Source organism: Bubalus kerabau, chromosome 10 (assembly GCF_029407905.1).
Source record: "Bubalus kerabau isolate K-KA32 ecotype Philippines breed swamp buffalo chromosome 10, PCC_UOA_SB_1v2, whole genome shotgun sequence".
In the NCBI taxonomy this organism is placed as follows: Eukaryota; Metazoa; Chordata; class Mammalia; order Artiodactyla; family Bovidae; genus Bubalus; species Bubalus kerabau.
This window is the reverse complement of record NC_073633.1, coordinates 18,976,570-19,046,873: the sequence shown is the minus strand read 5'-3', so window position 1 is coordinate 19,046,873 and position 70,304 is coordinate 18,976,570. Positions and strand designations below refer to the sequence as shown.

General features: G+C 47.7%; 1 protein-coding gene, 4 long non-coding RNA genes and 2 other non-coding genes across 9 annotated transcripts; 4 read left to right on the top strand and 3 right to left on the bottom strand.

The window, feature by feature from the left end:
- Window positions 1-32,709: 32,709 nt before the first annotated feature.
- Window positions 32,710-32,844, top strand: LOC129622173 (small nucleolar RNA SNORA70). The gene has a single exon (XR_008699850.1). It is a non-coding gene; the product is annotated as a small nucleolar RNA SNORA70 (small nucleolar RNA).
- Window positions 32,845-42,868: 10,024 nt separating this feature from the next.
- On the top strand, window positions 42,869-43,847 carry LOC129620948 (uncharacterized). The gene is made up of 3 exons (XR_008698944.1): window positions 42,869-42,973; window positions 43,295-43,329; window positions 43,740-43,847. It is a non-coding gene; the product is annotated as an uncharacterized LOC129620948 (long non-coding RNA).
- Window positions 43,848-47,140: 3,293 nt separating this feature from the next.
- LOC129622203 (U6 spliceosomal RNA) lies at window positions 47,141-47,247 on the top strand. The gene has a single exon (XR_008699875.1). It is a non-coding gene; the product is annotated as a U6 spliceosomal RNA (small nuclear RNA).
- Window positions 47,248-49,416: 2,169 nt separating this feature from the next.
- On the bottom strand, window positions 49,417-50,172 carry LOC129620949 (uncharacterized). Its single transcript, XR_008698945.1, has 2 exons — window positions 50,101-50,172; window positions 49,417-49,617 (listed from the first exon to the last, which is right to left on the bottom strand). It is a non-coding gene; the product is annotated as an uncharacterized LOC129620949 (long non-coding RNA).
- Window positions 50,173-52,799: 2,627 nt separating this feature from the next.
- On the bottom strand, window positions 52,800-61,761 carry SKOR1 (SKI family transcriptional corepressor 1). The gene is made up of 9 exons (XM_055536815.1): window positions 61,655-61,761; window positions 59,233-61,435; window positions 58,050-58,143; window positions 57,067-57,174; window positions 56,419-56,490; window positions 55,001-55,075; window positions 54,673-54,747; window positions 54,095-54,160; window positions 52,800-53,616 (listed from the first exon to the last, which is right to left on the bottom strand). Exons 1-9 carry the CDS (start codon window positions 61,759-61,761, stop codon window positions 53,522-53,524), a joined length of 2,895 nt encoding a protein of 964 aa, XP_055392790.1. The 3' UTR covers window positions 52,800-53,521.
- Window positions 54,800-57,364, top strand: LOC129620946 (uncharacterized). 3 transcript variants are annotated; one of them, XR_008698940.1, is made up of 4 exons: window positions 54,800-54,975; window positions 55,542-55,601; window positions 56,290-56,507; window positions 57,182-57,364. It is a non-coding gene; the product is annotated as an uncharacterized LOC129620946 (long non-coding RNA). The 3 variants fall into 3 exon arrangements; XR_008698941.1 differs by lacking the exon at window positions 54,800-54,975 and having other exon boundaries at window positions 55,082-55,601; window positions 56,295-56,507; XR_008698939.1 differs by lacking the exon at window positions 54,800-54,975 and having other exon boundaries at window positions 55,082-55,601.
- A 4,400-nt stretch (window positions 61,762-66,161) lies between the features above and the next one.
- Window positions 66,162-69,198, bottom strand: LOC129620947 (uncharacterized). The gene is made up of 3 exons (XR_008698942.1): window positions 68,657-69,198; window positions 66,545-67,743; window positions 66,162-66,452 (listed from the first exon to the last, which is right to left on the bottom strand). It is a non-coding gene; the product is annotated as an uncharacterized LOC129620947 (long non-coding RNA).
- Window positions 69,199-70,304: the final 1,106 nt, after the last annotated feature.

The window sequence follows — 70,304 nt, the reverse complement described above, 5'->3', positions numbered from 1 at the left end:
ATGATCCTCCACTTTCTTAGGACCCATCTTGTTTTGTATTGGAATTATATGTACAGAGAGGCAGGGTAGTATGGTAGTTAGAACCAGGCATCTGTTCAAATGCCAACCCTGCTTTTTCTAGCTCCACAGCAGTGTCTGGCACAGAGAAAACAGCATAAAGAATGAGTATTACTCTGCTTTGCATTATCCCCCCCATCAGGAGCTGAGTCAAAGTTCCTTAAGGGTAAGATCACACATATGATTTAGTCTTTGAAAATTTCCACATTGCCTAGCTCAGGACATATAAGAGGTGTGCAATAGATAACAAACTATAAGAGCTGTTTCCATTTCACAGGTTTCACCAAGTCATAGGGAATTAAAAACTTGGCCCAGGATCACTCAGTAAGTATGTGGAATAGCCAGGATTTGAACACAGGACTCAGTCAGCCAAGCCTTAACGACAAGATACAGTCAACTGTAGGCCAACTAATTAGAGAAGATTTATGAGGTTAGAGACAACACTCTATATGATCAACAAAAAAGTTGGTTAAATAAACTGTGATAGAACCATGTGTAGCCTTAAAATGATGATAGTGAAGTGAAGTTGCTCAATCGTGTCCGACTCTTTGCGACCCCATGGACACCAGGCTCCTCCATCTATGGGATTTTCTAGGCAAGAGTACTGGAGTGGGTTGCCATTTCCTTCTCCAGGGAACTTCCCAACCCAGGGATCGAACCCAGGTCTCCCACATTGTAGACAGACGCTTTATCGTCTAAGCCACCAGGGATGATAGACATCTATATTTATAACACCAAAAGCCAGTCATAAGGTAACTGAAAAAAGCAAGTTAGAAAACAGAGTAATAAAACTACACATGAATGTTTACAGCAGCCTATTTATAACAGCCCCAAAGTGGGAGCAACCAAGATGTTCTTCCAGAGGTAAATGGATAAACAAACAGTGGTGCATTCATACAATGGAATATTATTCAGCCATAAAAAGCAATGAGCTATTAATCTATGAAAAGACAAGGAAGCTGAAAAGAATAGTTTAGTGAAAGAAGCCCTCCTGAAAAGGCTACTTATGTGTAACTCCAGTGATAAGGCATTCTAGAAAACAACTAGAGAAACAGTAAAAAGATCAATGGCTGCAAGGGGTCTCGGGGGACAGATGAATAATAAGTAGAGCATGTGGGATTTTTACGGTAGTAAAATGATTCTATGTGGTACTGTTGTGGTGGATACATGCGAAGTTATGGCTCTATCAAAACTTGGAACTTTGCAGCACAGAGTGAACCTTAATTAAGCTATGGATTTTAGTTTATAATAGTGTATCAATATTGGCCCATCAGTTGGAACAAAAGTACCACATCAACACAAGACTTTACTCATAATGGAAAACTGTGTGTGTGGGGCAGGGGGATGGAGGCGAATAGAGAAACTGCACTCTCTTCAATTTGCTGTAAACCTAAAACTGCTCTAAAACCTAAAGTCTGTTACTTTAAAAACAAACAATAACAGCATGATCCCTTTCATGTCAATCTACATTGTGTGTTTTTGTGTACATAACGCTGCAAGGACATAACCAAAATTAATAGCAATTGTCTCAGAATGGTAGGATAAATGGAAAGTTTTCTCCTAGTTCTACTTGTCCTTTTTTTTTTTTTTTTTTTTTTTAACAAAAGCATGTGTTAATTTCTCATAAAGAAGTAAAGTAAGGCGGGGGGCCCAGTGCGCCCCCGGAGCCGGCTCTGCCCAGCCCTGGCGCCGTGGAGAACGTGGCTCCGTCTCTGCGCCCGCGGGGACCCGCGCCCGGCCAGGCATCTGCTCCGCCCTCCGCGTCCCACGCCTTTTCAGCGTTGTGTCCGGGCGGCGAAGGAAGAGGAGGCAGAATTCCTCCGATGCAATTGCTTGTGCATACTCGGCTGGCGCGGAGGCCGGGAGGGCGCCGGGCAGGGGCCCGGGCCGCGGCGGCAGACGCCCTGCGCAGCCCCCCGGGAGGGGTGGAGGGGGCAGGGGCGGTGGCTGCCCCGCCTGGCCTTGTGGGGGCTGGAATGTTCCCGCGGCCGAGTGTACTTTGTTCTGGGGATGGGGGAGGGTGGAGCGGGGGCAGGGCTCCAGGACTCTAGGGCCCCTGGGACTTGGCAGGCCGCCAGCTTTCCGTTCCCAGGGTGCCTTCCGGGGTGGGGTGGGGTGGGGAGGGCAGGGAGAGGAGCGGTCTAGTTCCCGGCTGGGCAGCTGCGAGGCACCTTGCGGAACCCCTGGATTCCAGTGTCAGCCCAGCCACGACCAGCTGCATGCCGCGGGCGTGCTCTTGACCTCTCTGGGCCTCAATTTCCTCATCTACAAAGTGGGGATAAGAGTAACAAAAATGGCACAGTTATTGCCAGGCACTGTGGTAAAGCCCTCTGCAAGCGCTCACTCCTCCAAACAGCCCTTTGAGGTATGCCCTGTTACTATATATGATAATGTAATTATCCTGGTAGTATTCTAAGGTACCAGTACTCATAAATATTCTGTTAGTATAAGAGTACTCCCTTACTGCCAGTCCCTTTGGACAGCCCAGACGCACTGGCTTTAGAAAGCCTGGCCCAGCCTCCTTCCAGGTAGTGAAATGTGTATTATTATTACTTTCACTTGAAACATGAGGAAAGAATAGCTCTGCTGCTGCTGCTAAGTCGCTTCAGTCGTGTCCGACTCTGTGCGACCCCACAGACGGCGGCCCACCAGGCTCCCCCGTCCCTGGGATTCTCCAGGCAAGAACACTGGAGTGGGCTGCCATTTCCTTCTCCAATGCGTGAAAGTGAAAAGTGAAAGTGAAGTCGCTCAGTCCTGTCCGACTCTTAGCGACCCCGTGGACTGCAGCCTACCAGGCTCCTCCATCCATGGGATTTTCCAGGCAAGAGTACTGGAGTGGGGTGCCATTGCCTTCTCCAAAAGAATAGCTCAGGGAGGTTAAATAACTTGTCTAAGGGCACACAGCTCCTAAGTGGCCACCCTGGATGCAAACCCAGACAGTGAGGCCAAAACCCTCCATTCTTCCCTGTACAGATACTGCCTCCATACTGCTAATCTACAGGAGCCCTTAAAAAATCTGTTATTTGGACATACTGGGATCCATTAACAATTTTGAAGAAGTGTTGCTACTACTAATAATTAACAATGAATAATGATAGCTATGGAGAAGGAAATGGCAACCCACTCCAGTGTTCCTGTCTGGAGAATCCCAGGGATGGGGGAATCTGGTGGCTGCCGTCTATGGGGTCGCACAGAGTCGGACACGACTGAAGTGACTTAGCAGCAGCAGCAGCAATGATAGCTATCACCAATTGAGAACTGTGATTCACAGAACACCCTGTGAGCTAGGTACTACCATTATTATTTCCATTTAAGAGATGAAAGACTGGAGGCACTGAGAGGGTGGCTGGGTTCTAGGAGGTGGAACTCATTCATGGTGAAGCCAGAGCCCAATAACCGCTTAGCTGCAGCCTTCTTTTGTAGTGTTTAACAGGGAGGCAGAATCTGAATCTGTGATCATAGAAGTTAGCCTGGAAGGACAGTCCTTCTGTCTCTAAACATTGCCTGAGGCAACTCTGCCTGGTGATCTCAGGAGCTTTGGAGAGTGTCATGAGTCTCAAGCGGTATCTAACACCTACTGGGGAGCTGCTCCTGGTGTACAGCTTCCAGGAGCCCAGCTGCCTAGAACCTGTGGAAGCATCTCCACCCAGAATCTCTGCAGAGGGCAGGTCAGCTACCCTAAGTCGTGAATGAAGGAGTGCTTGGTAAGAAAATCTCCGTGTCCTGTTTTCAGTATGCTCCCTTCCTTGTGCAGTTCCTCCATCACCCTGACTGGAAAGTCATTATTGATGTGTATCATCCCTGGCTGGCTTCTGCTTCTTTGAAAAATGCAAATATTTGGGGACTTCCTTGGTGGTCCAATGGTTAAGAATCCGCGGTCCAATGCAGGGGACATGGGTTTGATCCCTTGCGGGGGAACCAAGATCCCACACACGGCAAAGCAACTAAGTCCGAGTGTAGTGACTAGAGAGCATGCGTGCTGCCACTCCTGAGCCTATGCGCTCTAGAGTCCTTGCACAACAGGAGGAGCCCGTGCTGCAACAAGACCCAGTGCAGCCAAATGAATAAAAACAAAAAAATGCAAATGTTGCTGTTGCTTCTATGGAATCTTCCCCCTGTGTTCCTTCAACCTACCACCTCCCTGGAAAGGAACACTCTCATTCTTTGTAGTAGGTGTTAAATGTTTGTTGACGATGGTTTTGTGAATAGCCACATATTGCAGTCTTGTCATGTGGGCACACAGTAGGCACTGAATAACTGCTCCCTCAGCCTGGAAGTCTCTTCTTCCAGGTACCTGCATGGATTCTTCCCTCACCTCCTTCAGTTTTTACACATGACACTTTCCTTGTGGGGTCTTCCCTGATGACCACCTTTCACTTGCAGCCTAACCACGATCCTGATTCCTTTCCCCTGTTTCATTCTTTCTGTAGCACTCATCGCTTTTTTTGTTTATGGTCTGTCTTGTCCTACTAGAAGCCAAGTTCCTTGAGGGTAGGCATTTCTCTCTGTTTTTTTCCTCCTTGCATTCCCAGTGTGTGAAACTGGGAGGAAGGAATGGAAAAAGAGGGAAAAGTAGCTTCCTAGGTCCTTCCACCCATTGTGACTCCCAGCCCTTGGAGAAATACACATTTCTCATTCAAGTGATTCACTTAACTATTGGTGTATTATATCCCTTGGTGGGTTTTCCTGGTGGCTCAGTGGTGAAGAATCTTTCTGCCAATGCAGGAGACGAGGGTTTGATCTTTGGGTTGGGAAGATCCCCTGGAGAAGGAAATGGCAACCTACTCGAGTATTCTTGCCTGGGAAATCCCATGGACAGAGAAGCCTGGCGGGCTGCAGTCCATGGGGTCGAAAAAGAGTCAGACATGACTTAGTGACTAAACAACAACAATCCCCTTGGTGACATCACTTGTAGCGCTGTGTCATCCTGGTATATGATTTCACAGTTGTGAGCCTCATGTACCTGAGCAGACAGTAAATTTCCTGCCTGAGGACTAGGGGGAAAAGGGCTCTGAGTCTTTGTAGTCCCCCAATACCAAGATCAGGGCAGAATTTCTACATGTTCCAGAGCTTTTTTGATTTCAGAAAGAAAAATGTCACCCTTCCCTCTCTTCTTTGCCCCCACCTTTCACTCCCCCCAACACCCCCAGTTCAGCTCCACTATTATTAGACTTAACTGCTTGTTTGATTTGTTTGAAGTTTGATATTTAATACTTTAGCCAAATAAATTTATAGCATTTTTGACAAATAGCATTTAATATTTCTTAATAAGGGTCAACATGTGAACTATCTTATTTCTCAACAACAGCTCTGTTTTCTCATTAAATGAAACAAAAAATTTCATACCTTGACTATGTTCTTGCTATAATCTGCTTCCTTGGTTTCATCTTTATTGTTAAAAGGAACTTAAAAAAATGTTTAAATGACCTAAGTGAGAAAGAGAGAGAATGAGTTGCATTCCCCAGAGGTGAGTGGAACTTGCTGCGTCCCCCAGTCCTGAAGAGCAGGGAATGTGCAGCTAGAGACAGCCCTTAGCCTGATAGTACAAATGGCTACAGCAAACACCGAATTTGTCCTTCTCTTCCCAGGTGGTGCTAGTGGTAGAGAAGCCATCTGCCAATGCAGGAGACTCAAGAGACTGGGGTTTGGTGCCTGGGTCAGGAAGATCCCCTGGAGAAGGAAATGGCAACCCTCTCCAGTGAGGACCAGGGGGAAAAGGGCTCTGAGTCTTTGCCTGGGTAATCCCATGAACAGAGGAGCCTTGTGGGCTACAGTCCATGGGGTCGCAAAAGAGTCAGACCTGACTTAGAGGCTGAGCACACACATGCTTTCCCTACATTGTCCCAGGGTTGGTTGTGATCTGAGTTGGTGTCATATCCAGCTCAGGGGAAGTGAGAGGTCAGAGGGAAGTGGGAGGGACTGCTTGAAAAAGACTATGTAGTGAATATATAATCTCTGTTGTCTACAAAAATCTAAAAATGAGCACAAATAAGCATTTATCATGTGATCTGAATATGAAGTTTCATCATTCTATTGCATGGGTATGATAATCTTCGTATTTGGCATCTGTTAAAATTTTGATAAAAGGTGCCGTTCAGATTGACATGAATCTAAGAAAAATACATCAGAATGGGTTCTGAATAACTCTACAAAAAATAACTACAGAGTCCTCATGAGTTATATGGGAGAAAGCGATGACTGAGTGGAGAATGAATCAGTGGATGGTAGATGGATAAGATAAGTAGGTAAATGAATAAATGGGTGAATGGCTAGGGAACTGCACAAATGGATAAATGGGGTGAGATAGGTAACTGGATTTGCTGGCCTCCAAAGGTCCTTTTGAGCAAAGTGAAAGTGAAGTCGCTCAGTCGTGTCCGACTCTTTGAAACCCTGTGGACTGTAGCCCACCAGGGTCCTCCATCCATGGGATTCTCCGGGCAAGAATACTGGAGTGGGTTACCATTTCCTTCTCCAGGGGATCTTCCCGACCCAAGGATCAAACCCAGGTCTCCCGCATTGCAGGCAGATGCTTTAACCTCTGAGCCACCAGGGAAGCCATGCTAGGCTTTAGCAGTACATGAACCAAGAACTTCCAGATGAACAAGTTAGATTTAGAAAAGGCATAAGAACCAGAGATCAAATTGCCAACATCTGTTGGTCATAGAAAAAGCAAAAGAATTCCAGAAAAACATTTACTTGTGCTTCATTGACTACGCTAAAGCCTTTGGCTGTGTGGATCACAACAAACTGAGGAAAATTCTTAAAGAAATGGGAATACTAGACCACCTTACCTATCTCCTGAGACACCTATATGCAGGTAAAGAAGCAGCAGTTAGAATCAGACCTGGAACAACGGATTGGTTCAAAATTGGGAAAGGAGTATGTCAAGGCTGTATATTGTCACCCTGCTTATTTAACTTAAATGCAGAGTACCTCACGTGAAAGCTGGGCTGGATGAATCATAAGCTGGACTCAAGACTGCCAGGAGAAATATCAACAACCTCAGATATGCAGGTGATACCACTCTAATGGCAGAAAGTAAACAGTCTCTTGATGAGGGTGAAAGAAGAGTGTGAAAAAGCTGGCTTAAAATTCAACATTCAAAAAACTAAGATCATAGAGTCTGGTCCCATCACTTCATGGCCAATAGATGGGGGAAAGTGGAAACAGTGGCAGATTTTATTTTCTTGGGCTCCAAAATCACTGTGGACAGTAACTGCTGCCATGAAATTAAAAGACACTTGCTCCTTAGAAGACAAGCTATGACAAACCTAGACAGTGTATTAAAAAGCAGAGATATCACTTTGCCAACGAATGCCCGTATAGTGAATGCTATGGTTTTTCCAGTAGTCATGTACAGATGTGAAAGTTGGACCAGAAAGAAGGCTGAGCGGCGAAGAATTGATATTTTAAAATTGTAGTCCTAGAGAAGACTTGCGAGTCCCTTGGACAACAAGGAGATCAAACCAGTCAATCCTAAAGGAAATCAACACTGAATGTTCATGGGAAGGAGTGATGCTAAAGCTCCAGTACTTTGGCCACCTGATGTGAAGAGCTGACTCATTGGAAAAGACCCTGATGCTGGGAAAGATTGAAGGCAGGAGGAGAAGGGGCTGACAGAGGATGAGATGGTTGGATGGCATCATTGACTCAATGGACAAGAATTGGAGCAAACTCCAGGAGATAGTGAAGGACAGGGAGGCCTCTCGTGCTGCAGTCCTTCTGGTCACAAAGACTCAGACGTGACGTAGCGACTGAACAACAACAACAGAGGCCCTCGGCCTACCCCAGCACTGCCGTGACTTCAGAGATTTTGGTTTGTTCACTTGTCTTCCATGAGATCCTGAGGTCCTCAAAGGCATGTTGTTGTTGTTCGGTTGCTAAGTTGGGTCCCCTACATCATGTCTGACTACTTTAGACCCAGTGGACTGCAGCCTGCCAGGCTTCTCTGTTCATGGGATTTCTCAGGCAAGGATACTGGAGTGGGTAGCCATTTTCTTCATAGGATCTTCCCGACCCAGGGATTGAGCAGGTGGATGCTTTTACCACTGAGCCACCAAAGGCATGCAGTTAATTTTATCATTTTTTTGTATCCTGGCCCCTAGGCTTGTTCAAACCAGTGTCTCGACCCTTCCCAGACGTGTTAGAATATAGATTTGACTGCTGTTACACACAGAATCTCATTTGCACGATGGAACGCCACAAAAGCCACCACATAAGCAGAATGAAGGGAAACAGAGGAAGGGGTGGGCACACACTGTCCCCTTAAAACGCAGGACCTTGCACACATCATCTGGGCTCTCATTCTAAAGGCCAGAACTTAGTCACAGGACTGCACCTCACTGAATGGGTGCTGGGCAGTCTCATGTCCATCTTAATTGTTCTAGGGGTATTCTTTCTGCCCCTTTCTAATGTCTATGTCAGAAGCTTTCTCTATCTCCTTTATACTTTAAGAAAACTTTGTAAAAAAAAAAAAAATTAATGGTTCTAAAAATAGCAGAAACAGACATTGGAAGAAGTCTCTTGCATATAAGTGGCCAACACACTCTCATTTGTTAAATTAATAACTAAATAAATTAATCTGACATTGAACATCTGTATCTTGAAGAGGTAGGGCATATTGAATCATATGTGTACATGTGTGCTAAGTTGCTTCAGTCATGTCAGACTCCTTGCGACCCCATGGACTGTAGCCCACCAGGCTCCTCTGTCCATGGGGTTCTCCAGGCAAGAGTTCTGGGGTGGGTTGCCATGTCCTCCTTCAGGGGATCTTCCGGACCCAGGGATGGAAACTGCGTCTCCTGTGGCTCCTGCATTGCAGACAGATTCCTTACTGCTGAGCCACCAGGGAAGCCCCACTGAATCATATAGTTAAGTGAAAAAGACAAAGTAGAATTTATGGACATATTAATAGTATATAATTATTTGCTTCCTTTCTTTAGTAAGAGACTTTTTGTTGAGAGTGACAGTGGGCACAGATAAAATATTCCACCTCTCAGACTCCAAGTGGCTAGTGACATCACTGTGACCATTGGGATATAAATGGAAAGCCGCTGGAGACTTCTGAAAATCTTTTTGTTTTCAATACACTTTCCCCTCTTTCTTCCTACTTCTTGATTAGTGAAATACAGATGTGAGAGTGAAGGTGGGACAATCAACTTGTGACCATGAGACAATGAGCAAGAAAGGAAAAACCGCACATTAAGTGTGACGGAGCAGAAAGATGGAAAATAGTAGGACATTGATGATATCGTGAGGCTGCTGCCCACCCTTGAATGCCTGCCTGCAGACTCCTCATTAATGAGAAACAGAAGCTCCTCCGTGCTTCAGCTGGGATAGTGGCTTTTCTGTTCTATCCAGCCTAACTGATACATAGAGGCTGAAAATTCTTTGAGTACATAGAACACTTCTGGAATGATACTCGAGAAACTGTAGCCATAGTTACCTCTCTTGGGAGGAGGAATCATGAGTGATTAGAGGACGGGGTGGACAAGAGACTTGCTTTTCATTTTAGTCATGTTTTTGAATGTTGAAATGTTGAATGTTGAATTTACATATACAAAAAAAAAGTGTTGCAGTAACATCTTACAGTGAAAGTTTCATTCATGAATTTTATGGCTCAAGAAATTCAATATCTAGCAGTTATAATATTGTAACACCATATTATGACATCATCAGAGGCAAAGATATCCCAAGAAATTAATCAAAAGGCGTGGTTCAAGAGCTGACATGTGCAGAGGCGCAGACACAGAGAACAGCCTTGTAGACACATGAGGGGAATGAGAGGGTGAGACAAATTGAGAGATAGCGCTGAAACGTATACATTACATATGTAAAACAGATGGCTAATGCAAAGTTGCTGTGTAAGAAAGGGAGCTCAACTGGGTACCCTGTGACAACCTAGAGGGTGAAAGGGAGGTTCAAGAGGGAGAGGACATATGTACACTTATGGCTGATTCACGTTGCTGTATGGCAGAAACCAACACAACATTGTAATGCAATTATCCTCCAATTAAAAATAAATTTTTAAAAGTTAAAAAAAAGCTGAATTGTGAAAATTATTTATTCAGGAAAATAAGTTAGTAGATGTATATGACACTTCATAAAATAGAGGGGTTTGGTTTTGGGTTTCGTTTTGTTTTAAATCAGAAGGAGCGTTCGTTGTCTAAGGTTTTATTACTTAAGCTAGGTGGAGCATATACTGCTCTTTGTCTTATCATTCACTGTATTTCTTTGATTGCTTAGAATATTTCCTAATTTGAAACTAATTAATTAATTAACTGGAAACTCAGACTGCATTTAAGTATAATGACGCACCCTGCCTCCCTTGAATTATGATGCGCTTTATCCTGGCTGGTCCAGTGAACGCCCGAAACTACACAAGACCCACAAGTGGTCTTCTCTCGGCCTCAGCTGGTAGCAGCTACCCCTGACTATGGTACCACAAGTAGTAGGGGGGATGACGAAGGATCTTGGTGCCTGAGTCATGGTCCTTACACGACTTTCACTTTCTTCTTGATTTCACCCATAGGTGAATTCTTAATCGGGAAGGAGGCAGCGGAGATGAATCAAACACAAAGGCTACATCCACATCTAGAAGGCACAGGAAAGAGTCTGGCAGGAGGACTGTTTCAATCAGGAACCACACAGTGGTTACCAGATTAAACACAAACTGATGGAATTTGTCATAATCATATTCATGTCGATGTATACATTTGAATTCTGTTATAGTTTTAAATAGTGAAATAAGATGAGCTCATGTTTATTCTGCAACAGCACATGTTTGTTCCTTTACACACACACACACATATATATAGACACATACACACACACACACATATATATAGACACACACACACACACACATATGGCTTCCCAGGTGGTGCTAGTGGTAAAGAACCTGCCTGCCAATGCAGGAGACATAAGAGAGGTGGCTTTGATCCCTGGGTGGGGAAGATCCCCTGGAGGAAGGCATGGCAACCCACTCCAGTATTCTTGCCTAGAGAATCCCATAGACAGAGGAGCCTGGAGGGCTACTGTCCATGGGGTCACAAAGAGTCAGACACAACTGAAGCAACTTAGCATGCACGCAGATACATATATATTGGCCGCACTATGTGTCATGTGGGATCTTAGCTTCCCGACCAGGAGTTGAATCCATGCCCCCTACATTGGAAGCACGGAGTCTCAACCACTGGACAGCCAGGGAAGTCCCTTCCCTTCCTAATATTATCTATGGTATGAAGATGCAGTGAAAATAAAATTTATTAAAAGGTACGTTTTAATTTAAATAAAGCTGCATATTAAAAAAAATTAAGTTTGTTATATTTATGCACTTTTCCTTACAAAATGACAAAGTTTTAAAAAATTCCTTAAAGGGTTGATTTTACTACTCATGTTTATAACTGTTTTTATAAATAGCATGCCAAAAAAAGTTTGAGGGTCTGTTTATTTTACTTGTCTATGAAATGTTGAATATTCCTCAAAAACAGGTTATGTCTATGAAAATGTGTCTTGTTAGTGAATTCATTATGTATGTCCTTGGGGTTAAAACAGGCTGAGAAACAAGAAAATCACTGCATTGTCAGTAGATTCTAATAAAACTAATAATAAGATCAGCTATGATTCAAAGGAGAAACTAAGACAAACAAAGCTGGACTTCTGAGCATCATTGTATATGACAGATTACATAATTTGTTTGTACCAAGTCCAAGACTCTTACTATGCTAACCCCTAAACCAAAAATGGAGGCGGGTGTATGGGGAATCTGTAACATCTCATTTGGATGTGACTTGCTAAGGTACAAAGAAATCTATTTCTTAGAGGAACACTGATATTTTTGTTAGATTAAATATGCTGAATAGGCTTTATAATAAAGATGTGTGGGTCTTTTTGAAATTAAAAAATATATTAAAAAAATTTAAATCCTTGTGGAATTTAAAAATAGTTTATCTGTCTTCCAAATCACAGCAAAATAATAGCAAACAAAACACAGTCAGTATAACAGAAGACAGGGATAAATAAATAGAATCATAAATAAGCATCAATCATAAGCAAGATTACCAAAAACAAAATGTGTAATCAAAACATTTCATGTAAATGAGTTAAAACTCCCTATTAGAAGACAAAGACTCACTGTTTAGATTAAAAAGAAATCAACCATATGCCTCTTATAAGAGACACACTCAAAACAAAATGAGGCAAAAAAGATTCAAAAGAACACAAAATGCAAAAATTTAACCTTACATTCATGTGAGTTATAAATGTAACTGTGGTACTTCGTTTCAACTTTGGAGTGGTGGTAGCATATGCGTTCCAGTAGAATTCTAGAATATAAGGATTGCGTATAGACCTATCTGCATTAGCAAAATGTTCATGCTTATCTTATTCCTCCAGGACTCCCCTGCTTTCTTTAAAATGTGCCCAGGAGTTCAGCGTGTGTGCTGTGTGTTTATGTCCTGGTGGAGGGAGGGAGTGGGCGAGTGCTGCTCACTTTCATCTTTTGCACCACAACCAACTAGAAAGTAAGAGTACAGAGCAAACATCTTTGAAAATATGAAAATGGAAGTTGCACCATCACTTCAACTCAGATCTCATCGGTGAGAGCTTAGTCACATGGTCACAGCAATTAGCAAAGTAGGGCTGGAAAATGTGATTTCTAGCTGGGTTGCTCCGGGGCCCAGGAAGGAGAGAACAATTTAGTGGCAATAATTTATCAACCAAAATGATCATCAGTGGTCAGTGCAAGACCCCTCTTTTGTTCCATCCATTCATTCACTCACTCTTTTTGATGACCATCCCACACACCCCCATATACCAATCAACCTATTGTATTTAAAGTACATACTTCTTGTGACTTCCCTGGTGGTCCAGTGGTTAAGAATTCACCTTCCAATGCAGGGGATGTGGGTTCAATCCCTGGTCAGGGAACTAAGATCCCACTTGCCACGGGGCAGGTATGCCACACGCCTGCAAGCCACAACTAGAGAGTCTGTGAATCACAACTACAGAGCCCACACACGCTAGAGCCCACACACCACAACTAGAGAGAAGCCTGCGCACCACAACTAAGACCTAACATCGCCAAAATAAATATTAAAAAAGAATAAATCTTACAAAAGATATTCAAGACTTAAAAAAATAAAGTACATGCTCTGTTTATATTTTGGGGGGAAAAGTAATTTTTGTTTTGTGGGCATGTGATTCTTTCCTTCTGTGGAGTCAATTTTATTGAGGTGGAATTTACTTTCAATAATAGTCAACAGGTCTTTGACAAAGGAGCAAACGCAAATCAATGGGGGAAATAGTCTTTTCAGCAAATGCTGCTACAACACTGGATGTCCATATACCCCCCCAAAAAAAAAAAAAAAAGTCTAGACATAGACTTTATACCTTTCATTAAAAACTAACTCAAAATGGATCACAGACCTAATGTAAAATGCAAAATCATAAAATATCTAGAGGAAAACAGGAGAAAATCTAGGTAACTTTGGGTTTAGCAGTGAATTTTTAGATATAACAACAAAAGCATGATTCATAAAACAAAAAATTGACTTTACCAAAATTAAAACCTTCTATTCTGCAAAAGATGCTGTTAAGAGAATGGAAAGGTCACGGACTGAGAGAAAATATTTACAAAACACATATCTGATAAAGGACTTGTATCCAAAACATATAAAAGAACTCTTAAAACTCAACAGTGAAAAACCAAGCAAGCCAACTTAAAAATAGTCAAAACTTCTGAACAGATACTGCACTAAAGAAGATAAATAGGTGGCAAATAAGCATATAAAAGATGCTCACCATAATTTGTCATTAAGGAGTTGCAATTGAATGAATGAGACATATATGCAAGTGCATATTTGACTTTATAATAAATAGTATTCCAAAGTGAGACACCGTTCTGTATTCCACCAGCAATGTATAAGAATTCCAGGTGTTCTGCATCCTCAGCAGCAGTTGGTATTGTGAGATTTTTTGATGTGAGCAATTTTGTGATTTAGTAGTTTGTCACTGTGATATTAATTTTCAACTGCTTGATGACTTTTCATATTGAGGATCTTGTTTATGTTTACTTCCCATCCATACATCTTATGTGATAAAGTGTCTGTTTAAATCTTTCCTTCATTTTTTAAAGCAGGTTGTGTGTTTTACTTTTCTTGTGTTCTGAGTTTTCTTTATGTGTTCTGTGTATAAGTCAGTATCTGAAAGAGTCCATTCAGGAGAATTATTAACAGGAGACTGGAATAATGAAGAACTGACTTGTACAAGTTAGGGAACGCTTGTGAATACAGAATAGCAAGTACAGGGACAGGCACTACTCGCAGGGCTGAGATGGAGTGTCCGAGGAGAAGCTCCACACCCCATTGGAAAGAGCACAGTGTGGCTCCATAGACAGTGGGGATGACATCTCGACGGCTCACAGAGAATTCTCCCTTTGGGAGGATGGGAGACATTGTTCACAGAGAGGTACCATACCTTGGAACTTGCTACAAACTCACCTGAGAGATGCTGGAAGAAGGCGTTCACAGTCAGTGCCTTGTCAGTGGCACAAGACTTCGAGAAGCTTCTGAGGGAATTTTCTAGCAGCTGGGCACTGCTAGTTGCCCTGAGCTACCAGAACTGGGAGCTGGGGAAGGTGCCTCTGCAGGAGCGAGGCAACAGAGAAAGACACACCCTGTAGGGGCCCAGTGCAGGAGACCCTGCACCCTGCAAGGACTCTGGGAAACAGGAAGAAAAAAGTACTTCCTCCTTCGGTTCCTTCCAGTCTCCTCTAATGGCATAACACCAAATGTCCCAGGTGAAATATTTGCACAGTCCACCTCCATGATCATAGAGCAGGCAAAGAAGAACCTGAGAAGTTCAAAATATTTGGACCTGAGAAGAACAAAAATGTTGATGACCTGCACAATTCTTTATCACATGTGTGTTTTGCAAATATTTATCCCAGGCTGTGGTTTGCCTTTTCGTTTTCTTATCAGTGTCTTTAGAAAAGCCAGTGTTTTTAATTTGATCAGGTTCAAGTCTATCAATTTTTTCTTCTGCCATTCATGAATTTTTCTATTCTAAAAAATATCTGCATAACCCCAAATCAAAGATTTTCCCCTGTTTTTTTCTAGAAGCTATAGTTTTCGGTTTATGATCTATTTCAAATTTTTTGTATGTTCATTTTTAAAGATTTTATTTTTCTTTGAGCAATGTTAGGTTTACAGAAAAATGAAGAGGAAGGTACAGATTCTCCATATACCCCCAGCTCCCACACATGCATAGCCTTCCCTATTCACAACATCCCCCACCAGCGGGTACTCCTGTTACAACTGATGAATCAGCATTAACACATCCTGATCACCTAAAGCCCATAGTTTCCATTAGAGTTCACTCTTGATGTTTACATTTTATGGGTTTGGACAAATGTATAATGATATGTGTCCATCATTATGTTATAATACAGAATATTTTCAGTGTCCTATAAATCCTCTGTGGTCCACTTATTCATCCTTCCCTCTGCCCCTGCTATGCATTTATTAAATTGCATCAATTTTAGGTGACATATACACAGTAAATTACAAAAATACATGCATTTACTTTGTGCTCACTCAGTCATGTCTGACTCTTTGCAACTCCTTGGACTGTAGCCCACCAGGCTCCTCTGTCCATGGAATTCTCCAGGCAGGAATACTGGAGTGGGTTGCCATTTCCTTCTCCAGGGGATCTTCCCAACCCAGGGATCGAACCTGAGTCTCCTGCATTGCAGGCAGATTCTTTACCAACTGAGCCACCTTGACGAGAATATTATTGAGTTGTTTATCTCACTCTGCTTTTTACTTTTGTCACTCAGCACTGTTTTTAAGGTCCATTGTGTTGGTAGCTATGCATCTAATCCCTTGCTTCTCTGACTGCTGCACAATACATAGATCGTGTGCATCTTCCACATTTTACTCACCTACTCCTCCACAGATGGACAATGGATGTCTATGATTGCCCACTCTCAGAAATGACGCAGCAGTGAACATTCTAATCCATATTCTCTAACGGACCTATATGATCATTTGTTTAGTATATCCACCCGAGTTGATTTGCTGGGTCCTAGACTATGCATATATCCACTGATAATTTGTCTATGTAGTGTCAGACTGCTCTCCAGAAAGGCTGACTGTTCTGCCACCAGCAGTGCATGAAAGAGCTTACATCCCCACATGCCTGCAACTCTTGGCATTTTCCAGCTTTCCAATGTTTGCCATCCAACCATCTCATCCTCTATCGCCCTCTTCTTCTTTTGCCTTCAGTCTTTTCCAGCATCAGGGTCTTTTCCAATGAGTTGGCTCTTCGCATCAGATGGCCCAAGAACTGGAGCATCAGCATCAGTCCTTCCAATGAATATTCAGGGTTGATTTCCTTTAAGATTGATTGGTTTGGCCTCCTTGCTGTCCAGGGGACTCTCAAGAGTCTTCTCCAGTCTTCACTGAATAAATGGACATGAGTTTAGGCCAACTCCGGAAGACAGTGAAGGAGAGGGAAGCCTGGAGTGTTGCAGTCCATAGGGTTGCAAAGAGTCAGCCACAACTTAGCGACTGAACAACAATGTGTGTGAGTCTAAGTGGAAGGTGATATTTCATTGTTGTCCTAATTTAACTTCTCATTATTGATGGTTCTAATTCTTAATAATTCTATTCATTTGCCTGTTTGGGTGACCACCTTTACAAACTGCCTGTTGATAAACTTCACCCATTTTCTTCTATATGACTTGCTACGTTTCACTTACTTGGAATTTAATTTGCTCTTCCTTTTCTAGTTTCCCAATATGGAAGCTTATATCATGGATTTTAAATCTTTCTTCTTTTCTAAGACATACATCAATGCTACAAGCGCTGCTCTAAGCACCGCTTTGCTGCATCACACAACTTTCGATAAGTTGTATTTTCATTTTCATTTAGTTCCAAATAGTTTAAATTTTCTCTTGAGACTTCTTCTTTGACCCATGTGTTATATACTGTTCAATTATCTTGGGATTTTCCAGCTATCTTTGTTATTGATTTCTAGTTTAACTCCACTGTGATCTGAGGGCAGACATCGTATGATCTCTGTTTTAAGTTTGTTAAGGTGTGTTTTATGGCCCAGAATGGGCCAGTCTTGGTAAATGTGCCATATGAACTTGATAAGAATGCATATTCTGAAGTTGTTGGATAGACATCAATTATACCCACTGGATTGATATATTTTGTGTTCTACTGTATCCTCATGGATTTTCTGCCTGGTCAGTCTGTCTGTTTCTAATAGGGATGATGAAGTCTCCAACTACGATAGTACATTCATCTATTACTTCTTGCAGTTCTATCAGCTTTGCCTCGGATACATTGATGGTCTACAGTTAGGTGCATATTTGTTAAGGATTATTAGGTCTTTTTGGAAAATTGATCCTTTTATCATATAATGCCTCTCTTTATCCTTGATAACTTTCCTTGCTCTGTAGGCTTCTCTGTCTGAAATTAATATGAAAGGGAAGTGAAAGTGGTGGTCGCTCAGTCATGTCCAACTCTTTGCAACCCCATGGACTGGAGTCCACCAGGCTCCTCTGTCCATGGGATTCTCCAGGTAAGAATACTGGAGTAGGTTGCCATGCCCTTCTCTGCTTTCTCCTAATAGATGCAATCATGGTATAGCTTTCTCCATTCCTTTACTTTTAAACTGTTTATGCCTTTATATTTAAAGTGTGTTTCTTATAAGCAGCATAATTGGGTCATATTTTTTAATCCATTCTGACACTTTCTTTCAGTTCGTATATTTAGATCATTGACATTTGAAATGATTGTTGATATAGTTGGATTAGTATGTACTATATTTGCTACAGTTTTCTATATGTTACCCTAGTTTTTTGTTCCTATTTTTGTCCTCTAATTTTTGTCTGCCATTTGTGGTTTTAATTGAACACTTTTACATGATTCCATTTTCTCTCTTTTCTTAGCATATTAGTTATGCTTCTTTTTAAACGTTTTTTAGAGGTTATCTAGAGTTTGCAATATACACTTTGACTAATCTAAGTTCATTTTCAAATGTCCCTACACCACTTCATAGGTACTGCAAGTACTTCGTAATAGCCAACTATTCTTAATTCCTTCTTCCCATGCCTTGGATTATTACTGTCACTCATCTCACTTATACATGAGCTATAATCAATGAGTACATAGTTGGTGTTATTATTTTGAGCAAACTGGTACATGTTAGGGGGACTTCCCAGGTGGCGCTAGTGGTAAAGAACCCACCTGCCAATGCAGGAGACGTAAGAAATGTGGGTTTGATCCCTCGGCTGGTAAGATCCTCTGGAGGAGGGCATGGCCACCCACTCCAGTATTCTTACCTGGAAAATCCCAGGACAGAGGAGCCTGACAGGGTACAGTCCATAGGGTCACACAGAGTCGGACATGATAGAAGTGACTTAGCATGCATGCACATACATGTTAGCTCAATCAAGAATAAGAAAATGAAAAGCTTTTAATTTTACCATCACTTATTCCTTCTCTAACACTCTCCCTTTCTTTATGTAGGTCTAAGTTTCTGACCTATATCATCTCTTTACAGGCTTCCTTAGTGGCTCAGATGGTAAAGGATCTGCCTCAAAGCAGGAGACTCAGGTTTGCCAGGTGGGTAAGATCCCCCGGAGAAGGGAATGGCTAACGACTCCAGTAGTCTTGCCTGGAAAATTCCATGGACAGAGGAGCCTGGTGGGCTACAGTCCCACAAAGAGTGGGATACAAAGAGTTGGATACAACTGAGCAACTAACACATTCACTTTCTCTCTGGAGAACTTTTAACATTTCTTACAGGACCAGTTTACTGCCAACAAATTCCTTTAATTTTCGTTTGGCTGAGAAAGTCTTTATTTCTCCTTCACTCTGGAAGGATAATTTCTCAGGATACAGAATTCTAAGTTGATGAGGTTTTTTTCCTCTCAGGACTTGAAATATTTCACTGCACGCTCTTCTTACTTGCATAATTTCTGAGGAGAAGTCAGATGTAATTCTGATCTTTGTTCCTCTGTAGAGGTTTCTTTCAATATTTTTTATTTACCTTTGACTTTCTGCAGTTTGAAGATAATATGCTTAGGCATGTAGGTTTGTTTGTTGTTGTTATCTTACTTAGTGTTCTCTGAGCTTCTTGGATCTGTGTTTTGGTGTCTGATTTTAATTTGGGGAAATTTTCAGCCAATATTGCTTCAAATATTCCTTCCATTTCTTTCTCTCATTCTTTAGCATTCCTATTATGTGTATGTTATGCCTTTTGTGGGATATCCCTGGGGATTCAGTGGTAAAGACTCTACCTGCCAATGCAGGAGATGAGGGTTTGATTCCTGGGTTAGGAAGATCCCCTGGAGATAGAAATGGCAACTCACTCCAGTATTCTTGCCTAGGAAATCCCATAGACAGAGAAGCCTGGCAGGCTACAGTCCATGGGGTTGCAAAAGAGTCAGACACAATTAGTGACTAAACAACAGCAACAACACACCTCTTGCCATTGTTCCACAGTCCTTGGATATCCTGTTCTGTTTTATTCCAGTCATGTTACTCTTTGCTTTTCAGTTGTGTAAGTTTCTATAGACATATCCTCAGGTTCAGAGATTCTTTCCTCAACCACATCCAGTCTTGGCTGTGCTGGGTCTTTGCTGCGGCACTTGGGGACTTCTCTTGTTGCAGAGCATTGTCTCTAGAGCATGCTGGCCCACTGGTTGGAGTGTGTGGGCTCTCTATTGTGGCATGTGGGCTTAGTTGCCCGCAGCATGTGGGATCTTAGTTCCCCAACCAGGGATCGAATCCGAATTGCAAGGCAAATTCTTAACCCATGGACCACAAGGGAAGTCCCCAAAGGCGTTCTTCATTTCTGTTAAAGTGTTTTTGATCTCTAGTACTTCTTTTGGATTCCTTTTTAGAATTTCCATCTCTCTGCTTATATTGCCCATCTGTTCTTGCACGTTGTTTATTTTATCCATCTAAGTGCCCTTAGTATGATAATCAGAGTTATTTTAAAACCTAGTCTGATAATTCCAACAGCTCTGCCAGATCTGAGTCTGGTTCTGTACTTGCTCTGTCTCTTCAAATTTTTTTTTTTTTTTTGCCTCTGAGCATGCATTATAATTTTTTGGAAAGTCACTCATGATGTACTGGATACAAGACACTACAATAAGTAAGCCTGTCATTATTTGGTAAAAGGGGGAGTGGGAAGGAGAGTCCTAGAGTCCTACGATAAGGTCTTAGTATTTTGTTTTTGTTTTTGAACCTACGGCTGCACTGGGTCTTCACTGCTGCACGTGGGCTTTCTCCGGTTGCAGCGAGTAGGGGCGGCTCTAGCTGTGGTGTTGAGGCTTCTCACCGGGGCGGCTTCTCTTGCTGCAGAGCATGGACTCTACAGCATGCAGGCTTCAGTAATTGTGGTGCATGTGCTCAAATGCTCTGGGACATGAAGGATCTTAGTTCTAGCATCAGGATCAAACCTGCATTGGCAGGCAGATTCTTAACCACTGAACCACCAGGGAAGTCCAGGTCTCACTTTTTTAGTGAGTTTGTACCTCTGGATTATGAACCTTATAAGTGCTTCTCAGTCTTTTTCCCCTGTTCGATTACACAGGATGGCTAAAACTGGCTGGAGTTGGGGTTTTCCTTGCCCCACATTGGTCAGACTCTGCTAAAACCCCAGCAGATTACACTCAGGTTAAACAGCCTCTTCTGGGGTGTTAGGAAGAATGGAACCTTCTGATATATTTCAAAATGGTTACTTTTTGTCTCCCCCTGCTGGAAGCATGACCCAATTGTCCTCTGACATTTGCTGTGAGAACCTGGTCGAGCTCCTAGAGGTAAAACTCACAAAAGTTTAGATGTCCCTATAAGACTGGCCCCTCCTGGAGTTTTAAACCTCAGGCTTGTCCACAGCTGAGGCTTGCCTCTCCCACTGCTGGCTCTCAGGGAGGTGTCTATGAATTTTTGCTCTGCTAAGTTGCGAGTGTCCACATGTCTGTGTCTTCACTTTTTGAAGCAATGGTTTGCCCTGTGTCCTAAATTCTCTGACAGGTCCAAAGAGAGTTGTTTATTCTCAGTTTGTTCAGTTTTTCCTGAACAAATAGACTTTCAATCTCCTTACTTGCCCAATTGGAAACTAAAGTCTCTTGCATTTTGGTTTGCATGACTTACTTGTATATTCTTTGCAGTAATTCATTATCATTTTTAGGTTTTATAAATATTTGCTCCCATTATATCACCTGTTGTCCATGGTATCCTCTTTTGAACAGAAATCCTTAATTTTGACATCAACAAATTAATCCACCTTTTCCCTTCTGGTTTGTGCTTTTGAGGTTTTATATAAGGAGTTCCTCTCTCAACCCAAGTTCCAACATAGTCTTTTATACTTTCTTCTATTAACTTTAGAGTTTTACTTTTCACATTGAAGTCTTTTGTCATTTATAGTGTATGTTTTTATTTGGTGTCAGGCAGGAATCCCATTTCATTTTTCTCCATCAAGTAAGATGGTTAACCTGCCCCTTCTTCATTCACGTGTAATGCCTCACATCATGGTCTGATTTTGAGTTTTCTATTCTTTCCTGTGCTCTATTGGTCTGTTTTTATGCAAAATACTCTTTGTTTTGCTTTGTCTGTCTGGCTTTTTACATGACTTTGTAGTGTACTGCTGTTCATTCTTGTAAGGCTACTTAATCCTGCTCATCCGTATAAATTTTAGAATAAGTTTATCAAGTTCCTGGAAAACATATCTGAAATGTTCATTGGGATTTCATTGCATATATAAATTAATTCACAAAGAACTGACTCCTATCTAGTATTGTCATTCCATTCAGGAGCATAACATTTCCCTTAATTTCTTAAGGTTAATTTATATATCCTTTATTAGAGTTTTAAGGCTTTCTTGTATGTTCTTGATTAAGGTCATTCCTAGGTATTGTGCAGGCTCTTTTGCTGGCATTGTAACTAGAAGTTAGTTAGACTGCTGGTGAAGAGAAATGCTATAGATTTATATTGTAGGTTAATACATCTAGCGATTTTACTGAATTCTCTTAATAATCTGTTGCTTCTCTTTACTCTTTGTTTTTCAAGGCAGTTTATCCATCTTCTACCCCTTTTCCCCTTTGGTAACCATAAGTTTGTTTTCCATGCCTGTGAATCTGTTTCTGTTTTGTAAATAAGTTCATTTGCATTATTTGTATCATATTTTAAGTTCCACATATAAGTGATATCATATGGTATTTGTCTTTCTCTTTCTGACTTATTTCACTTAGTATGATAATCTCTGGGTCCACCCATGTTTCTGCAAATGGCCTTATTTCATTCAGCCATTTAGAAATTGCCGAATAGTATTCTATTAAAGAAGATGTGATATATACCGTATCTCTCCCTCAGATATATATGAGATACAGATATATCTCCATCCTTCTTTATTAATTCAATATGATAATAGTTTTTTTAATATTTATTTATTTTTAATTGATTGATGATTGCTTTATAATATTGGTTTGATTTCTGTCATATATCAACATGAATTAAGTGTATATATGTCCCCTCCCTCTGGAATCTCCCTCCCACCGCCCATCCATTACCACTCCGCTAGAGCCCCAGTTTGAGTTCCCCAAGTCATACAGCAAATTCACATTGGCTATCTATTTATATATGTTAGTGTATATGCATCCATGCTACTCTCTCCATTCATCTGACCCTCTCCCTCCTCTTCCCCCTCCCCCACCCGTAACTCTGTTCTCTATGTCTGCATCTCCACTGCTGCTCTGCAAACAGATTTGTCAGGATCATCCTTCTAGATTCCATATATATGCGTTTATATACAATATTTGTTTTTCTCTTTCTGATTTACTTCACTTCGTATAATAGACTCTAGGTTCATCCAGCTCATTAGAACTGACTCAAATGGATTCCTTTTAATGGCTGAGTAGCATTCCATTGTGTATATGTACCACAGCTTCTTTATCCATTCATCTGTTAATGGACAGCTAAGTTGCTTCCATGTCTTGGCTATTGTAGATAATGCTGCAGTGAGCAATGGTGTACACGTGTCTTTTTCAGTTTTAGTTTCCTCAGGGTGTACAACATGATGATTGTTTTATCTCTGTTAATGCTTCTCTTGTTCTTTCTTTGCAATAGCTTTTTCTAGAACTTCCCTTATTACATGCTGAATGTTAGCAGTAGAGTTGGATTCCTTATTTTTTTCCAGATCTTAAAAAGAACACATTTAAAGTCTCTATTAAGTATGATGTTTAATAAAGTTTGCTTTAAGTTTTTTGATATATCATCCTTACCAAGTTAAAAAAAGTCTCTCCTATATCCAGTTTGCTAAGTTATTATTGGATTATAAATAGGTAATGAGCTTTAGCAAATGCTTTTTCTTCACCAGTTGAGATAATTGTATGATTTTTTTTCCCCTTTATTAATGCGGTGATTTCTGGTGTTGAACCAAACTGAAATTCCTGGGATAAATCCTACTTGATCAAAATAGATTTTAAAAAATATATGACTGGGTTAGTTAGCTGATATTTTATATAGGATTTATATATATATATATATATATCACAGTTAAAACAAGCCTATTCTTTTCATTTATTACTGTGTCTTTACTGATTTTGGAACCCAGATTACACCAGTTTCATAAAATGATCTGGGCAGCTTTTGCTCTTTCTAATCTTTCTGGAAAAACTTATACAAAATAGGAATTAACCATTCCTTGAGTTTGGCACAACTCCAGAAGTTCATAAAATTTTTACTACCATGACTCCTCCAGCCTCATTGTCTTCTACCGTTTACCACATGTTTTGAAAGATTTGGTTTAAATTAATAAGTGTACACCTTTTTCTTTCCCCAGGTGACTGCATGCTATCAAGTACACACAGCCCTTAAGAATGGTGCCAGCAGGGGACAAGGGTTTGATCCCTGGCCCAGGAAGATTCCACAAGCTGTGGAGCAACTAAGACCATGTGTCATAGCTACGGAAGCCCGTGCATCTAGAGCCTGAGCTCTGCAGCAAGAGAAGTCACCACAGCAAGAAGCCCACGCGCCACAACGGAGCGCAGCTCGCACTCACTGCAACAGAAAGAGCCTGCATCAAGCAACAAAGACCCAATGTGGCAAAAAAAAATTTTTTTAAAGAATGGTGCCCTCACAAAGTCAAGGTCATCCATTTCAACTGGACTGTCAACCCATTTACTCTCTGGAAGCAAAAGGATAAGGCATCCCTCAGCCCCACCTCAAGCCTCCTCCTTGGCCCTCGCCTTTCACATTTGAATAAATGACTCAGCCTCCTACTCTACTGAGCCAAGGGGACTCCTAGAGACTAGCTCTCCTGCGTCTCACCTTAGCTACCTACAGTGACTACATAGCCGAAGCCAATCACACCTCTTTCTACTCTGAGAACGAGATGTCCCTTCTTAAATCCAAGATAATTCCTGTAAATGTGCTTCAAAACCCCATCCCTCTCTCCCAGTGACCTCACTCCTTTAGACAGCCTCTTTCTCCTGAAATTGAAACCCTCCCTCTCTACAGGGCTCCTTCTCCTCAGACCAGCAACATAATCAAATCTCACCCATCCCCAAAAAATCCCTCCTTTGTGTGCGTGGGACAGGCATTCTCACACACTGCAGGTGGGAGTGTAAATTGGCAAGATCTTTCTGGGAAGCAATTTGGTAACCTGAATCAAAAGCCTGAAAAATATTTGCACTCTTTGTCCCAGTAATCCTACCTCCAGAAATCCATCTAAGGAAGTAATCAGAAATGCTGACAAGGAGAGATGTTTAAAGATGTTAATCTCACTGTTATTTTAATAGCAAAAATTGGAAACTAAAGGTTCAACAATCGGGGATAAGCTAAATAAACTGTACTTAAATATAATGAAATTTTGTGCAGTCACTAAAAATATAATTTTAAAAGAAAAGTTGACATGAGAAACTGTTCATGAAGCAACGTTCTAAGTGAAAACAGCAGCATATAAAAAATATATACAGTGGTGCTAATTTTGTTATATATATATATGGCTAACGCTTCTGGAACGTTAGCTATTATATACATCCTGTCCCTCAGTCTTCACAATATTCCTCTACAGTTAATACTGTTGTTCACATTTTGTAGAGAAAGAAACCAACTAGAAAGAAAGACATCAGTGTTTCCCTTCTTTTATAGGGCAGAAGGGGGGGGGGGTGGTTACTGCTAAATTTCTTCATACTCTTTTGTACTTTCTAACTCTTTAATAAAGAGGTATTACTTTTTATCAAGGGCTTCCCTGGTGGCTCAGAGGTTAAAGCGTCTGCCTGCAATGTGGGAGACCTGGGTTCGATCCTTGGGTCAGAAAGATTCCCTGGCGAAGGAAATGGTAACCCACTCCAGTATTCTTGCTTGGAGTATCCCATGGACGGAGGAGCTTATATATGTGTGTAATGAATAATTCGAGCAATACAGAGAAAACGAAAACCCTCTTCCCACTATTGCTATTCCAATCAGCAGAGACAGAGACAGTCCACTGTGGATAGTAGGGCTGTTTTATATTTGCTTTTAATTTATATTTGGCTTTGGTATTTGTATTTTTCAATTTTGTCTGTAGACATATACAATTGAAAAAGCAAACGTGATCGTCTTACCAAGTCAGTACTTAAAATTTGACAATTCGAGCCCTTTCAGCCGCTGTCTTTTGGTTTCTACGCTAGGGGATGTCCAGGGCCCCTTTCTGCTGGAGTGGCCCAGTTTAATTTTATCAATCGAGGAACCATTTCTAACCGCGCCTGGCCGTCCCATGAGCTGTGGGTTTAAGGCCTGGAGAACCGAGTTCTTGTCCTACTTCTACCATACAACCAGAGGCTAACGGCTTTTTCTCTCCGGGAGCCAGGTTCCCCGTCCTTCGGATGGGGTAACAGCTCTTGCCTGCCCACGTGAAGGGGACATGGTGACTTTCCAAAAGGCTGATGGCTGTGGCTGGTTAAGTGCTGCCCGCAAAGCAGTGCTCTTCAGGCTCCTCCCTTCTGCCTCTCCTTCCGATTTCCCTGCAGCCTGAGGGATTCTTCAACTTGTCTGGAGTAGAAAAGAGGGCCAAAGGGCCGCAGAAAGGGAAGGGTCACGGTCCCCAGGAAAACGCTGGAGGTCCAGAGGCTCGAGATTGGTTTTTGGGCCCCCTCCAGCTCACTCGAGTCTTCCGACTGACATCGGCGGCGGAGGATTCTGGAGGCAGGAGCAAAAAAGAAATACCTGGAGTGCAGCGGCGTGTAGCATGGAAAAGCACTTAAGGGCTGAAGACGCTGCCTGGCGTCCCCCTTCCAAAGCGCATTTTCAAGCCTTTGCAGCAGCGAGCGGGTGCAGCGCCCACGGCCTTCTTCCGCGGAGCTGCCGCCCTCTAGTGGCCGCATGCAAATATTACAGCTGCTCTGTAGGCCCCGCCTCCCGCTACAGGGGCTGAGCTGCCCCTCACATCCTCGAAGTAAGGGGCCCTTGGAGAGCACCCAAAGAAGACTGACACCTGGCAGAAAGTGAAGCCAGGCCTGGGTGAACCAGGACTGGAACCTGGGACTCCAGATGCCCCACCCAATAGATGCTTACAACTTCTCGATATCTTTTAAGCAAAAGGCACCAGGCAATGATGAAGATTTTATTCAGGCTGTTGCAGTAGGAAAAAGGTTCATTCATGAGAACCATCTCAAAGAAAAGGAAGGGTCCTGAGATTTTAGAGAGGCAGGTAAACCAGGGAGTCATCAGCCTGTCTCGTAGGAATAGCAAGAGGTGTAGATGGGTTGGTTGTTTTCTTGGAATATGTGAGAGCAAAGTAGCCCTGTTTCCCCAGAACTTAAAGACGTGGGGGAATTTCTTAACCACAGTTGCCTTTCAGGAGCACAGGACTCAGATGAAGTTCAACACTGTCATAATGGAGCAGGCTGCAGGAGGGCCACTTAAGAGGTGAGGGTAGTGAGGCCCAGGTCATGCATCAATGGGTTTTAGTGCCTGAGGCAAAATTCCAACCTGCAGATAATTAAGACAGCAAGGTGACCCCAATCTGAAGTTGAAAGCTCGCCCTAAGAGTAAAATCGTCCAGTCGGTGTGCAAGGGAGGAGCCCAGCCTGCCCCAGAAATGGCCTGTGCTCAGTCATGGCTTTCGGTTTGATGGAGCGCATCAGCAATGTGCTGGGATCACCCAGGAAAAGTGTTGGGATTTACCACAGGAAAGGCAGGATGGTGGCTGTGAAGATAACGTGGAGTCCCCTAGTCAAGCTGGGGAAGGGCCAGTACGGGGGCAATTCTGGGATGCAGCTCCCGGGTCACTCTGTTAGCCAGTCGGTCTCTGTCTCTGGCCCCCAGTCTGTCTCTCTTCCTACCCAGCCTCTTTTCTCACTCACAGTCTCTACTCACCCATAACTTCAACTGGCACTTGGCCACTCGCAGTTACCCCAGCCCCCAAGTCTACCCAACCTCCAGCTATAGAGCCCACCAGGAACTGAAGCTTCCTCTGGGTCTTTTAAGACCCCTCCCCAAAGCTAGCCTATGTTTTCAAGCCAGGCCCCAAGTCACTGACTACCCTGCCATGCCTCTGGCAGGCAGCCCACCCAGGTCCCTCGGTTGTTCAGGGTGGCGTGGATGAATTAAATGACCTGCTTCTCATAGGGGCTGGGACAGGACAGCCAGTCTTAGAAGCACTGGGAGCAGCTGCGTCCAAGTTACCCAGCGCTGCAGTCTGAGAAGCCAGGCTGGAAGTGTCATCATGTCCAGGCACTGAGCCCACCTATGGGTCCTACGCTTTGCCTACAGGAGGTGCTGACTGAAGAGGGTGGTCTGACTGACCGGAGGGAAAAGGACTCCAGTGTAACAAGCCTGGTCTGTGGTCCTAGCAGTACTACTGGCCTGACCCAACTGCCCAGTCTCCTTGCCGGACATCTTGGCATGAGGGCTCATGCCCTAGGAGAGTAGTTTGTCAAACCTGGCTCTCTGCTGCGTGTTTTGGCTTGGTCTGAGAGCTAAGACTGACACTTCTTACATTCTTAAAGGCAAATCATCAAAAGAAGAATGATATAGCAAGACACAGGGTCATTATATAAAACTCAAATTTCAGTGTCCATAGATAAAACTTTTTGGGAACCTGACTACGCCCATTCATTTATGTACTGTCTCCGGCTCTTTGGGCTGCAGAGGTGAATACCTGTGACCAAGCCTAAGACGGTTACTATCTAGCATCAACAGAAACTGTTTGCCGACTCCTGCGCAACCCTAGCCTGATGCTGCAAGCTGCAAAAATCACCGCTGGCACTGGGGCCTGCTCATCAAGAGGGTTCCAGGAGTCAATCCAGGTGCTTTTTCTCCAGAAGGAGCCAGCAGCAGTAATGACTTGAAAGGCTGATCCAAGGAGCAGTTGAATTTCTCCCAGTAAATGAATCACTGGCTTCCTGATCCATAGGTCAGCCTCGCTGCGTCAGCTAGAATAACCCTATCCTCAGTCTGACTTGGACACTGTCAGGCAAGGATCTTTCCTTACAGGTGACAGAAACCCAATGTGGACCATCTAAAAGAAATGAGACCGGGATTAAGATGACCTGGCATGTGGCACGGAATCCCATGCTGGCTGGATGGCTGGACTGTAGAGACGCGTAGGGCCTTGCTCAGACCTGGGACAGCCTGGCCCCACTCTCCAGATGCCCTCTGCACATCACCACCTCAACCTGTTCCAGGCTGCATCTTACACCATTAGCCCTCAAGGAGGGGTGAGCTGACCCAAGTCCAAACATCCTGAAGAAACATGGGCTCTGATTGGCATGTTCAGATGCCCCCTTTTCCACTGGACAGAATGGCTTTCTATAACCAGGGAGGGGTGCTGGAGGTAGGGGACAGCAGTGCCAGAATGCCTATCTTTTTTAGTCTTTATTTGGTATTTATTTGGTTGCACTGGATCTTAGCTGCAGCACATGGGCTCTTCCATCTTTGTTGCGGCACGTGGGATCTTTAGTTGTGGCATGCAAACTCTTAGTTGCGGCATGTGGGATCAGGTTCCCTGACCAGGGGTCAAACCCAGGCTCCCTGCATTGGGAATGTGGAGTCTTAGCCACTGGACCACCCGGGAAGTCCCTAGAATGGGTGTCTTTACTGTGCTTCTCTGGTATGTCTCTGTTACCTCTCTGCCCTGGCCATTCTGTCATGAATGCCCTTACCACCCCCTTGGGAGGCAGGCTCTGCCCTCCTTCCAGACTCAAGTTGGCTGTCACCTCCTCTTGGAAGCACCTACCCCCACGCTTGGGGTGCCCTTCCTTTGTGCCCCCACGGGATGCTCCCTTCCTGCTTCCTTTCCGCCCCCCATCCCCCAGCTCATCCAAGCTCAGGAGTTATTGGAAGTCTCAGCCATGTCTCATCCTCAGGCCCTGGGACCCAGAGGAGGTTCAGGAAATGTTTCCTAGATAACTGATTGGAGAGCTTAGATTCAGTAGTGGGGGTGATTTTTCAAAAGGGGATCCCAGGATTTCCTTTCTCACAGGCTGCAGGGTAGCAAGTTCAACTCTAGAGTTTTAATTCCTGCTTCACCACAGACTAGTTAGGCAAGTTACCTAAGCTTCTGTTTCCTGACTCCCTCAGTTCCGGCTCTGTAGCGCAATGGATAGTGCATTGAACTTCTAACTCCCTCAGTTCCTCATCTGTAAGATGGAAATACTAAGAGCACCTATCAGTATAGGTACTGTTGATCCAATCAGACACTGCTGTTGTGAGGTTAAATTAGATACTGCTTAGCACAATTCCTGGAACAGTATACATACTCGTTATTATATGATTGTTTTTATCATATGTCCTTCTCACTCTCCAGTAGAACTCAATGCTGACTCCAATAGCTGTGCAGAGAACAGGATACCCTTTCTTCTAGCCCCTGATGATCCAAAAACAATCATTACTCCATCAATAAAACACAGGATCAGTCTGGAGCCTCACTAGACTTCTGTAACAAAGGTAATCATATGTAAAGTTTTGTGGAAAATATAATAAGGAAAAATACCAAGCAATCTAATATACTTTGGCATATCTTTTCCAGTCTTCTATTCTTATGAACATTAAATGTAGTTTTAACCATATTGTATATTTGCATTCTGTTGTCCATAGTAGCATCATATCCAATAACATCAATAACAGAAAAAACAACCCAGTCCAAAAATGGGCAGAGGACCTAAACAGACATTTCTCCAAAGAAAACATACAGATGGTCAATAGGCACGTGAAAAGAGGCTCAACATTGCTAAGTATTAGAGAAAGGCAAATCAAAACTACAATGAGGTACCAGTTCACACTGGCCAGAATAGCCACCATTAAAAAGTCTACAAATAACAAGCGCTGGAGAGGATGTGGAGAAAATCGAACTCTCCTACGCTGTCGGTTGGAATGTAAATTGGTGCAGCCACGACGGAAAATAGTACACAGGATGCTCAGAAAACTGAAACTAGAGCTGCCACATGACCTAGCAATCCCACTGCTGTGTGTAAACCCAGACAAAACTATCATAGAGAAGATACATTCTCCCCTAGCAGCACTGTTCACAATAGCCAAGACATGGAAGCAATCTAAGTTTACTGACAGAGAAATGGATAAAGACTGCGGTACACACACACAGTGGAATATGACTCAGCCATAAAAAGAGTGAAATAATGCCATTTGCAGCAACATGAATGGACCTAGAAATTACCATTTTAAGCAAGGTGAGAAAGAGAAAGATATAGTAGCATCATATCATGTCTGCTAAGTTATAGATAATGCTGAACACACCATTTTCCAACTTTTCAAGAAAGATAACTATTTTTAAGTTACAACCATGACTCAGAAACAAACTGAACACATATAAAGGTATTCTTTAACTCATTATTAACCAGGGGCTCAGGAAGATACTATAACCAGTTCAAAGGTGAAAGTACAGAACAAACACATTTAGAGAAATACTGAGATGAATGTGCAAATGGAATAAAAACTGGCTTCCTAAAAACAAAAACTGGCTTCCTGCACAGTGGAGAAGGGAAGACAACTGAATGACCACTGAACTGAATTTTTTCAGGTCCCTAAATGTATCTGCTGCTGGCGGACTCAGCCATTGTACTGTGAAAGGTTGTGACCCAGGAAAAGCCCACACAGTTGGATTGCTTTTGAAGGATGAAGGTATCGTACAGTCTAAGACAGGAATATACCAGATCCAGCTGGCCAGGCTGCTCATGAGGAGACACTCACGGATCACCTAAAAGTGAAGTAGAAAGGGAATCTTGCTACCAAGCAAGTTAAAAAACCAATTTGGATGGTACAATTGATTTTATAGTAACACATATACAATAATATATGCTACAATATAGAAATGTCTATAGGAATATATGCCAGACAAGTGTTTATCTCTGGAAGGTAGAGCTGTGAAGGATTTTCATTATTTGGGGGGTTTTTTTTAGGGGGGGAATGTTGCACTCTTTGAATTATTTACAATGAACCTGTATTACTTTCATAATTTTTAAAATAAGGAAGATGGCAGTTTCCATGCTACACACTAAGACTTTATGGATGCTTTCAGATATTCATTCATGCAATCTTCCTGAAAGAATTACTCAAATTACTCAACTACATACAGACTCCAACCCACTGATACATAAATTGAAATCAGGAATTTAAGGAAATGCAGTATGACTGATCATATTTTTCAAGATGTAATGTGTGTATCTGTGCATATGTTCGTGCACATGTATGCATGCATTTATGTGAGCATCCCTCTTGTTCATCTCATGTGGTGACGTGGACACACTTCCATTCGACCTGGTACATCTTTGAAACAGCCCCAACCGCTGGGACGCAGCAGCAGTGACTGAATGATTTCTGAGGCTAGGTCATCATGCAGCATTCATCCGCCTGACTCTCTCTTGGGGGCGAGGCGGCAGGGGGATGCTTGCCCTTGGAGCTCGGCCTCTACATTTCGAGGAAGTGCAGGCTACACAAGAACTATGTGTGGGATTCTGGTTAACAGCCCCAACCAGGCCCCCAGAGCCAAACACGAGTGAACAAACCTTCAGATGATTAAGGCCAAGCTAGGGACTCAAGCTTTTAAGGCTTCCAGCTGAGGCCTCCAACATTCGTGGAGAGACCAGGCATCCTTGTCATACCTTGTCTAACTTCCTGATGAAGGAAACTCCATTCAATGTTACAAGGCAGCCTGGAGGGGAGGGGAGTTTGGGGAAGAATGGATACAAACATATGTATGGCTGGATCGCTCTAATCACAATTTAATTGACTATACTCCAATATCCAATAAAGTTTTTTAAAAAATTAGTAAATAAATACCTGATGCACAGAAAATACAAGAGATAATAAATGATTATTGCTCTAAGCCATTAAAGTATAATCATAGTGACTGAACACACAATATACATGGTCACCACTTAAACAGAGAATTCAATAAAAATAATTGTCACAAACATGGTTAAAATTTGAATGACAAATTCCAATTTTTGAATAAAGAAGACTTACATAGTTTTGAAAAAGATAAGATAACTAAGCCTTTATTGGAAAGGTGTGGAAGTAAGGAACTGGAAAACTTCTTACCTTACATTGCAAGAGAGACAAAAATTGTAGATTTTTCTTGAATGTGAGAGTTGGAGAAACATGGGTTCCATAAAATGCTTTACCGTCTTGTTTGCAGCCAGTTAAGCCAACTGAGTTCTTTTCCACGTGGAGGCCTGGTGTGCGATGGCGGCAAGCAGCAGCCTCCCCCGCAGCATGTGCAGCCGGCTGCCTGCAGGCATTGCCTGAGGGAACCCTGGAGACAGCCCTTTCCAGTGGACATTCAGGACTGGATGCTGTCCCCAGTCTTGGCTCCAGGCTTGTATCCAAGGTGCCTCTGGAAAGCCCAAGGGCACAGTGGTCAACACCCACATAGGCCAAGTCATAACGCCCATCCACACCACGCTGCAGAACAAGGAACACGTGACTGAGGCCCTGCGCAGGGCCGACTTCAGGTTACCTGGCCGCCAGAAGACCCACATCTTCAAGAAATGGCGATTCACTAAGTTTAATGCAGATGGATTTGAAAACATGGTGGCCAAGAAGCAGCTCACCCAGGATGGCTGTGGGGTCACATACGCCCCTAATGGTATGTGATTAGGGCCCTGCATCCATGAGAGCCTTGCCCCTTCCTTACTCATGCCCATCAATAAACCCTACCTTCCTGTCCAAAAAAAATCTTGAAGGTGTCAGCAGAATTAAAACAATAAGCTGTATACTTTCCAAATCACAGAAGATTAAATAAATCATACCTATCACAGAAGGCAAGAAAAAAGAGAAAGCTTAGATCAAAACATGAAAATAAAGCCCAAACATGAAAACAAAAGCAAATGCCAGAATAAATATAAATATATTATCCTCCTTTAGTAAAAGCCAAAGAGCCTGCAATTGAGTTAATACAGTTTCATTATTACTATGCACCCGTATTACTGTATATAAGATATAGCTAAATAAAGATATTTTATAATACATATTATATATATAATACAGCTAAATAAAGATACTGTATATAAGATATAGCTAAATAAAGCCAAAGAATGTTCAAACTACCGCACAATTGCATTCATCTCACATGCTGGCAAAGTAAAGCTCAAAATTCTCCAAGCCAGGCTTCAACAGTACATGAACCAAGAGCTTCCAGATCTTCAAGCTGGATTTAGAAAACACCAAGGAACTGGAGATCAAATTGCCAACATCCGTTGGATCATCGGAAAAGCAAGAGAGTTCCAGAAAAACATCCACTTCTGCTTTATTGGCCATGCCAAAGCCTTTGACTGTGTGGATCACAACAAACTGTGGAAAATTCTGAAAGAGATGGGAACACTAGACCACGTGACCTGCCTCCTGAGAAATCTGTATCCAGGTCAAGAAGCAACAGTTAGAACCAGACATGGAACAACAGACTAGTTCCAAATTGGGAAAGGAATACGTCAAGGCTAGATATTCTCACTCTGCTTATTTAATTTAGATGCATAGCACATCATGTGAAATGCCGGGGTGGATGAAGCACAGGCTGGAATCAAGACTGCCAGAAGAAATAACAAAAACCTCAGATATGCAAATGACACCACCCTTATGGCAGAAAGCGAAGAACTAAAGAGCCTCTTGATGAAAGTGAAAGAGTAGAGTGAAAAAGTTGGCTTAAAATTCAACATTCAGAAAACTAAGATCATGGCATCAGGTCCCATCACTTCATGGGAAATAGATGGGGAAACAGTGGAAACAGTGAGAGACTTTCCTTTCTTGGGCTCCAAAATCACTGCAGATGGTGACTGCAGCCATGAAATTAAAAGGCACTTGCTCCTTGGAAGGAAAGTTATGACCAACCTAGACACACATTAAAAAGCAGAGCCGGCAAAGGTCTGTCTAGTCAAAGCTAAGGTTTTTCTGTGGTCATGTATGGATGTGAGAGTTGGACCATAAAGAAAAGTGAATGCCGAAGAATTGATGCTTTTGGACTGTGGTGTTGGAGAAGACTCTTGAGAGTCCCTTCAACTGCAAGGAGATCCAACCAGTCCATCCTAAAGGAGATCAGCCCTGAATATTCATTGGAAGGACTGATGCTGAAGCTGAAACTCCAATACTTTGGCCACCTGATACAAAGAACTGACTCATTGGAAAAGACCCTGATGCTGGGAAAGATTGAAGGCAGGAGGAGAAGGGGACACCAGAGGATGAGATGGTTGGATGGCATCACCAACTCGATGGACATGAGCTTGAGCAAGCTCCAGGAGTTGGTGATGGACAGGGAAGCCTGGCATGCTGCAGTCTATGGGGTCACAAAGAGTTGGACATGACTGAGTGACTGAACTGAACTGAGCTAAAATAAAGACACATCCTTTCCTCCTGTGCTGTTGCACATTAGGTGAACATGCCTTCCAGACAGACCCCTTGCCACTCAACTCCCTGCTCTTAGGTTTCCAGATGGACATGGACTAACAAGAGGGCCCAGGGTAGACAGAAGTGACCACCTCAGGAAGCCATACCCATGAGAGGAGGAGTTACCCAGTTATCTGACTGGAACAACCCCATAAAGGGATTGAGGGTCAAACATTCCCCCTGTGTGCTTCCTGTCTGAAGGTTCAAGGCCAGTTTAGAGGGCAAAGCATGGATGGGGACTCCCCTGGTAGTCCAGTGAATAAGAATCCACCTTCCAGTGCAGGGGATGCAGGTTCGATTCCTGGTCCAGGAAGATTCCACATGTCTCTGAGTAGCTAAGCCCGTGCAATGCAACCACTGAGCCTGTGTGCCTGAACTCTGCAACAAGAGAAGCCACGGCAATGAGAAGCCCATGCACCACAACCAAGAGTAGCCCCCTCTCGCTGCAACTAGAGAAAGCCTACCTACAGCAACGCAGACCCAGTGCAGCCAAAAAATCAATCAATAAAAAATTTTTAAAAAATCATGCACTGGCCACCAACTGTGCCATCTTGCTCAGCCCCATAAGCACATCATTAGGGAAAATTCCTCCAAGGCTCCTGCCAATCATTTGCCACTTTTTCTGAAAGGTTCTGAGCTTTTGTCTTTTCCTATGCCTTAATTAGCTTTTAAATTGGGAAGCTGGGAGATGGTATATCTAGGAAGGGCTTCCCCGTGGCTCAGACGGTTAAGTATCTAAGAAGGTTGTTGAACGTCATCTTAAGCCTAAGATCTTATGACCTCTTATTTCAATAGGAGGCCCTTTTTAAAAACTGTCTGTTGAACCTCAGGTGTTGTGCCATGTGCCTGGAGCACAGTAATGAACAAAGCCTGGCCCCACACCTTGGGGAGGTGCTCACGGCCTGGGGAGGGGGGCAGGGAGGCAAGCAAGCACACAGTTAACTCTAACACAGGGCAGAAGGAAATAAGTGCTAAATATAGATGCCACGTAGCCAGGACAGGGAGGAGGGAGCAATTAATGCTGGTGGAGGAATGAGAGAAGCCTTTATGGGGAGTCTGCAAGGCCTCTCTCTGAGCCCACAATAGTAACTATAGATGGAGGAAAATACCCACACACCCCAAGTGCGGTCAGTATGCAGAGCCGGGTCATCCTGGGGCAGCTGAGCCCCTTGGAGGAGAAGGTCCACCCACCCTCCACCCCCCGCCTCCAGCTGGGACCCACAGAAGGGGTGTGGGGAGAGGGCAGATGAAATGGATCACATTGGGTTCAGGGGAAAGCGGTGACCCAGGGGGAGGTATCATCGAATGGGAGACCCCAGCCCTGAGAATTCGAGGTTTCTGATGTTACCTAAGATGAAATGTTGCTAACAGTCAGGAGGGTGAGTTTTGGGTCTTTTCTCAGTCACTGGTTGGAGAGGAGGCCAGAATGAGATAGGGGGCTGGTTGAGTCCAGTCCCAGGAAACGTGGGTGAGAGTCTCAGCTAAAGGAGGGAGAAGTAGAGCCCAGCATTTACTGATGGCTTCATGGGGCAGGCACTAAGAGCATTGCCTTACCTAGTCTTTGTTATTCTGCAAATACTTACTGAGCACCTATTCAGTGCCACACACTGATTTAGGCACTGGGGATACAGTGGTAAACAAGACAAAAACAAGACAAAAGTACTCCTGGTGAACAAAGAAACAAATATTTGACATAATTTCAGTGATATATACCTATCACCAGTATTAAGTACTATGAAGAAAAATAAAGGGGAAAAGAATAAAAGGAAGTACCACTGTCAAGAAGTGGTCAGGGAAGGCCTCCTGGAAGAAGTGACATCTGAGCAGAGACCCGACTTAGCAAGAGAAGAGCCTTACCGCATTTTAGTGAGGCTTCCGCAGCCTAAAGATGAAGAAACAAGCCTCAGATGCCTTCCCTGGTGGTCCAGGGGTTAAGACTCCATGCTTCCCATGCAGGGGTGGGTGCAGACTCAATTCCTGGTCAGGGAACTAAGATTCCCACATGTCAGTGCTGGGAGGCCAAACAAGAAACAAACCTCAGAGAAATGTAGTGGCTCTCCCTAGGTTACAAAGCTCCTAAGACTCCTCTCGGGAAGGGTGTGAGATTCTAGGCTCTGGTGACGAATTCAGAAGCAGCACCTGACCCTCGGACTCTCCATTCACAGACAGCTGTAATGACAGAGCTTTAGGCAAACTCACTTGGTAAGAAGTCAGCCCACGGGTTCTTCTTGCCCTCTTTCCCCATTCTGCCTTTCTCCTTCCCTACCTCCTTCTCCTTTGTACTTTTACAACATTTTATTATAAATAAACACTGGGCAGTTTATTACAAACAAAGTTTCAATTCAATGAATAATTTTAGAAAGAACACTTTAACCCGTGCCCAAGAGAACAAAATATTTAGCCACCATCCCAGAAGACTTCCTGTGTTCCTTTCCATGTTCTTATCATTCACAGTAATCCCTTCCTTGTCTTATCATTTTGTACAATCTATATTTGTATTCCTAAACAATACAGTTTTGCCTAATTCTGAACTCCATTGAAATGGTATTAATATAATTTTGTATATATTCTTGTCTTACTTCTTTCACGCAACATCATGTTCACAAGATTCATCCATGTTGCCAAGTATATTTGTTTATTAGGGCTTCCATAACAAAGAAGTACAGGCTAGTTGGCTGGCTTAAACAAAAGAAATTTATTTTTTCCTAGTTGAAGAGGCTAGAAGTCTGAGATCAAGGTGTAAGCAAGGTTACTTCCTTCTGAGGGCTGAGGGAAGGCTGTGTTCCAGGTCTCTTCTTGGCTTATCGAGAGATGGCTGTCTTCTTCTCCCTGTGTCTTCATCTTTCCTCTGTACGTGTCTATGTCCAGATACCCTCGTTCTATAAGGACATCAGCTGTACTGGATGGACGCTGGCCCATATGACCTCATTTGAACTTAATTGCCTATGTAATTAAATATAGTCACACTCTGAAGTATGGGGGTTAGGGCTTTATATGAACATGGTGGGATGCGGGAGATACCACTGAGCCTAACACTGGCTGTAACTATGGTTCACTCATTTTCATTACGGTGTGGTCATCTCTTGTATGTCAGTCACAGTGTATTGACCCATTCTGCTGCTGATGGGCACTTGAGTTGTTTCCAGTTTGGAGGCCATTACAAATAACACTGCTTTGAATTTTCTTTCACCTGTAACTTGGTGCAGGTGTACCTGAATTTCTTTAGGGTTTGTAACTAGAAGTAGATCAACTGACTCATGGGATAAGTTTATCTTCAATTTATTCATTTATTTTTTAAATTGATTTCACTGTGCTAGGTCTTAGATGTGGCACACGGGATCTTTGGTCTTTGTTACAGTATGTGGGATCTAGTTACCTGACCAAGGATCAAATCTGGGCCCCCTGCATTGGGACCATGGAGTCTTAGCCACTAGGCTACCAGGAAAGTCCCTATCTTCAATTTTACAAGGTATGTGGACAGTTTTCCAAAGTGGCTACACCAATTTCTTCTTACCCCAGCCATAGAGTCTCACATCTCCACTCCTCTACTCCTCACCAGCACTTGGTATTAGCAGACCTGCCAGGGTTAATTGTGAGGTAGTTTATCTTGCATTTCCTTAATCACTGATGCAAAAAAGCAAAATGGCTGTCTGGGGAGGCCTTACAAATAGCTGTGAAAAGAAGAGAAGCCAAAAGCAAAGGAGAAAAGGAAAGATATAAACATCTGAATGCAGAGTTCCAAAGAATAGCAAGAAGAGATAAGAGAGCCTTCTTCAGTGATCAATGCAAAGAAATAGAGGAAAACAACAGAATGGGAAAGACTAGAGATCTCTTCAAGAAAATCACAGATACCAAAGGAACATTTCATGCAAAGATGGGCTTGATAAAGGACAGAAATGGTATGGACCTAACAGAAGCAGAAGATATTAAGAAGAGATGGCAAGAATACACAGAAGAACTGTACAAAAAAGATCTTCATGACCCAGATAATCATGATGGTGTGATCACTGACCTAGAGCCAGACATCCTGGAATGTGAAGTCAAGTGGGCCTTAGAAAGCATCACTACGAACAAAGCTAGTGGAGGTGATGGAATTCCAGTTGAGCTATTTCAAATCCTGAAAGATGCTGCTGTGAAAGTGCTGCACTCAATATGCCAGCTAATTTGGAAAACTCAGCAGTGGCCACAGGACTGGAAAAGGTCAGTTTTCATTCCAATCCCAAAGAAAGGCAATGCCAAAGAATGCTCAAACTACCGCACAATTGCACTCATCTCACACACTAGTAAAGTAATGCTCAAAATTCTCCAAGCCAGGCTTCAGCAATATGTGAACCGTGAACTTCCTGATGTTCAAGCTGGTTTTAGAAAAGGCAGAGGAACCAGAGATCAAATTGCCAACATCTGCTGGATCATGGAAAAAGCAAGAGAGTTCCAGAAAAACATCTCTTTCTGCTTTATTGACTATGCCAAAGCCTTTGACTGTGTGGATCACAATCAACTGTGGAAAATTCTGAAAGAGATGGGAATACCAGACCACCTGATCTGCCTCTTGAGAAATTTGTATGCAGGTCAGGAAGCAACAGTTAGAACTGGACATGGAAAAACAGACTGGTTCCAAATAGGAAAAGAAGTTCGTCAAGGCTGTATATTTTCACCGTTTATTTAACTTCTATGCAGAGTACATCATGAGAAACGCTGGACTGGAAGAAACACAAGCTGGAATCCAGATTGCCGAGAGATATATCAATAACCTCAGATATGCAGATGACACCACCCTTATGGCAGAAAGTGAAGAGGAACTCAAAAGCCTCTTGATGAAAGTGAAAGTGGAGAGTGAAAAAGTTGGCTTAAAGCTCAACATTCAGAAAATGAAGATCATGGCATCTGGTCCCATCACTTCATGGGAAATAGATGGGGAAACAGTGGAAACAGTGTCAGACTTTATTTTTCTGGGCTCCCAAATCACTGCAGATGGTGACTGCAGCCATGAAATTAAAAGACGCTTACTCCTTGGAAGGAAAGTTATGACCAACCTAGATAGCATATTCAAAAGCAGACATTACTTTGCCAACAAAGGTCCGTCTAGTCAAGGCTATGGTTTTTCCTGTGGTCATGTATGGATGTGAGAGTTGGACTGTGAAGAAGGCTGAGTGCAGAAGAATTGATGCTTTTGAACTGTGGTGTTGGAGAAGACTCTTGAGAGTCCCTTGGACTGCAAGGAGATCCAACCAGTCCATTCTGAAGGAGATCAGCCCTGGGTGTTCTTTGGAAGGAATGATGCTAAAGCTGAAACTCCAGTACTTTGGCCACCTCATGTGAAGAGTTGACTCATTGGAAAAAACTCTGATGCTGGGAGGGATTGGAGGCAAGAGGAGAAGGGAATGACAGGATGAGATGGCTGGATGGCATCACTGACTCAATGGACGTGAGTCTGAGTGAACTCCGGAAGTTGGTGATGGACAGGGAGGCCTGGGGTGCTGCGATTCATGGGGTCGCAAAGAGTCAGACACGACTGAGCGACTGATCTGATCTGATCTGAATGACTGATGGCATTGAGCACATTTTCACATGAACCATCTAGAGCTCCATTTTGTAAAGTGGCTGTTCAAGACTTTTTGCCAACTTTTCTATTAAGTTCTCTTTTTAACCTTTGAATTACTCCACTTTATACACTCAGAGCAATTTTATTATCATTTAAGGGCACAGTGTTAACCTTCCTGCTCCTGGACCTTGGTCAGTACCATCAGATCCATCCTGAAATTTTTTAATAACTTCAATCTCAGAGAAAAAGTATTGGCGGTTTAATCTCTTTCTTCCCAGAAGCCCCTGGGCTTCTTAGACAAACATTCCAACACTCCCACTTCAACTTCCTACCTCCCATGTGGGTAGAGCCCCACCCCAAGTCACAACATCCCCTCCTGCCTGACCTGCTGCTATGCCACCCACACAGGACATGATCACTGAAGGAGATCAGGTGCAACATCCAGCATAATCCCAGGAACCCCATATGCTGTTAGTGAATATTACTTCCTTCCCCTTCCTGATGCTCTGCAGAAAAGAAAGTGAAAGTGTTGGTCGATGAGTTGTGTCCCACTCTTTGCGACCCCAAGGACTGTAGGATGCCAGGCTCCTCTGTCCATGGAATTCTCCAGGAAAGACTACTGGCCATTCCCTCTCCATGGGACCCCTCTACCCTACCCCCCAGGGATCAAACCCGGGTCTCCTGCATTGTAAGCAGATTCTTTACCATCTGAGCCACCAGGGAAACTACTGCAGAAAGGAAAAGTAACAACTGCTGACCAGCCTCTGAGTGCCAGGTCATATGCCAGTGCCTGCTATCTGCCCATTCATTGCCATTCTCTTCCTCTTTCTTAGTTGCAGATTTTATTCAAGGAAGTAAAAGGCACCCTTTGCCGCCTTCCTGACACCTGGAACTTGGACCTCCTGCAACCATCTTAGACCATGAGTTGTTGCCTTAAAGGATTAAAGAACTTACCTGGCTCTGTGACAGAGAGGAGCCATCAGACCAGACCTTGAAAGAAAACTTGTTTTATGCAACAGAGAAATTAACCTCTGTCACTTTAAAGCCATTGTTATCTGGTTTTCTCTTAGATTAGGCACAACTGAATATTGATACTTAATGGAAAATTTATATTTTCAGTTAATTATAAACATCTGTTGGCTGGAGTTAACTTTTCCTGCTTCCATTAAAATCATTTTTCTGGTCAGTAAATTTTAACATATTTAGATATCCACATTCAACTTTACATTTTTCAAATAGCCGATTAGATCAGTATTTTCATGCTGATATGAGTATTGAGATACAGTATCTTAAATGGTTATAAAATTAGGTACTCCCTGTGATAGGAAGTATTCCTTCCTCTCTAAGAAGCTGTCTTGTTTATGACAGCTACATGTAAGTAAACGTTAGGATACTCAGGAGGTAATGAATTCATTCTCTATTTTATTTATTTTTTTGGCTGTATCTCTGGGCATGCAGGATCTTAGTTCCTCAACCAGGGATCGAACCAGCCTCCACTGAAGCGGAAGTGACGTCTTAACCGTTGGCCAGCCAGGGAAGTCCTGAATTCATTCTTTTTGAATGCAGCTAATATTCACAGAGAACTTCCTGTGTGAGTTAGCCAGGCTGTGCCCTCCCTGTTCAAAGTGAGGCTCTCAAGTCATGGTCCCTAACCCTCCATGACTGTAATGTGATAAAGCCATGGGTCACTGTCAGATAGCAGGTTAATGCATTTGGTCGGGGAGCCATTATTGAAATGGGATCAGATCAGATCAGTCGCTCAGTCGTGTCCGACTCCTTGCGACCCCATGAATCGCAGCACGCCAGGCCTCCCTGTCCATCACCAACTCCCGGAGTTTACTGAGACTCACGTCCATCGAAATGGGAAGTAGAGTACATACCCACACATACACCCACAAAGGCATAATAACAAGGAGGCTGCATGGGATTTAGGAGCAAACGCTGTGGATTCTGACTGTAAAGCCTTATATGACTCACTGAATCTTTCTGAGGCTCAGTTTCCTCTTCTGAAAATGGTGGCTTATCCCACGGGTGTATTGTGAGGAAATGAGAAAGTACATCAATGCCGGCATACAGGAAACACTCAATCATGTTCAATAAAGTGGACTTGTGGCTTTGTTTTGTTTTTTAATTTTTTTTACCTCTTTACAGAATTTGTTACAATATTGCTTCTGTTTTATGTTTTGGCCAGGAGGCATCTGGGGTCTTAACTCCCTGACCAGAGATGGAACACACACCCTTTGCCATTGGAACGGGTAGTCTGAACCACTGGACCACTAGGGAAGTCCTGGTTTGTTTTTATTTTTAACTTAACTGGCTAAGCAGGGTCAAAGACCCAACTGCCACTTCAGCAGAAGGCCTTACTCCAGCCACCTGAGTCATCCCCCAGCCAGGCCCCAGGGCAAGAGGCCTGGGGTGGGTCCTAGGGTCTCTCGTCTCCCATACTTCTCATCACCAAAGCCTGGAAGAGCTGGGTGTAAGTACAGATTAAGTTTCCATTTTTACTTAAAAATCCTAATTTCTGGATGTTCATTTTGGGGATTACAGCCGTGGATTAAGCTACTTTAAGATGTTATAAGTTGAAGTCTTTACTTGGCTGCTAAAGTTTAATTCAGTCTAATTATTTCATATGGCATCAACTATAATAGTTTCATAATTTCTAGTATATTAAGCACTTAATATGTTGTGTCATTTGAAATCACATATTAAATTCAGCAAAGTACATTTTAATGAGAGTTAAGTGGTGTGAAAATATTAATACAATGTGATGGTTCATCTTGGCGCTCATATTTTGTAGGTCTGTTCCTTACGTACAAATGCCTCGCTCACCAGGTAAGGGAAGTGTGTAACTGCCTGGAGCTCAAATGGGTATCTGACCAGAACATGCTCCCACCTTTTCCCATACAGCACTTTACAATGGGATTTCTCACTGGACCTCATAACCCAGCAAAGCAAGCAGGGAAATCATTCCTTCCATTTTAGAGAGAGATGAGGGAGCTGAGGCTCATTCCCGGGACATCACAATGACCCTTCTTGGCTCACAGCCATTGCTGTTCCCCCCCTGCTCCTCAGCTGTTGTCAGAATAACCCAGGGGAGAGTAATGTCTGGACTCTGGCGCAGGGAGGATTTGGAGGAAGTGTCATTCTTCCCCCAACCTGTATCCACACATAGAGAAACTGACAGAGACACAGAGAAGTTGGTTGACTTTGTACTTGGCAATTCTTTTTGAACCTTCTTTCAGAGCCTACAAAAATCACAGTGAAGCCTTAAGATAGCAACAGCTTGGACTTCCCTGGTGGTCCAGTGGTTAAGAATCCACTTGTGGATGCAGAGGACACAGGTTCAGTCCCCGGTCTGGGAAGATCCCACATGCCACGGAGCAACTAAACCCCTGCACCACAATTACTGAAGCCCACAGGCCTAGGGCAACATGGGAAGCCACCGCAACAAGAAGCCCACCACAACGACGAGTAGCTCCTGCTCACCGCAACTAGAGAAAACCCACGCAGCAATGAAGACCACCACAGCCAAACCAAAATACGTGTGTATATATATATACAGCAACAGCTCAAAATAATGATATGTCAATGACAGAATTAAAGGCAGCAAAGAAAGAGATTTGAGAGAGAGCTTCCTAGAACCCTTCAGACTGCATTCCCATAATCCTTCTAGGTGCAGTTAGCCGTTGGAGTCAGAGAGATCCGAGAGAAATTCCAGTATCGTGGACTAGCTGTGTCCCTTTACCTCTCTAGACCTAGGTTTTCTCCATCAGCAAAACAGGAATAATAAACTCCCTGTGCTTATCTCTCAGAGACATTAAAATAAAACAATATATCAGAAGGTCCTGTGGTGACCTTAAAGGGCAAGGGCTCATGCTAAGCTGAGTGAACACGAGTTAATGAGTCTGTGTAATGCTGTCCTTCCCAAGCAATGTAACTACACTTTAATCAGGGCCTCTGGTAACTCAAACCCAAAGGATTGAAGACCTCTGGTAAAAACAGTGCCCATAGTAGCTCAGTAAAGGAGGAAAAAAAAACAACAGAATTCCACCTGGTGGCTTAGATGGTAAAGAATCTGCCTACAATGCAGGAGACGTGGGTTTTATCCCTGGGTCAGGAAAAACAGAATGGCAACCCACTCCAGTATTCTTGCCTGGAATGAACAGAGGTAGGGGTGTGGATGTGTCTTTGTGGGTGTGAATGTGGATGTGAGTTTGTGCGGGTGCGTCTAAGAAACAGTCTCCACAGTAGCTTAAAGAAAAGAAGGGAAACCTCTCACCCTCCCCCAACCTCCCTCTCCCTCCTTGCTGGGCCTTCCGTTGAGGCAGGGGCAATTGGTTTATGGTTCAGCAGGTCCCAGACCCTAGGTCTACATGAGCCCCTGTGGACTGTTTCCAGGATCTTCCATGCCCCTAAAACAGAAATCAAAACTAGTGTTGAATTTTAACATCTTGCTAATTAGTCTTGAAAAATTCTTAATTCACCTGGTTACAAAAACCACAGCAGGTAAAAGCAGAAAGAAATGTTAGTCTCTAGAGCACTTTCCTCACTTGGCAGAAGTTAAAACTGAACCAGAGAGGTAGGTCCAGAAAGTTGGCCAAGGTCACCAAGACAGGTGCAGGGAGGAATGGGAACTAAAATTCAGATCTCTGTACCACAGCTGCTCAATAAGAAAAAAAAAAACAAAACAGAACAAACAAAAACCCACCTCTGGCTCAAAATAACACAAGCCCATATAGCCAGAAACAGCGCGCAACTTGGTCCATCAGCCTGGTCCATCTCCTGCTGGTTTCTGCAATAAGGCAGTTATGAACCCATGAGAGGTACCTGTCATGGGGACACGTGTGTGCATCGACTGTGTCCAAAAGGCTCTCCCTCTAAATAAATGAAGAAAAACGTGGCTGCTAATTGAAGATTAGCATCATCTCCCATCAATGCTAATACGCTTTTTGGTTATTTGCAATTCCCTTTTGTAAGTCTGAGGGAAACATCATTGCCCAAATTAGCTCTTTTCGCTCAATAAAGGCCATATTAGCATTCTGAGGTTTGTGTTTGCTTACTGCTTATTTACAGAGAGGTCAGATGAGAAGTTGGGCTGCCTGCACCTGATTCCCATTTCACTGAACACGGTGGCGGGGGCGGGGGGCGGCTCCAAAGTCCCCAGAGGCCAGGCCAGGCGCTCCCCGGCTAGAGCTGAGTCAGGCTGACAGTGCGGGGCCAGAGCCCCACGTGGAGCACCAACTACTGGATACCTCCACAGTGGCCTCCTCGGAAGGCCTGGCCCAGGTGGGTGAAACTGACTCAGGTGACTCCAGAGTGTCCCTCTGCCTGGACTCTGCGTCCTGTCCTCTCAGGGCTGCATCCCTATCATCAAGTGACAGCTCGACTGTCACCTCCTTCCTGTCCACCCACTTAAGTGGCCTCCTTCCCCAGCCACACTGTATCCCCGCATGTTCCTTCCCATCTGTCTCGGCACTGAAAAATGCTCTCCCCATGCTGGAACGCAAGCTTCATGACCCCTGCAGCCCCGGTGCTCACGTCGTGGATACTCAATATTTGGTGGAAATGAAGGCAGGAAGGAAAACCTGAGCTGATAAGGCCTTGGGAGCATCGTTTAAGAGGAAAAGGGCAGCCTACACTCCTGGTCCCGAATATTTTCTCTTGAGTTACACCGTGAAGAGGAAAAGATCAGTCTTTGAAACCAGATTTGCCTCCAAATCCCCAGTTGTCTCACCACTGACAGGATAATTTTGGCCTTGATGGTTTAACCAACTAGAGAATCAGTTTTCTAACCTACAAACTGGGGATGGGGGTGGGGGGTCGGAGTGGGACTGATCAATCAGATTCAGTGCCTGGCCCAGGACTGGATCAAAGGGTGGTGATATTTCCCAGACTGCCACCACCCTCGAGCCACTCTATGCAAAGCCTGGACCCCAAAGAGGACCCCCCCCCCCACCCCCGCCAATCCCTCTTCCCCTTGGCTTCAAGGGCGGGGCGCTAGTCCTGATAGCATCCAGGCAAGCAGCGGCGCACTCCGACCCCTTCTGCCCAGCCCCAGCCGCGCAGCACACAGCTTCCCGCGCCCAGTCCCTGCCAGGTCTCTGTCGGTGGCTCCAGCCCTCGCGGGGTCAGACCATCGGTTCGCAAGCGGTTCGGAGTCCCGGACCGCACTTCTGGGGGGATCTCTTTGGCACCATGGCCCCTCGTCCCAAAAAAGCATTCTCGCGAGGCACACGCCGCCACGAGTAGTTGCGGGGATCACCGCGCTGCCGCGTTCCCCTCAGCCAAGCGCTGCGACCGACCCTTGAGCATTCAGTCCGGCAGGAGCGCAAGAGACGCGTGAGCAACGCGCACCACGTGACCGAGCTTGTCTGCCCGCGCAGTCCACTAGACGCACAGAGGTCGGGGCGGGCCTAGGACCAATTTCCCATGGTTCCCTTCATTTGCATATATGATGTAATAAGGTTATGAAGACTATTAAACTTAATAATAATCAAACAATATGATGATAGTGTGTGTGGTACAAAAGATCATAACTTATTATATACTTTGAAACTTAAAGAAGGGTTACAGCTTAGTCACCATAACTGTAAAATTTTTTCTGTTCTTAGCTTTATATAGTTCTTGAGAAGCCATGTTTACCGTGCTCGCTTCGGCAGCACATATACTAAAATTGGAACGATACAGAGAAGATTAGCATGGCCCCTGCGCAAGGATGACACGCAAATTCGTGAAGCGTTCCATATTTTTGTCCACGAGTGTACCGTCTGCACAGCTCACACCTTGATGTGAACGCCTTTCACCTAAAGTTTCTGCTTTTTGTTTGACATAAAAGAAGCTATAGTCCCTGGAGATGAAGTAAAAGTAAGTGTGGGCAATCAGATTGATCACTTGCTGTGCTTTTCACATCTGGCCCTTGGGCCCCAGTCTTCAACCTTGCAAATCTTGCCTCTGCTTCCCTCTGCATTATCCTGAGTTCTACTGAACCTTACCCTTAAGGAAATGGCCTTGCCAAAGTTGGTCCTTTTCACGTCCAAAGCATAACAGGACCTTAGTGCCACCAGAAACTTAAGTTGTACTACACCAGGAACTTGGAACAAGACTGACTCATGCTACCTCTGAATCTTAAAATAATAACAACAATCCTCACTCCTTATTGAGCATCTTCTATATGCCAGGGCCTTCACCGATATCTCATTTTAATATTCCTGACAACCCTGTCTCGTGGGTATTACTGCCACTATTTCATAGGAGATGCTGAGGTAAAGCCACCGGGGCACGATCATGTTAGTTAATAAGTAGCTGAAACAAGGCCTGCTAAGACCTTTAGCTGCACAAATCCTGAAAAGCCCTGCCCCCAGGTAATTCAATGGCAAAAAGCACAGTCCTAACGAATAAGAATGAGAAGGAAAAACTGCCAACAAAGTTCAGATTTATCAATTTCTTTCCAGAAGAAAAATGTGGGTGCATATGCCTTGCTGGTGCCTGAGCACGCGTGTAGTCCGCCTGGCGGTGTCTGCAGCCGCTTGGAGCCGGGCTGGCTTGCCTTCCGCGGCCCCTCGGCTCCCAGGCTCTGCGCTCGCCTCAGTCAAGGCACAGGGATGGTCGCCCGGCCTCAGAGCCGCCCCAATCGGCGAGTGCGCATAGCTGCAGAGCAGTGTACTATCAAGGATCCACTTCTGTTCTCTTCAGTGGAGGCAAAATGATCCTTTCCAGGAACCAGCCGAGAACAGGCATCCGTGGGACTTCACGGCCTCCAGTGCGTGGAGTTAGAGGACAATTTTTGGTTTTCGTTTCTTTCTTCCCCCAAAGATACTTGGTTGCTTGGAGGCCACTTGGGTCACTGGGTGAGTAGCTTAAAGGCCCATTTCTGGAATGTCAAACAAGAAAATGACCACTACTGGTTTGGCTCTCTTTCTAGAGAAACTGGTCATTCTTAGTCCTTCTTTGTGGCAGAACCCTGTTTCACAGTAAAATTTAGGAAAGACAGGAGCAATTCCTAGTGCTGTAAAAGCCAAAGACCTAGCTGACTTCTGCGGCTCTGCAGTTCCATGAAGTAGGTATTCTTTTCCCCATCATGCTATAGATGAGGAAACTGAGGAACAGAGATATTCAACAGCTTGCCCTACAAATGTCACACAACCAGTCAGTGGCAGAGAAGGGACTGAGGCCCAGGAAATCTGGCTGTAGAGTTTGTGCTCTTACCAAACACTGTATATTGTCACCCTGCTTATTTAACTTATATGCAGAGTACATCATGAGAAACGCTGGGCTAGAAGAAGCACAAGCTGGAATCAAGATTGCTGGGAGAAATATCAATAACCTCAGATATGCAGATGACACCACCCTTATGGCAGAAAGTGAAGAGGAACTCAAAAGCCTTTGATGAAAGTGAAAGTGGAGAGTGAAAAAGTTGGCTTAAAGCTCAACATTCAGAAAATGAAGATCATGGCATCCGGTCCCATCACTTCATGGGAAATAGATGGGGAAACAGTGGAAACAGTGTCAGACTTTATTTTTGGGGGCTCCCAAATCACTGCAGATGGTGACTGCAGCCATGAAATTAAAAGACGCTTACTCCTTGGAAGGAAAGTTATGACCAACCTAGATAGCATATTCAAAAGCGGAGACATTACTTTGCCAACAAAAGTTCATCTAGTCAAGGCTATGGTTTTTCCTGTGGTCATGTATGGATGTGAGAGTTGGACTGTAAAGAAGGCTGAGCGCCGAAGAATTGATGCTTTTGAACTGTGGTGTTGGAGAAGACTCCTGAGAGTCCCTTGGACTGCAAGGAGATCCAACCAGTCCATTCTGAAGGAGATCAGCCCTGGGATTTCTTTGGAAGGAATGATACTAAAGCTGAAACTCCAATACTTGGCCACCTCATGCGAAGAGTTGACTCATTGGAAAAGACTCTGATGCTGGGAGGGATTGGGGGCAGGAGGAGAAGGGGACAACAGAGGATGAGATGGTTGGATGGCATCACCGACTTGATGGACGTGAGTCTGGGTGAACTCTGGGAGTTGGTGATGGACAGGGAGGCCTGGCGTGCTGTGATTCATGGGCTCGCAAAGAGTCGAACACGACTGAGTGACTGAACGGAACTGAACTGATGTTTCCCTTTGGGAGTGTAGAGTGGGAGAAAAGGCTGTTTAGAATTAATGCAAAGAGAGTGCAGGTCCAGTTCTGCTTTTTTTTGGTGTTCTGAATTCAAGGATAGGAGTCACATTTTTTGCAAAGGATCAAGGCTCGACTTTAGATCAGGGTAGCTGGGAATGGGTGGACAGTTATGTGCCCAGTAACTTTGCAAAATTAGAGGGAGTATGAAGGAGCACCCTCTTTGGGATGCAATTGCAAGAGGAAAAAACTTTACTGTTCTAGGTTGACCATCCCTTACCTGACCCTTGCCCCCTCCCCCCAAACTAATCCTATTGGCAAAAGATCTTCTGAGCAGTAAGCCTGTTTAATTAGCTATGCAAATGAGCTTAACTGCTTCCCAGTAGCTGTGGTCCAGAAGCACCTAAGGTATCCTTCCTTCAGACATTTCCAGCACCCAGATGAACCACAAAGTTGACCCCATTCATCTGGACATCTGTTGAGTACCTGTGATGCATTGGGCCCTGTTGGAGATCACAAGGAAGGGGAAGATGTGGCTCTGATGGCCAGGGCACTTACAGTTCTATGGGAAACACAAACACACAACAAGGATAACTCAGGGAGGTAAGCACCCCATTAGCTTCCTTAACCAAGTGCCACAGGAACACAGAGGTTACTCCCAGGAATCCAGAAATCTTAAGGGTGTGTTTTGCTGAAGGGTTACCCCAAATTTCAGAGGAAATGAAGGTGGGGGAGCTACCTATTGCTTTCTCCCAGGAGAGTGAAAAACCAAGTCGCTTGATGCTGTCTCCACCTGCTTCTCCAGCTTTCCGCAGTTTATCACCCTGGATTTGCTGGGACAGACACTACCTGTCTGGAGGAGCATCCCTAGAGCCTTCCTCCGTCGAAAAAGGAGTGGGAGATCCAAGAGGCATGTTTGCCTGGTTCCTCACCCCCAAACCTCAGACTCTAAAGCCCGACCTTCTTGGGTACTGCCTGGGGCCGAGGTGAGGAACAAACAATACGAAAGCTCCCCATTCCCCAAGCCCTACTTTTTCTCCCTAAGACATGGCTCCCTAGTCTGGGGCCTTCGGACGCTGGCTGTAATGCCTAAAATGTGTCGCAAGGTGGCAACGTTGTGGCGAGAGAAAGACATTAAAAATCGGGATTTTTTTTTTTTTCAAAGCATATTTTCCCTATTAATGTTTCATTTAACTTAATTAGAATCTGGTAAGCTAATTAAAGTAGCTACGAGCCCCGCAATCAGCAATAATTCGTATAATTATTGATAATTACATCCATACCAATCGCTTGGTTATTAACATTTGGGGGGAACAAACCACTTCTGAAGGGAATCGGAGCCCAGGAGGGTTTTTGCGAGCTCTTTCTAGGTCGCATCCGCCTACACCTCCAATCCACAGAGAATCCGGTCCAGATGCTGCGCCCTTTCAGGCTGGCCCCAACTGCCTGCGGCGCTTTCCCCCACTTGGGGAAATTCGAAAAGGAAAGGTGGAATATTTACCAGGTTCCTCTGTGTGGGGCACAGCCAAGGAGTAACTTCCTACGTAGGCCGTAAGTGTTGATCCCATTTTACAGAGAAAGAAAGTGCTGTTTCCTAAGAAGCTGTTCCGTCCAGAGGGAAAAGTGCGCGAACTCTCCCAACCTGCGCTCCTCGCCGGGTCCCAGCTCCGCTCACCCCTAGAGCGCGCTAGGGACCCACGTCTCTTCTCTTGGACCTCGGTTTCTGACCCGGTTGGTTCCACGCATTAAAACGTTCCCGCTCCCTGCAGAGTCCCTATGGGGACTCTCGCGTCTCGAGGCGAGCTCATCCCTCAGCAACACCTCACAATTTACCCAGCCATTCTCTCAGTCCCCTCTGGGTCTAGCCCTCGAATGTCCTGGGACGGGAGGGCTCGGAGCCCCAGGACTGGGTGCTCCAGGGTCTGGCTTCCTGCCAAGATCGCGCGGCGGATCTTCCCTCCAGGGCCCCTTCCCCGAGACCGTGAGCGCGCCCTTGCTCCCCAGCTCCGCCCCGGGCCCTTTGGACGACCAGCCAAAAAACTTCCCCAGCAACGCAGCCGAAGGCTCCCGGGTCCCAGCTGCTGGCTCGGTGGGAGCACAGGACGCCCGCCTCCAGGGTCTCCACCCTGGGGGTCCAGGGCCGTCCAGGAACGCGCAGTGAGAGTCCTGCGGTGTCTGAAAGCAGGTCGTCGGGGCCTGCTAGGTCCCGGCAGCGCAGCGCGGCCCTGCGCTTGCTTCCTCGCAGAGCGCGTTCACGCGCCGCCAGGGGCGGAGGCCTCAATATTATCTTAGAAAGAATGAAGGGTAGGACAGGGCACCACTGCTAGTCAAGTAAGGAGCAGAAATTGGAAGTCAGGTCAGAATGATTCCCAGGACCGTGCACTTTCCCACTCGAACCACACTCTCCTCCCTCTTGGAAAAAGCGCGCTGCCGTTTCCATCTTTTATCCGAGCCCAGGCAGCGAGTGCGCTGTGGAAACTGAGGCCGAAGGGAGGCCAGTGGCTAGGTAAGGCCTCGAAAACCGCGGCCGTCCCCCGAAACTCCAGCGGCTGGAGTATCTCACCTTCCTCCTTGGGCTCCTCGACGTCCGCAAACCCGCTGGGACTAAAATAGCCGGAACGTCCCAAACCGCCAGGACTCCGTGCCTTCCGCTAGCGGCGAGGCAGGCGGACATCTGCACAGGCCTGCAAGGCCCAGGCCCATCCCACGTATTTCGCCCCCGCCCCGCTCAGAGCTCTAGGCCCGGGCCGACGACGCCCGGGCCTCCTGGCAGTTCTAGTTGAATCCGGGGCTCCCGGCAGGGCGCGAATTCCATCTCTGAGCGCCTGGAGGAGGCTTCTCCGGTGGAGCAGGCATGGACATGGGAAGGAGTCAATTCTCAGCCCCTGCGAGCGCTAAAGGGAAGATTCAGAGACCTCACAGGAGTTCTCATTCCTCGCCGAGGCCCAAAGGAGGGTCCTAAACGCGGGGCGGGGACAGCCTATGGCCTATGGGGCAAGCTGGGTGTGCCTGAAGAACCAGTGGAGAGGTCGCGGTGCTCGCTGCTGCCCACTTGGTCAAACACGGGTCTCAGCTCGGGGGCCCCAGCCCGCGCTGCGGTCCCCACGCCCCACCTGTTGCTCCTGTCTCCTCCCCGTTCCTCCCTTCGCCACGCTCCCATCTCCACAGCCCCAGAAAGTGACGGGTTTTTTTTTTTTTTCTTTTTTATTAAAAACAAAACAAAAATCAGGGATACAGGGTGATCTCCCCAATCAGGCTCAAGGTGGTCTCCATCTCGTGAGTCAGTTGTCGCCTTTTTTAAAGTGCTGTTACATCAAGAGGTTACAACAACAAAATAGACAAAGCAAAAACCCAAGAGGGAATGCAAAATGGGACTGGAAGTAGGTCCAGGAGAAGGAAGCAAAATAACTTACAGCATAAATAAATTAAAAATGAACCCATTATTACTGAACCAAGAGACTCACAATACATTTATATCCATTGCACATAGCCACTTTGTCATTAGGAACAAGAGTTTCAGAAGTGGACAGGGAGGGGAGCGCGGGGCCAGCGAAATTGCTACATTGTATTCACAATTGGGGTTCAGAGGCTGTACAGGGAGGAGAAGCCCCTCTCCCTTTTCTTACCCTCTTTGGTCCGTTAAGACCATGAGACCCGATGCCCGGAGTTGAACCATGAGGCAAGGTGGTATTTACAATTGGAAACGGATACTGGGTCCTGGTCTCGGGCTCCCAGGAGGGAGCGGGCAAGGCCGAGGCGCCCGGGAGAAGGGCAGGCGGGCGGGAGGCTGTATTTACATCGGTCCGGTCCGAATGGCTTGTATCTCGCTCTCGGCCGCCGCGGCCGCGGGTATTTACAAGAAGAGAGCAGCATGGCTTGAGGGCGCGTGGGCGCGGCTGGGCCGGCCCTAGGGCAACAGCGGGGGCTTGAAGGAGCAGTTGCCAGTGCAGTGCCGGGGCGTCAGCATCTTGCAGGAGAAATGGTGCAGGGCGTCATGGGCTTCTGGAGAGACAGTCGATTGGGCCATGTTGGGCTCCTCGCCTGCCTCACCCACGCGGTCCACGGGCTCTCTCGCTCGCCTGTCTACCCACGTCTAACCCACCCCCTTCAGATTCAGGAGTTCTCAAGCGAGAAGATCAAAAGGTGGGAAGGTAGTAGAGATCCCGGCCATTCAGAACCACTGCCCTAGTTCAATAGGCCCATTTTACAGAAGAGGAAACTGAGGCACAGTAAGAGGGAGATCGATCAGCTCAAAACCAGATTTGGACCTGGTGACAGATTTCCCAATGCCCAGAGCTCAAGGGGCTCCTTCTCCCTGCCCACCGTTCTAGGATAATTTCTCCATTAAAATGAATTATTCTCTCAGTTACTTATCTCTGCAGACCTGGCCTTCCCCCTCATCATCACTCATTCATTCATTCATTCATTCGCCCGCACAGCCAGTGCCTGGCACCTCTCCTTTGTTCTCCCGCTTCCGCACCTTTTAATTTCTGCTGGATGGCATAGCGTGCCTTCCGCTCCTGGTCAAGTTCGTTACAAAGAGTATCTGGAAGACATAGGAAGTAGCCTGTGAGGAAATGAGACCACCCAACGGCCCGCTGGGGTCACAGCCCGGGCCTCACCCTCTTCTCAGCGCTCTGCCCCTGGCAGAAACAAGTCCCGGCGACCGAGGGAGGGGGCGTCAAAACTCCAAACTGCAGCTTGGCTGAGGGAGGAAATGGCCTGGGATGGCGCTTAAAGGCAGACGGATCTAACCAAAATTAAAGCAAACTTAGGCATTACTTCCCAGGTAATTTTACGCCTCGATTTTTAATTTAGAAACCATGGAAATTGCCGCGATAAGAAGTTCAATCACTCCATGTAATGATGCCTGCAAGCCGTTTGCTGGGCTCGCTTGCCATTCTGAGGCTAATCAGAGTATACAAAGGATATTAAATAAAAAAAATAATTGTTAAATTACCTTCAATTTAAATCCAAATGACTGAGCCAACATTGCGGCTCCTGCCAGACGAGAGGCAGTTACGGCCCGTGCACGCGCTCACCTGACTCCCGTCTTACCTCTGACAATTTGCAGCTGTTGCACCATTTCTTCTCGATAAGCCAATTCCCTCTTCATTTGATCCTGAAAATTATCTGTGCAAATTGATTAAGTGAGAGCTGTTACGCACAACCCCCTCCCTCGGCCCCCTTTCCCCACTCCCCAGCCCCACCCCACCCCCACTGTCTTTGGACTAGCGGAAACCCGGCTAGGAAAAGAAGGGTTCGCTGGTTCTGGCTGCATGAGAAGCGGCAGCAGCTGCCTGCACTGGGTCCCCGGTCCAGGCCAGGCAGGGCATGCGGGAAGAAGGCTCTGGCGATCAGGTGGGGTGGGTCTGAATGAGGGTACCTTTGAGACTCTGAAATTCTCGCTCCAGCTTCTTGCGAAGCTCCATTTGCTCCAGGAGCAGTTTTTGCAATTCGTCTGTGAAGGGGCGAGAGTGGGATGTAAAGGAGGAGGGCGGTGGGACTCAGGTAGCTTCTAAGGCACCCAGGTCCCACTCTGGCCAGTAGCCATGAGACAGGAGTAGTGGAGGGTGAGACCAAATGGTAGGCCCTCAGCGCTCAGTGTTTCCATGTGCATCCAAAGGATTTGGGAAGAAAATGGGGTTAGGGGTTTAAGTTGTCCAGGAGAATCAAATTCAGAATAGCAGAATGCTTGTTGGACTTCTAGGTCCTGGGCCCAGGTGCTAACCAGCATGATATCTGCTTTAAATTGTTCTTAACTCTGTAAGTTTAGAGGTAGGCCTAGGAAGACTCAGTTCACCCCTTCAACTGACAAACCTAACCTCTCCTTTCAATGATACAGACCAGGAAGAATCTGGTCAAAGCCTTGGACCTCCACCCTAAAAAAATACATATGTTCATAACAGTTTATTTATAACTTTAAGAGGTCCCAGGACCCCAAATCCAGGCTCAGAACACTCATATAAAGCAGAAGGATTTTGAAGGTAACTACATCACCTGTAAAATCTGTAACTGGGAACAGTGGAAGACCACAAATGCTTCACCCCCCCCCCCACCCCCGCCCCAACACACACCAGTTTCCAAGCCCAACCCTGGGCTGGGGTAGGGTAAGGGGGCAATTGAGTGTGGAAAGCCCCACAGGTGCTCTCAAAGTTGCTTTAGAGGAGTGGCAGGGAGCTGCCCATGGAGCTATTGGTATCTGGTCCTCTCCTCGAAGGTGCTCAGAAAACACAAAAAATGAGAGACAGAGGAGCAAAGTGGGGTTAGAAGTTCCTTTCTCTGCTTCAAGCCACACTCAGCCCCTGCAGTTGAGCAGGGACCCCATTCCACAAACAAGGTCCATCCTCACCCCATTTAGGGTGAGGTGGAGTCCGTTATGCATTGATTTCAGGAAAAGAAAATAACCTCTGAGACACTCCTGAAATAAATGCCTCCTCAAAGTCTTGCTATTCAGATGAGGTTGAGAGACCTAGATTGTCCTTTCTCATTGTCCACATGCGTCAGGTTCTAAGGATCATTACTCATTTTTCTTTCTCACTGGACTATTCAGACAGGCCTGGCCTTGGGAACTCTGGGGGTGGCTGGTTCCCTCCCCCTATTCCCTTCACCCTTCCACCCTCCCACCCCCCACCTCTGTGCCAGGGTAATGTGTCCAGGGGATTATCCTTTCAGGTCAGTGAAGACTGGTTCCTCAAGAGCCTTGTCTTCTCACACTCACTCCGGCAGCAGTAACACCCCTCTACAAGAAGGGACGATTTCCGCCAAGCACAGTGTACACCCGTTTCATAGATTTAACCTCACCTCTGGCCAGGTTCTCGATATCCTTCTCCACTAGTTGAGTTCCTGTGACATCTAGGGTGAGCCCATCTTCGCCTGGGATACAAGGGCAGGTAAGAGGGGTTTTGTTCTGGGAGAGGCCTTGAGAGGGGAGGGGTGAGCTTCCTGGTAACTGAGCTAAGTTGAGTACCTATTTCAGACCCTCTGCCTTTAGAGGAGACAGTTGCAGGCATCCAGTTCTACCCACCTTCCAAGCCATTATTTTAGGTCACTCAGAGAGTGGACACCCGCGCCCCCCCCCCCCCCGGAAAGTGGAACCAGTTTTAATAGGCTATTTTAGGGCAGGAAATGTTCTTTGACTTGTTTTACGTGGGTGATGGTGCTCCTCATATCCTTCTGTACGTCTCCTTCCGTCTCCTTCCCTTACCCGGGAGAGCCCCAAACCCAGCAAGGAGGTAAGCAATTCAGGAAACCTGGCCTGACCCTTGCCCATTGTGTTCACATGTTTATTTGCTCTCCTCTCTGCCAGCCGCGAGAGGAGAGCGAATGTTTATCCGGCAGCCCCTGAGGCTTGATAGAAAGCCTCCCTCGCAAACCGGAGTCGGTGGAAACCTGGGCGACCTGGGGTCCAGCTCCCGGGTTGGGGTGGAGAGCGAGGGTCCTAAGGCTCACCTCGGTCTGTATTTGCCGGACTTGGCTGGGAGATACTCCTTTGGTCTGGATAGCATTTCCTCGTTTCCAAATCGTCGGCGGTCGAGTGATTGTCTTCCTTATCTGGCTCTTAAAGGCAATAAACCGAGTTTCAAGGAGAGGCAAAGAAACCGTGACCCGGATACGGCCAGAGCTGCCGCGGTCGGGGCGCCGGAGCCCTAATTAAAAGCGTCGTGGCCGCCGCTGGTTCCCGGCTGTGCGCCTGGGCTCGCACCCTCAGGCTTTGGGCCGGGCACCACCTCCCCCGCGCGCGATCTGCTCATCTCCGGCTCCTCGCCCCCTCCCCAGCCCCTTGGAAAAGAGCAAAACGAGCAGCCGAGCCCACCAGGGACAAGCGACCTACATCGCGCGCAGATACTGGGGCACCGCGAGCGCGCGTGGCCGCCGGGTCTACCTGCTCCGAGAACGCGGCCCAGGAGGCGACACGCGGGGTGGCGACAGCGGGGGAAACATCGTACCGGGCTCAGGCTGCCCGGATTTCCGAGGCCCTCAGTTCATTCTCTGAGAGTCAATGGGTCCCGCTCGCACCTCCGCGTTGGGCTGCTGCTACCGCGCACTTCAGGGGTCCCTATGCGCGTGGCCAAGCGCCCCCACCTTCCTCCCGGACCTCTCGACCCAAACACTTGCTGAATAAATGAGAGAATTTGAAAGACGTGCCAGGCGTGGTTTTTAAAAGGTTTAACCCAGTATTTAAGGTGTAGGTGAGCGGTATCTTTGCGATGGAGAGGGCGGTTTGTTGTTAAGTAACCAAAAGATGCAAGTTGTTAGGAGTCCTCGCTTAGCTTCCTTTTTCTTTCAGTGTTTTGCTTTCCCTCTCCCTCTTTTTCTCTGCTTGTCTTTCCTCCTCTAGTCTTCCCTCGCAGGCCTCCTCTGGCCCCGGCCCTCTGCCCGCGGTCCCCCCCACCCCCATTCCATTGGCCAGCGACCTCGGCAGGGGGCGTTACCGTGGGCCTCTGGGGCGCAGAGGTAGGACGCCGCGGGCCCCAGCGCCGCCGCCGCCGCGCTCTTCACGTGCTCGTCCCTCTCGGGCGCGTACACCTGCGGCGGCCGAGAAATGACAGGCGGTTAGGGGGGCGCTTGACGGCGGCTTGGAGCTGCCCAGCCCTCCGCCGCAGCCAAAAGAAAACCTGAAGGGGTGGAGGAGGTCTGCTTGCCCGCGGGACCCCAGCGCCCCGAGAGGCCGTGACGCACGCGGCGCAGCCTGGAGCCCTCGGAGATCGCATCGCCGTTTGTAGTTTCCCGGTAATCGCGAGCGCCCTTGAGGAAATTACCCGAGACACAAAGCGGTTCCCAAGCCAAGGGCCGCTCAAAGCCCACCCCCACCCTCCTCGCCGCCTCTTTTTCAGCATCTTCTCTCCCGCCCGCGCCCAGTCCCCGACATAAATGACGCCTTTCGCATCCGGCTAGTAATTCGTGTTTTAATGGACCGAATGGAACTGTACAGGTGTGCCCACCCACTGTCAAATGGCGAACGATTCAGGCTTAGCTGCATACCCCCCACCCGAACCCGCGGCCGCGGCCACCTGAGAGCCCCTCTCCCGCCCCGCACACCGTCTCGACAGCTTCCTGCCAACGAACCCTGAGGTTCCCGGGGCAGGAATTCTGAGACTCGGAAAACTGCGAGTTGGGGTGTTGAAAGATTCCGAGGACCCCGTACTGCAGCTTGAGGGAGAGGCCTCCCTCTTTTCGGCTTACTAGCCGGTCTTCCCTGGGGCTCTGATCCCCATCCCGGAGGGCGTGCTACCCGCCCGGCCTCGTGAGCGCTTTTCTCTGGCTTTTGGTCTTTTTCATCCAGACCTTTTGATTTCTATCTCTGTATGACTACAGATCTCGGCCTGCCTCTTCCCTACTCCCGTCAACAAAAACACAGCACACGCAGTTATCAGGCCTGCTCCTCCCACCCCCACCGCCACCCCGATCTTCCGAAACCCTCAGTCAGGGGTTCCAGCGAGTCCAGCTCCACAGAGCTCCGAAGCTGGGCCTACCCAGAGCAGCCAGGGCCTACTGCTTGAACGCCCGCTCAGAAAAAATTTCCCGTCCCCCACCCGGCCAGGGCCTGCCCCACAACCCAGAGCTGCCGAGGGGTAAACAAGGAGGCGCCACCAGCGGGGCGGGCTTGGGGCTCACCTTGGCGGGCGCGGGGCCCCCCAGCGGTCCGCAAGCCTCTCGCAGCTCATAGCCGCCGCTTGGCGGGCTCTTCTCCGGTCTCCGCACCATGTCGTCGGCCGCCAGGTCCCCAAATGCGGCTCGACTGGCTGGGGGTAGCCCCGGGCGCCGCCGGGGACGAGGGCTGCCGCCTTCTGGAGAGTCTGTGGGACCGTCGGCGCCGGACGAGGTGATAGACGGGGGTCCTGCGGTCTGGTCTCCATTCGGGCTGCCTCCTGTGCTGGGAGCACCGGGCTCGGCCTCATCCGGGGCGCCCTCGTCGTCGGGGAAGCGGTTGGACTCCACATCCACCTCGGGCTCGTCTGCAGTGTCCACGTCGGGGGAGGCGGAGTGGTAGCTGGAGCTGCCCTCGCTCAGAAAGTCCGGGCTCACGTAGCCGCCGCCGGTCCCTGCTCCCGGCCCCGGCCCACGGGCTGGCCCACCGCCGTAAGCTTCGCGGGCGCTACCGTAGAGCTTGGCGATGCTTTCCGCGTCCTTGACTACAGGCCTGAAGGCCGACACGTAGGAGCCTTTGCGAGCGGGCGGCGGGGGCGGTGGGGCCAGCGGGGCCAGCGGGGGCGGTAGCGCCTCTTCCGCGCCGTCCTCGTCCAGTGGCCCGCGGGACAGCGCGCTGGGGCAGCGCTCCTCTGCGACCAGGCCTCCCTCCTTGGTCGGCTCGGTACCGTCCAGGGGCTCGGGGCCGCCACCTCCCGCAGCAGCCGCGGCGGCCGCCGCTGCCGCCGCTACGGCCGCCGCCACAGCTTTGGCTTGGCTCTGCGCGGCCGGATAGGGCGGCACCGGGAGGCTGCCTGCCGCCGGCCAGAACATGGGAAACGTCGGGTACACAGTGGCTGCGGCGGCGGCCGCAGCTACGGCCGCCGCGTCCTTGGCTGCGCCGGAGGGCTGGTGACCCCAGAACATGGCGCCGCCGCCCGGGCCCGTCCCCGCCCCGGGGGGCAAATGGCCGGTTCCTGGGCCGCCCGCTCCTGCCCCAGTGCCCGCGACCCCGCCACTCCCGGGGCCTGGGCCGCCCTTGGGTTCGCCTGCGCCTAACACAGGGTCATCCTTTTTGGGGCAGAGACCAAAGGCCGTGGGGAAGCCATAGGGATGAGGGAAAAGCGGTGGGGGCAGTTTCTGCAAGAGGCCAAAGCCCTTGCTGGGCACTGGGATCACAGGGTAGCTGCGGACCCCGGCGCCGCCACCAGGCCCTCCAGGGCCCGCGGGGCCGCCAGCTCCCGCCGCCAGACCAAGTCCCCGCTGCGCGTGAGGAGGCGGCGGCCCGGGAGGCCCGGCGGCCTCTTCTTCGCCACAGCGCAGGCTTTTGTGCGGCGGCGGACCTGGGGCCATGTCTGCGCCGCACCCCGGGCCGCCCCCACCGCCGCCAGCACCACCCTTCCCCTGTCCACACGACCCTCCGTTAGCGCCGCCGCCGCCGCCGCCTCCTTGCAGCGAGAAGGTCCGCTTGCGGGTGCCACCATTGAACATGGCCTTGACGTCCTCCCAAGCGTGGCTCAGTTCGTCTGTGGCCGACTTGTCACTGAGTTTGAGGTGTCGGCGCCACGAGTTAAAGTTGGCTGCGTCGGGCTGCGTGTACTTGGCGTCGGGTGTGCGGTGCGAGTGGAAGATGAACTTGTTAGGCGAGAAGTACATGCTGCAGTAACCGCACTTGATGCACTTGGCACGCGAGCTGTTGTAACGCGCGGGGATGAAGCTGCCACGCGAACCCCAGGCACACTCGTGCACCACATCGAAGGCGAAGTTCTCGGGCAGCTTGGGTGGCTTGTGCTCGCCGAGGAACGACTTGCACAGGCGTTCGGCCTCACGCTTGGTGATCATGCCGCAGCGGCGCGACGAGATGGGCATGGCCCCTGCCCGACGCAGAATTTCCAGCTGCACCGGTGTGCACTGCACGCACGTGATGCCCAGGGCCACGCGGCGGTTGTGTATCTCATTGTAGCTGTAGTTCTTGAGGAGGGTGTTGGAGATTTGCGCCAGGCATAGGCGCTCCTGGCCGTCGATGACCAGGGACACGATAGGCACCCCGTACAACGACGTCTCGCCCACCTGGTTGGGTTTGAGAGCGCTGGAACCCGAGTAGGGCTGCAGCTCCTGCTTGGAGTTGGGAGAAGAGTTTCCCTCGCGCCCCGGCCCCAGCTGAGTGGTGAGAGCCTCCATGCCGCCGCTCCTGCGAAACAGAGAAAGCAGAGAGCCGATGAGCCATTTTCAGCGCCAACGCCACTCGGGCCCGCCCAGCAGGGCGCGCAGAGTCGGGCGCGCAGGGAAACTTGGCAATGGGGAGTCCTAGCTCATTCGCCCCCTGGACGGGCCTTTTGTTATTCAGACGCGTGCTGGCGCTGAAACAAAAGCCCCCGGGGTTTGGAGGAGGAGTAGGGGTAATTGAGACCTCAGGAATGCCTGGGTAGCTAGGAACCCGATCCCGTTTTCGGGCTGGGGAGGCAGTGGGGCCCAGAGACGGCGAGTGACTTGCCCAAGGCCACACAGCAAAGCCATTGCCAAACCCAGGCTTCCTGGTGCCCAGATGCGTAAGACTTCGGCCACCCTCGCAGCCTGCCCTATCCGCCCGGGTCCCGAAGCTCGGACTTCGGGGACAGGCCGCCCCTCTGCTCAGTCGCGCATGCACGCGGGCGGGGGCAGCGCTGGGAGGAATAGGGAGGGGGGGAGGGGCGGTCACTGCCCATCTCCAGACAGCAGGGGGCGGGGCGGGGGGGGGGTGTGGGTGGTAAGGAGAAGGAGGAGGGTCTAGAGGCCGTGAGGGAGGCGGAGAGAGACAGAGACGGCCGCTGTTCGCGGTGCTGAACCCGACTCTCTCCAAAGCTCGCCGTGAGCGCCCAGCACTGGAGCTGCCCTCACTGCACCCAGCTCCATGCAGTTGGCTCCGCGGGATAACAGGACTGCTTTCCCCAAACACAAGCTTTTCCTCTTACACCCGGAACCCCGCGTTCGTTGAGCAGAAAGATTCCGGCTGGAAATATAAACCGTTTTCTTTCCAGCCATCGGTGGGATCCGGGTCAAGCAATTCCTAACCACATTTCCTGCATTTTTAAGCTGCGGTCTAGACCCAAGCTGGTTTCCCTCCGGGTCAGCACGCGGGACGAAGAGGTTCTCAAGGAAGTTTCTCAGAAGCCACTTCTTTGCTTGTAACCGCCAGCCGCCTAAGTTTTCCTCCTTCAAATATACCTTTCCCACTCAGGCCAAACGCAGTCTCTAGGTTCTGAGCTTCCTTTTTGGGGGACATCCTCCCCCCCCTTTTTTTGGAGCATCCTTCATACGGAGTTGTCCTGACTCATACGGGCTGAGAGGAATCCTGACCCATCTCTGAAGCCACCCTAAGGCTCCAGGTCAAAAGTTACTTCTGGTCCCCAGCTTTACTCTCTGGCCGAGATAGGGAGGCAGTCGCTCTGTGGACAGCGGCAGCGGGAAGGACACGAGGACTGATGCTTGGGGCCCCCTAGATGGCCCAGCCCAACCACGTGTCCTCAGACAGGGAAGGCTCACACTGGGCCCACGGCTGCAGGCAGTCCTGCGGCCCAGACAGCCCAGTCCTGAGGGCTCCTCCTCTAAACTCAGCAGAAACTGACAAATCCATTTTCAAAGGGCAGCTCCAGCCAGACAGGGCATCCGAGCTCAAAAGCCTGGGATCTTCTCTCCCTCTGCCTCTCTCCCTCCTTCATCTGTCGATCTTATCTGTCCCTGAGCTGTCTGTATCTCCCTGCTCGCTCCTCTTTCTCCCATCTGTCTTCATGCCTTCTTCAAGTATCAAGCTATTTATCTGTTATCTGTTTCATCTTTATCTCCGTGGATCAAAGTGAAACTAGTTGACCCTTCTTTTGCGTCGAAGTCCCTAGCAACGTTTTAGGAGGCAAAAGCACTGAAAAAACTCCTCGGCTGAGGTATCAGCAAGAAAAGCCCCGCACCCCCCTCCCGAAGGGTCTTCAGGCTGGCTAGGGAGGTGGAAGGGGGGTGCCGCGGCTCTGGGAAATGAAGACGTCTTCCCGAAATCGGCAAGTGTGCCCTGCCCGCATGCAGTGAAGGCATAGCCCTGAGCCGAGCGCGTCTTCTCCAAACTGAGGGTCGGGAGTCCCTTCGGGGTCTTTCCGAGTGGGAGGAGGGGACTCCGGACCCCGGAACCAGGAGAAGGAGGACCCTAGGAACGGAACCGAATTTCAGAAGCTAGGGCAAAGCGCTGTGCGCAGCGACAAGGAGCAGCGGCCAGGGCGGCTCTGGGAGCCCTCGCCGGCTCCTGGGGCTTGAGGGGTGAGATTGGAGAGGGCGACGAGGAGAGAGTCAGGCAGCGCAGAGAGTGAGGCGATGAAGTCTTGAGGTCTAATAATAAAAACAACCACAAGAACCCGTATCGGAACTAAACGAAAAAAGCTGTAGAGACAAGGCGCGGGGTCAGCCAGCTACCGGGCGCGGGTACTCACCGTGCGGCGGCGGCTGGAGCCGGGCGAGCGGTGAACGGAGGTGCGCGGCGGGCGGAGCGGCGGGCGGGAGTCGGGGATCCGCCGGGCTCTCCGGGTGACGGCGCGGCCCCTCCCCGCGCGCGCGCACAGCCGCGCTCCCGGGCTCCCCGCTCTCACACCCGCGGCCCCACTGGCCCCTCCCGCGCGGCGCAGGCTCTCAGCAGGCGCAGGGCTCCAGGGTCTCGGGCAGAGAGATGTGTGCCCTGTGCGGTTGCCCCTGAGGCCCTGGACGGGCCCGGCGCGGAGGCCGAAGCCTGGAGAGCATAGCGCGGCGACTGGCAAGGCGCGGGGACAGCCCGAGTGGCGAGGCCAGCGCGGGGCGGGCGCGCCTGACATCTGCGAGCCGGGGCGCCACACCCACCGCCCGTGCAGTCACTCGCGCCCTCCCGGGGTCCGATAGCTAGCCCGCGGGCCACGCGCCTGGCCCCGCCGCCTTCCCGCAGCTCCCGGGTCTGGGCGCCCCAGGTAAGCGGCCACACACCTGTTTCCTGAGCCCCGCACCAGCAGCCCAAGCTCGCTAAGGGGACCGGGAGGAAGGAGGAGCCCGGGGACACAAAGTTTGCCCCCAAGAGCAAAGTGGGGGAGGGCCCAGCTCTCCAGGCTAAGGGGCAAGAAGCTAGACTAAGGGCTAAGGAAGACTCAGAAGGAAAGAGCTTGAGAATGCATACCGCACTCTCGGGCCAGGGAGGTGACCCTGGGAAGTCGGAGCAGAGATCAGGGTGTGAGGTGCCAGGGGATAGTAGCCGGGAAGGGGCAGAACCAACTCGCCCAGGCTTCTGACTTGGATGCACTGGTGTCAGGACAGCCTCCTCTCTCCTTCACTGAGCTGTGGGCTCGGGAACTGGGTTTAGGGGGGTCCTAGGCCTTTAAACCCTCCCACCCCCCCACCCCCCACTAACACCAACCAGCCCAGGGCAGGAGCCAAGTCATCACTGGGTGATATCTGGGGTCAACTACTAGTTGAAAGCTAGATCCCTCCCTAGCTCTCCTGTTAACTCAGTTTCCTGGTGGTGGGGGTCTAGCCCCTGATGCTGCAGACCCTCCCTGGCGTCTTCTGTCTTCGAAGAGCTCCATTTCTTTCCACCCCTTAACTTTTCTGTCGATTTTTGTCTTCACCGTTCTTTCCCCCCACTGACTCAGTAGGTCCGGTTTTCTCCCTCTCTCTCAATCTCCGTCGTTCCTTATTTGAGTTACCAGTTGTACTCCCTCCCTTTTTACCCGCACCCGGACACCCCCTTGCCCCCCACCCCTCAGTGGCATTAAGTGTCCTTAATGGACACGTTAATTAAACTGTAATTAATCATACTGTCCAGTCCAAGTTTGAACAATTACCCTAATCAAACAGAAGTTAATAATGGCAGGCATGGCCCGGGGCGCGGCGGGCTGCCCGCGCAGGGGGCGCAGCGGCCGCGGCAGCTCCTGACACGGGCAGCAGCGGCGATCGCAGCCAGTCCTTGGAACCCGGGCGGTGCCATAAATCTTCCGCGGCCAGCGGCGCCCGGTCGCCCTCGCCCCCGCCCTCTCGTCTTCCCTCTCGCTCTGGGTTTCAGGCCCTCTCCCCTCCTACGCTCCGGCTCCTCTAGGGTTCATCTCCCCTTCTCCTGCACTTCTTCCCTGTGATTTTCTCTTCTCCGCGGGTTCGCAGGGGTCTTGGGAAATGCTTCTGGGGGGTGGGAGCAGATCGCCCAGGCCTACCCTCGGAGAGAGGGGACGGCCAGGCCGTATAACTGGCTTGCCCCCCGCTCCTCGCGTGTTTTCCGGGGCTACGAAACAACCCCACCACAAGTTTGAGGGCTTAGTCTCTGCTGCGGGGTCTCTTCTAGAGGGGTTCTTGCTCTTTCACCTTTATCAACTCCCGCCTTTCTCTCTCTCTGGTATTTCCTTGCCTTTCTCTCTTTCCTCCCGGAGCCTGCTCAGCCCCCTTTCTCTGTCCGAATCTTGTCCCTCCGCTGGCGCGTCTTTCCCAGGCTCTACCTCTATCCCGCTCTAACTCTGCGCATCTCCACCCCCGCACCCGCCATCCCACTTCCCTCCAAGGAAAACAGGAACCTATTTTCTGTCCCAGTCCAAGAGCCGTCCCCCAGACTCCACCCCTCATCCCCCTCCCTTGGCCGGCCTCCTCACCCCATAATTACAATCCCGTTCGGTAATTATTCTTAGCCTCCTGATGATTTTTTAAAAGGCATCTCAGAATTCGGTGTGATGGTGACAACGACCCTGGAGCCCGGACGCCCTCAGGGTGGCGGGGGTTGGAGTGGAAAGACGATGGGGAGGATCCCCTTGAGCTGGGCCTGTCTCTCCCACCTCTATTGTACTGCGATGGCCAGCAGTGCCTCTGGGGATGGCCTCCAGGGCACTCCTGGCAGCCGGGCCGCGCGGTCCCGGGGGACTTCTTAGACAAAAGTTCCCTTTGCGGATGCAGCACCGTGGGGTGCGGGGGAAGGGGATGCAGGTTGACCCCTGCGTCTCCGTTCAGCACCAATCCGCGGACAGCTCCCTGCGCCCTCTCTGACTTCGAAGATCCACCCTGCTCTTCCACCGGGTCTGAAGCAGAGAAAGACTTAAACGCATATGGGCGAGGTTGGGGAAGCAGCGCCGCTCGCTTGAGAGATGGTAATCTCCGAGGAGGGTTCTTGGGTCGGGCCTGGACTCTGCGCTGGACCAGCGTACAGTTGGTTATTTAGTATCACAGCAAAGAGCATCTCAGTTGGCAGAGCCCTTTCTCACAACGACCCTGGGAATAGGTAAAGATCATTTATTCCCATTTTACAGGTAGGAAATCGAGGGTCAGGCAGTGGAAGCCAACTCACCCAGGCTCCTCAGTCAATAAGGGATGCAGGCTGATCTCCCAGACCCCAAATATTGCACGCTGCTTGGAGGGCCTCGTTTAATGAACGGAAGATAAGTACCGCGCAGCTCACGAGGAGCTTTTAGGGTCGCCCTCGCAACACTCCGCGAAGAGGAAAACAGGCCTAACAAAGCCAGGTGACTTGCTCAGATGCAGGCAGCCAGTGTGGGGCAGCGCTGGGACTTGAACTCAGGCTCAGACGGGGGAGGGCGGCATCCCTCTTGCTCACAGGGGGCTCTGAGTCCTGCAGCTCAGTCCAGCGCCCGGGGAGTGCGCTCGAGTCAGTGCCCTTGGCCTTTCTGACCCCCACTGGCGCGGATTCTATTTTACCCACTGCTGGGTGCACCAGGGTCGGAGGGCCAGGATCAGGGACGCGCCTGGCGTGCACCCCACCAGCCCCCGCCGGGTCCATGCTGCCTCTGAGTCCCTGGCGTCGCGTCCACGTAGCCCGGCGTCCCCGTGCCCATTCCAGCTCTGTCTTGGGCTGCGGCCGCGCCTCCTCCGCAAGCACATATCTTTTACCAGTTGAATTAACGGCAGTTTTCGTCAGTTAATTAGGTTTAATTTACATAATTAGTACAGTATAAAGAGGATTGGGGATAATCATGGGGTACGTAGCGCTTACTGTGTAAACACGTATTCTGAATTAAAAATCAGATGTAATTAAGGCGCGCAGGCCCTGTTTAGGCAGGGTTTTAATTGTAATGAATTTCTAATTAACACTCAATGATTGCCAAATGCAAAGGGCTGTAAAATTTTCTTGTAGTTTTGCTAATTTATTGTTTACTTAATATCTGGATATTAATCCGACGGCCAGATAGGCCCTAGCCCCGCCCGGCTGCCAGCTCGAGCAAATGAAGGTGGCTGGGCGGGTGGGGCCTGCTGGCCGCATCAGCATACAGAGGTGAGGTCGTGTGGGAGGCGAGGGGGCCACAGAGCCTGCGCGAAGGTGCTCAGACGTGTCTACCTGGCTCCGTGTGGGGACAGCAAAGCGAAGGTGCTCAGACGTGTCTACCTGGCTCCGTGTGGGGACAGCAAGACTGAAGCTCCCGCCTTGTTGGGGTGGGACTGGCTGGAAGCCACACACTCTGGGTTCCTGCGGCCCAGACCGGGTTCCTGGGAATCAGAGGCCAGGCCAGCACTCCTCCCAACGAAGGACTCCTGGGGACATCAAAAGGAGGGAGGAAGGTCTCCATCTAGATCCAATTCTACTGACCACTTGAGTAACCATGGACCCTGACTTGGCCTCAATATGTGCATCTGTAGCATGGGCACACTGGCCCTGAAGGGTTGACTCAGAGGCCCAAGAGCACTGTAGAGGAACATCTTTTTTTGTGGAGCCTTGAGGGGATGGGACCCTGCTTGAGTGTAGGTGGCTTAAGCTTGGGGAAGGGGCAGTGCCAGGATAACTTAAAATGGTATGAAGGTTGCAGGGTCCCGCTGTGCCCACTCTGGGGCTCTCTCTGCACTTGGGCATGAAAATTAGGCTGGGAGGGACTGAGGAGGGAGCCCAGGACAGACTTATTTCCCCAACTAGACAGAGATCCCCAAGGCCTGAACAGAGGTATTTTGAAAGAGGAAGGGTGAGTAGTTCAGCTGGCCGCAGGACTCTTCCCTCAGCCCCAAATCTCTAGTTCGGTTCCCAGCTGCATCCCCTATGTCAGCCCTAGCTTGGCCCCAAGTCTCTTTCCAAAGTTCTTAGCACAGGAGAGACTCTGTAGACACTTCAAAATTTCCTATAAACCCAAGGAATACATAAGAAGAAAATTCAATGGCCCTGGAGGTTTCTGCCCCATAGAACAGCCTACCTTGCTTTCTCTCCCCAGTGCCTGCCTTGCAGAGGCCTCAGAGACCTCTCCTGGACACCCCACTGAGCCTCCTCTAAGCCTGTCTGCTTGCTTGGACCCCTCACTCCTGTCTGTCTGATGCTATTTTGTTTTCATCCTTGGATTGTTCACTGGTTAATAGTTCCTGATTTCTTTGTGGGTGTCTTCTGTCTCTCCCACTGGAACGTTTTGTTTGCTATCGTATTGCCAGGGCTTAGAACAAGGCCTAGTACATAGTTGTCGCTCACCATGCTTGCTCAATGAATGAGTGAACGGTATTTGAGTGGAAAGGCTGTGAGCTGGGTTGGCCATTGTGATGGAATGGTGCCCTCGGTGTCTAGTGGCCAGTCTGGTTCTTCAAGGAAGAGTTGAAGGTTCTGTGATCTATGGTGATGTCCAGGAGGATATTCAAAGAAGGCATGGCACCCCACTCCAGTACTCTTGCCTGGAGAATCCCGTGGATGGAGGAGCCTGGTGGGCTGCAGTCCATGGGGTCGCGAAGAGTCGGACACAACTGAGTGACTTTCCTTTCACTTTTCACTTTCCTGCGTTGGAGAAGGAAATGGCAACCCACTCCAGTGTTCTTGCCTGGAGAATCCCAGGGACGGGGGAGCCTGGTGGGCTGCCGTCTATGGGGTCACACAGAGTCGGACACGACTGAAGTGACTTAGCAGCAGAAGGAGGATATTGGGATTCTCGCCTCCCACACGGATTCAAGCAAGGCTACTCAGGCAGAGCCTGTGAAGGCTGCAGGCTGCTTCTCGTAGAAGGAGGAAATGAGCTCTGGGAGGCAGGTGGGGAGCTGCTGGCAGGTTTACTGAGTACTCACTGATAACAAGGGTTTCCTTCCCAGGGCCTCCTCCACACATGATCGGGGGAGGGCTGGGAAGAGAACGGACTCTGGACTCAGCAAGGCTTGGGTTCAAATCCTAGGTCTGCTCTGGTTGAGTCTCCAAACTTGAATCTGTAAAATAGTTCCTGGCCTTACCGGGTTAGGGCTATTCAGGGTCTCACAAAGATGTCATAAGAATTAAATAAGGTGCTGAGTGTATGGCATATAGCACAGTCTTGGACTAGACTGAGCACCTTTTGAGCAGGGATTCACTCTAACCCTAACCCTAACCCTCTCACAGTCCCAGCCCTACGCAAAGCACATGGCACACAGTAGGTGCTCAACATCTGTGAGTTCCCTTCCCCGGCAGCCTCACATCAGTTCTGGACAATTGCCTGAACCTCGGTGGAGTTCAGTCTGCTTGCTGGGACAGGTTGAGCTTTATTGAAATGTCATTCACATACCATATAATTAACCTATTTAAAGTGTACAATTCAGTGCTTTTTCATATCTTCAGAGAGTTGTACACCACCACCACCATCAATTTTTTAAAATAGTTATTTATTTGGCTGCGCCAGGTCTTGTTTGCAGCATGTGGGATCTAGTTCCCTGACCAGGGATCAAACCTGGCCCTCCTGCGTTTCGAGCACAGATTCTTAGCCACTGGACCACCAGGGATGTCCCATCACTATGAATTTAAGAATATTTTCATCACCCCAAAGAGAAATCCTGTACCCATTAGCTATCTAGTTGCCAGACCCTGGCAACTACTATTTTCTGTTTGCCTGTTCTGGACTTTTCATGTAATTGGAAATGTACAAAATGTGATCTTTTGTGTCTGGCTTCTTCCACTGAGCATATTTTTAAGGTTCATCTATGCAGCAGTATCTATCATTACTTCATTCCTTTTTATTGCCAAATAATATTCCATTGTATGGATATCCTACATTTTGTTTATTCATCCACTGATGAATATTTTCATGTGTCTACTTTTTGACTATTATGAATGAAGTTGCAATGAACACTAATGTACAAGTTTTTGTGTGCCTCTATGTTTTCATATC

Excerpts from the sequence above, each read along its gene's own strand:
- SKOR1 (XM_055536815.1), bottom strand. The coding sequence starts at position 61,761 with ATGGCTTTGCTGTGTGGCCTTGGGCAAGTCACTCGCCGTCTCTGGGCC. Across the intron at positions 54,161-54,672 it reads ACAGCTGCAAATTGTCAGAG|ATACTCTTTGTAACGAACTT; the intron begins GTAAGACGGGAG and ends TATGTCTTCCAG. Across the intron at positions 53,617-54,094 it reads CATCCAGCAGAAATTAAAAG|AAGCCCATGACGCCCTGCAC; the intron begins GTGCGGAAGCGG and ends CTGTCTCTCCAG.